The sequence below is a fragment of the Atractosteus spatula genome, chromosome 4 (assembly GCF_055471065.1).
Source record: "Atractosteus spatula isolate fAtrSpa1 chromosome 4, fAtrSpa1.hap1, whole genome shotgun sequence".
Lineage (NCBI taxonomy): Eukaryota > Metazoa > Chordata > Actinopteri > Semionotiformes > Lepisosteidae > Atractosteus > Atractosteus spatula.
In genome coordinates this window covers 44635243-44707331 of record NC_142709.1, presented here as the reverse complement: position 1 = coordinate 44707331, position 72089 = coordinate 44635243, and the positions used below count along the sequence as shown (strand labels likewise).

General features: G+C 40.7%; 3 protein-coding genes across 3 annotated transcripts; all 3 read left to right on the top strand.

Annotated features, from left to right (window-relative positions):
• The first annotated feature begins 96 nt into the window (after positions 1-96).
• Positions 97-1029, top strand: LOC148836377 (olfactory receptor 6N1-like). Its single transcript, XM_088914149.1, has one exon. The coding sequence runs from the start codon at positions 97-99 to the stop codon at positions 1027-1029; it is 933 nt and encodes a 310-aa protein (XP_088770275.1).
• A 32886-nt stretch (positions 1030-33915) lies between these two features.
• LOC148836376 (olfactory receptor 6N1-like) lies at positions 33916-34884 on the top strand. The gene has a single exon (XM_088912730.1). The coding sequence runs from the start codon at positions 33916-33918 to the stop codon at positions 34882-34884; it is 969 nt and encodes a 322-aa protein (XP_088768856.1).
• Positions 34885-42188: 7304 nt separating this feature from the next.
• LOC148836375 (olfactory receptor 6N1-like) lies at positions 42189-43145 on the top strand. Its single transcript, XM_088914148.1, has one exon. The coding sequence runs from the start codon at positions 42189-42191 to the stop codon at positions 43143-43145; it is 957 nt and encodes a 318-aa protein (XP_088770274.1).
• Positions 43146-72089: the final 28944 nt, after the last annotated feature.

Sequence of the window (72089 nt, the reverse complement as noted above, 5' to 3'; positions counted from 1 at the left end):
TTTCATATCTTCCAGTTTAATTTTTAATGAAGTTGTTACTTTTACAGGATTCTCAGGATTTCTTTTCCTCTCTGGAATTTGTTTAAAACTGAAGTGATGTCTGCTACTAACCACACAAGATCATCAGTTACAGATTTGTTTATCATCCGTTTTCCTGGACTACAAGACCAGGGGAGCAAAACCATCGTCTTTTTTGTATTCCTGGTAGCTTACATCATCATTGTACTGGGGAACCTGTTGATCATACTCATATTTGTCTTTGATGAATCTCTTCACACTCCCATGTATTTATTGATCTGCAGTCTAGCATTTTTTTATATTTCTTTCCCCTCTATCATTGTTCCAAAAATGTTAGCATTATTCCTGTTAAATTCAAACTTCATTTCATTCTATGCCTGTTTTACTCAGGTGTTCTTTTACATGAGTATGGGTACAGCTGAAGGTTTTCTTCTCACAGTCATGGCTTATGACAGATACCTAGCAATCTGTAAGCCACTGCACTACCATAATAAAATGACAAACAGCCTGGCCATTAGACATGTTGTGTGGTGCTGCATTGGTGGATTTGTTTCATTGATTATTCCTACGATACTTGCTGTGAGGCTCCCCTTCTGTGGACCTGACAAAATTTTCCACTGCTGGTGTGATCTTTCCTCGGTTGTCAGATTAGCCTATGCAAACATTGTGACCAACAGCATTCTGGGATTAACCATAGCATTGTGTGTGCTCCTTACACCTCTTTTCCTGATCCTGCTGTCCTATGTGATGATCATTAAGTCAGTGCTCCAGATCTCCAGCTCTGATGGGAAGATCAAAGCTTTCTCCACCTGCACCTCACACCTGCTTGTTATCTCTGTCTTCTTCCTCACATCAGTGTCTGTGTACATCTCCTACAGGATACCTGGGACATCCGAGGATTTCCGCATCATGGCAGCAGTGATTCATGTTGTTATTCCTTCCCTAGTGAATCCATTTATCTACTGTCTGAGAACTAAAGATATCAGGGACAGTTTCAATTTCCTCTCTTAAAGTGAAAGGATTCACAATTCAGACTATTAATGTTAATAGCAAGTTCCAAGAAGACATCATCATTCTGTTGTAACCCTCACTGTTTTGAGAAATACAGGAGAAATTAAGCAATTTCTGTGGATATACAAATACTTTTAAAAGTTTTTTATCACATAAAACTTAAAACTATTTACACATTATCAGCAATCAAGATTTGCAATTAATTTCAGGATAAGACCAATTTTATTTAAGTCTAAGCTTTAGAAGGAAGATATTTCAGAATAAAAGCAATGGTCAATGAATTTGTTGAACTTCACTCATTGTTCAATTACAGTACATTTGTGTTTGCAGTGACATTAACACTGATTTATGCTGTCATCATTGTCATATATACTATACATGTTTAAATTTCCAATTTAAAGTTTTTAATCTCATTGTTTTTCCACAAGCAGATATTTTTCTAACCCTTTAAGGATTTTGAATGCTTCAGTCAAACATTCTCTGGGATTCTTTAGCATGTTTAAAAGCTCATTGAATATACAGTATATATAGCAACATACATGTTGTGCTGGGCTGTGTGTTTATCTCTGTTTCTGTACATCATAATCAAGCTTAAATCTAGATAGAAACATTTATGACCGAAAAATTACTCATTTTCTACCTATTTTTTTTGGTTGTTGTTTTTGTTTGATTTGGACAAAATGTGTCCAAATGAGCTTAATGACAAATTCATATTCTTAAACATTTATCCTTTATAACTATTTTTTTTAAAATGGCAGATTTATAACATCTGATTGTATGGAACTACTAGTTGCCTTTGTTGTGTAGTGGCAATGCTTGTTAATAAGACAGAATTAAGCGTTGGTGTGCTTTCCTAAATGATGCCCCATCTCACCCTCCATCTCTGTGGTGCTGCCACAGAGAAAGTATTCATGCAGGCTGATTTAAGATGTTTTCTTTTGATAAGGGACAGCTCCCAAACGGGGATGCACTTAGCTAAGCCTGGCTATCATGATCAATGGTCATCCATTGGCGCCTATCTGTCTAGGGAGTGCCGAATGGACATCTGGACTGCATTCCTAAGTGTCAAGAGTAAGTGACTCATATCTCACCTTGATCAACCAATCAGGGACTGGCAGGGCGTGGTAATACCACGTGGGTCTCCAATGCCCGCCAAACTCTCAACCAATCAGCACACATCTGTGTCTTGGTCAAAAAGGGAGCGCAAGCTCAGATCGGGGCTCTCCTTGGCCATTTTCGCGCATCCTCAGAGACAATCACGTGACAACTGCTGTTGTCTGCAAAGGGACTTGGACTTTGTTCTAAGCGCGAGGCCGAGGATCCCGTACGTACTCAGAATTCTACCAACGTGAATGCTCCGCTTGATCAACGGCAGCCTAAAGCTGGACCCTCGTCGACAACCTGAATAGCTTATTCAGAAGCAGCGCTGGACCGGGAACGAACCAGCTTCTTCCCAGGCAAAAGAGTGACTTGTGAGAACTCGCGGTCACACTCTGTGCATAGAGACTTTCTACTAGCCAGCCGGACTGCTGGTAGATCCCCTCGGAGCAACGACTGCCCTGCGCGCCGCAGTCAGATTCCTCCGCCCGTCCTACTCCGAGCTGCACCTCGACTGGTTGGCCGGTAGCCAGAGGACGCCGGGACAACGCCCATTGGACAACCGCTGCAACAGAGGCTGCAACAGAGCCTGTCAGCTGGTTTGGTGTTCGTGCCGGGAGATTCCAAATCCATACACAGTGGATAAGTAAACCCCATGTTCTACATTGCGTCTCGAGAATTCAATTGTACCTCAACACAAATTGTTATCAATTTAATTCATGAGTAATGTATTTACTTCTGAGTTTAGAGTAACAGTGGGTAATAACACTGATTAGCGATTTGGTGTAGCCGAACGATATATATTGAAATATATTCTCTGTTGTGTATCTCTTTGTGTTTGCGTCTCTTCGAGATTATATACCTTGTATATTGATAACCCTCACAGTAAGGTCTGCCGCTTGTATCCAGGCAGACTAGTATATGTTTGGTGCACAATTTATATTAATAAATGTATCTCGTGTATTGAATCCGTGTGTGTGCGTTGTTAGTTGTTCTGACGATTGATTTTCTAAAAGCTACAACGAACAACCTCGTGATTACTGTTACAATTAATAATTGTCTCAGTAAACCCATCAAACCTCTACATTTAATGGCGTCCCTGGGTGGGCTAGTTTAGAATGAAATGAGAATCAATCGCACAGAATAACTGATGTTGCTGTGAGTTCAAGTTCAGCACTGCACCGCGGCTTCTATACGTGAATAACGGGTGTGCTGATAACTGCGTAAAGAGATCCCCCTGTTTTCTAGCGTTTAGTGTAACGTGTGCTGATTGGAAATCCATCTGCTCGGGTGTTTAGATTCCATACTGTATTTTGGTAAAAGGAAAAAAAAGTAATACTCTTAAAGTTTCTCTGACGTAATGACAATGGCTGCTAAAATGTCTGAAGTGGAGTCGCTTATAAGTACTATTTATAGCGACGACAATCCTGGTTACTGGAGCGGTATCGAAAAGTTGAACTCTGATGATATTGAGAAGCTGCAAGTAGATTTAGTAGCTAAGGTAGCGAACCAGCTTAACACAGGAGGGTCTGTGAACGCAGTTCAGGTCCTATCTAGTTTCGCCTTAAATCTAGCTAAACAGCTGGAACTGTCTTTGTCTGAGCTGACAAAGTTTCAAAAGCTTCAGGGAAAGCTAGAAAGATATAAGGCGGAGCGAGTTGAGTTGTTGGATATAATCAGAGAAAAGAGAGTGAAAAATGAGGAAAGTGAAGACAGACTCAGGGAAGTTTTAGGTAAATTAGATGACCTGTCTGCTAGAGAAACTGCGGCTGAGGTAGCTAGGAGAGACCTGGAAGCGAGCTTGAAAGAGAAAAGAAAAAGAAATTGAGAGTTTGAATGAGCTCAGCCAGGAAAGGCAAAAGGAGTTAGATGCTGCCGTACTGGAAGCAAAACAGGCTAGATCCCACTTGCATGCCAGCCCACCTAGCAGCCCGGAGCGCTCACCCAGCGCGCCAGGAGGAGGTTTCTCCCGGCCAGGGTCTGTGGTCGGATCGGCATGGGGGAGATCGCCAAGTCCTGCGCGAGACGCAAGGGCGATTCAATTCAGGCATAGACCCCCTGCTCCTGATCACGGCCGTCCTCCTGCATGCGGAGAAACCTTAAAAATTAACCTCCACTCCCTGAGGCAGTAAGCCAACGATGTAGAAAGGTTTGACCCGTCAGTGTCAGGGAATAATGTGGAGACCTACATCGATGAGCTGAGAGATACTTTGCTGTTTATGCCCGAAGCATCGGAACAGGAAAAGGCTATGTTAGTAAGGAAAACTACCAGCCGAGCGGTCCACGAGTGGATGTCTAGACAAGGACCGGAGGTCTGTAATAGCTTTGAGGAGCTGTGTCAGGCAATGATCGGAAAATTTTCGACTTTTATCGATCCCATATCTGCCGTGGCCGCTGCGCACCATATTAAGCACGAAAAAGCTGAAGCCCCTCGCGACTATTATGAGAGGCTTAGGCGCACTTATTTTGCAGGGCAGAATGAAAAGGGTTGCGAAGAGAACGTGAATTTCAAAGGTTTATTCATTGCTAATCTGCATCCCTCAGTCAGGAAAATGATTGTGATGCACACTGATGCAAAGGCGATGTAAATGGCTGACATTAGAAGGTTGGCTCAAAAAGCCTGGGGAGCTGAAGTCTCTATTTCCTCAGAGCGAAAACCTGCTAAAACGGCCGTGTTCGCCACTAAAGCCAGCAGGGTTGACGACTCGCCTCAGCTCGAGGGAGCTGAGGTTCCTGAGCCCGCTAAGCCCCGGCGCAAAATAGGCAGGCAGGACCGCACTAAGCGTCAGAGCCGCCATGAGCGCTACGGGGAAGGCAAGGGCTCAGGCAGAGCCTATCATAAGGCTGGACGAAGGGAGTCGACTGCAGCCCGCCTGGCCAGGCTTGAACAAGCCCTGCTTGAGAGATCAGGACAGGGTAAACCTTCCGCACCGAATGCCGGAAGCGTGAATGAGCTGAGGGGGACCACGCCCCTTCCCACTGGAGGAAGCGGGGATCCGTCCCAAGCCCCTCCCTCAGTCTATCTGATTGGGTGGGAGGGTTCCTGCCTGGAAGAAGGCTGTGACTCTGAGTTGGGCGCTGACCCCACCCCTGAAGTCAAAGAAAAGGCAGGCTTCCAACAATTCTTAGGGAATCTCAGCCAGAAAGGCAAAGCAAGTCATATTGATATCAAGGTTTCTCTTGAAAACGTTTTAGATAGAGAAGCACTGATTGACACTGGGGCTGAAATTAGTTTGATGTCAGCCGATCTACTCAGCGAGCTCAAACGAGTAACGAAAGGAAAAGGCATCAGACTTAAGGTAGAACCGTGTAAGATAGATATTTCCAGCTATACCCAGGATCATGCCAGGATCACACACCGAGTGTGGGTGGCACTTAGGTTCGGGCCAATGAACGTGGTGCATCCTGCTTACATCTCTAGGTTTCAAACAGAGCCACTACTCATTGGCCAAGACCTGCTTGACAGGCTGGAGCCTCTGGTGGACTGCCAGCGTGGAAAATTGTGGGCTCAGGTCAAGCACCCTAAGCCTGTCGCACAGCAAAAAGGGGGGTTCAGTGGTTATGCTGTGCTCACACAGTGCCCACTGAACACTATAGTTGAGTTGGAGGTTCCTCTGGATGAGAAATAAATGTCTCTTCTTGCTTTCCAAAACTACAGGGAAGTCCTGCCCAGGCCAGCACTCCCACGGTCTCCCAACTACAGGAACAGTTCTCTGAGCAGCTGCTTGACCCGCCAGGTAAAGCACACCTCTTTTTCATCCCTGAAGAAGAGTGGATCTCCCTGTCCGGTAATGAATGGGAGTCCTTTCTGTGCATCCTGGCACCTCAGGGGGACCAGGACTACCACCCCATGGTGGTGGGAGGGGTCCAGGTGGCAGAAGTGCAGGGTGAAGATGTAATTCTTAGCCTCAGCTCTGAGAAGTCCATAATCAGTGAAGGTCTGTTCGAGGACCTGTCGCGAAGCCGTCAGGTGACCCTGGTGACGCAGTCACAGGTTCTGTGGTGGGCACCCCCACCTCATAGGTCCATTTGGAGCAAAGGAAGCTGTGTAGCTTCCATCTCCATCGGAAAAAGGAAGTTTGCTCACTACTTCCAGGTAGCACCTCAGCTGACCCATTCGGTCTGTATTGGTGCAGACCTGTTGGTTCGACTGGGCGCCCAGCTGGACACAGTAAACAGTGTGCTGTGGACACGGGTGAACCCACATGCCCACTCTCTAAGCGGCGACCCCGAGAACATTCGGTCAGGTCAGACGATTCCTCAGGCCTGCCAGGTAGTAAACGAATCGGACCTGATCGTCCCTGCGTCAACAGCAGGGTTTCCGGTACGCCTTGTCCTAAAGAAGGGACAGAGAATGGACGCTGAGATGGTTTTCTTCCAACCATCAGCTCAGTTTATCAGACTGAACCTAGCAGTCTGTGGTACCCCCAGACTGGAACGGAATGGCCGAGCCACCTGCCTGTTGGTGCAGAACATAGCAAAACAAGATGTCAAAATCCCTGCTCGCACTGACATGGGACTGGTAATTGACAATGGTTTCTATGATTTCGAACTGGCCATCCCAGTACTGGGGCAGCTCCCTGGTCCCTTGGCCAGGGAGGGGGGAACCGAGCAGGTGTACTACACCTACCCCCGGTGGATGATTGCAATTATGCCAATAGAGGGATTCTGCAACCAGGAGGTGTGCAGGGTGGACCTTAGTGATAAGGATGAGATGGTTCTGTACACAGGTGTTCCGACGGACCACTCAGCCGAGAGTGCGACCCGGGATACTGCCATGCCGTCAAAAGCGGGGTTCCTAGAGCAGGTACAGGAACAGTTTGGTAAGGCAGATGCCCTGGAAACGGAAAGCCAGCGTCAGATCTTCCAGGATTTCCAGGAAGTGTTTGCACGGGACGCCTATGACTGCGGGGTGACAGATTTGCACACAGTGCGCATTCCCACGGCCCCTGGCGCCCGCCCAACCTATGTCAGGCAGTATCGCATTCCCCTCACGGCATACGAGTCCATAAAGCAGACATTGGATGCTCTACTAGAGCGTCAGATCATAAGGGAGTGTAACTCCACTTATAACTCCCCACTGTGGCCGGTGCTGAAACCCAATGGTAAGTGGCGTCTGACCATTGACTACCAGCAGCTGAATAAACAGGTTCCTTTGTCACGATGGCCAATGATCTACCTAGATCAGGAGTTAGCCAAGGTGACAACAGCGAAATATTTCACCACAGTGGATGTGGCCAATGGGTTCTGGACACTTAAAGTAGAACCGACAGACCAGTACAAACTGGCCTTTTCCTTTGGAAACAGGCAGTTCACCTGGAATCGATGCCCCTTTGGGTATTCCAACTCCCCAGCGGAGTTCAACATATTTCTGCACAAAGCCATGACTGATGCAGCTGCCAGGGGCAACCTGGTCTATGTGGACGATATTCTGATGCGGAGTCAGACCTGGGAAGAACACATGGCCGAGATCAGGCATGTGTTGACCCAGCTCTCCCGTGCAGGGGCCAAACTGTCCCTGGCTAAGGGACAGTGGTGTAGGACCCAAGTGGAGTATGTGGGACTATTGGTTGGAGCCCAAGGCATACAGCCACAGTCCAGCAGAGTCCAAGCTATCCAGAATATGAAGTCACCCACTAACCTGTCTGAACTGCGCAGCTTTCTGGGAGTATGTAATTATTCCCGGCAGTTCATTGAGGATTACGCTGAAATAGCAAGGCCCCTCCACAAGTTGTTGCAGAAAGACGTGCCCTTTGAGTGGGGGCCTTCCCCAGAACAGGCTGTGATGGAGCTGAAGCGCAGACTCGGTAGTGCGCCATGCTTGGCCTACCCTGACTAAGGTCTTCTACCTTGAAGCAGGGTTCTCAGAGTACTGCCTTGGGGCTGCTCTGAGTCAGGAATATGACTATATGAGAGCGAAGGGTGGTGGCTTATGCCAGTCGAGCCCTGAGCCCAGTGGAGCAAAAGTTCTTGGACTGCGAGAAGGCCCTGTTGTCTACGGTCTGGTCGGTAGAACACTTCCGTAGTTATGTTGGGGGACAAAAGATCATCATCGAAACCTGCCACCAACCTGTGACATTCCTGCATAGCCAGAGACTGAAAGCGGGCAGGGTGTCAAATAGCAGGATTGTGGCAGGGATGATGGCCCTACAAGGCTATGAGATAGAGGTACGTTATGCACAGAGCAAGAAAATGTACCTGGGACAGGGCCTGGCTTTGGGCCAAGTGTGTCACGGCTGTGACACTGACATGGAAGCTCCAGAAACTATTCCCGCTGCTGAGCTACCGAACAATCATCGGTACTACGATGAGAACGTGGGCCAGGGCTTACCCATGGCCTATGTTGACGGTTGCTCTTTTCGCCACGAACAGCAGGTGCTAGCAGGGGTAGGAGTAGTCTGGCAAGACAATACTCCCTGTGGGCCGACCCGCTATAAGCTAGGACCAAAGACTAGTCAGTATGCGGAAGTAGCTGGGGTGCTGATCACCCTCCAGCAGGCCCTGACACATGGCCTTAAACAGTTTGTCATCTGTAGTGACTCGAACTACGCCCGACATAGCTTCGTGTCCCATCTTCCGTATTGGAAGGGTAACGGCATGAAAAATGCCCGGGGCAAGGAAGTAAAGAACAAAGAGTTGTTCCTGGCCAGTGACAAGCTCACGACCGAGGCTGGAATGATGGTTTACTGGAGGAAGGTGAAGGGACACTCCCAGGTGAAGGGACCCGACAAAGACGGAAATGATGAGGCCGACCGGCTGGCCAAATCCGGCGCCTTAGAGGGTGAACCCTGGCAGTTCCAGTGGGAATGGCTACCCCCAGAAACCATGGCTGAGGTCAAGACGGTCACCTGACGCAGGGCTAGACGGGATGTCGGAGCTGACCCTCAATCTGTAGTGCTTGGGTCACAGGGTTTTAACACCGATCTTGCGGAAATGCAGAAACAGGACCCAGCAATTGGGCAAATGTATCGGCATATCGCTGACCCAGTGCGTCAACCTCTTTCGGAGCAGGTGCTGAGCCAGTCTCCGGAGCTGAAGGAGCTGGCAGAGGTGAAAGACAACCTAAAAATTATAAAGGGGTTGTTGGTTTGTGTACCAGTTGCACAAGGTGTCCCAAAGTGGGTAGTTCCCCGCTGTCATCGGGGGGTCATGATCCAACACGCTCATGATGAACCCTGTGGGGGTCACCGGGGAATCAAGGCCACATACGACACTATCCAGCAGGTGGCATTCTGGCCTCACATGGGCCGAGACATCGCCGGGTATGTAAAGGGATGTCTGACATGTAGCCAGTTCCAACCATCATGGCCCTTGCACCGTGCACCACTCTAGAAAAAGGACATGACATTCCCATTCCCCTGGTCCAATCTACAAATGGACTGGGTGGGGCTGCTGGTGAGGTCATCCAGAGGGAACAAATATTTCCTCACTGTTATGTGTGCATTCACAAAATGGATTGAGTGCCTCCCAGCACCCAACGACACGGCAGAGACAACTGCAGTGCTGTTGGTGAACCATGTGTTCAGTCGATGGGGACTCCCCCTGACCGTGGACTCGGATCGAGGAACCCATTTCACAGCTACAGTAATGGCAACCCTGTGGAATATTCTTGGGGTCAAGGCCCAGTTGCATATCTCCTACCACCCTCAATCCTCGGGCCAGGCAGAAAGGGCAAACCGAACGGTGGTTAGTATGCTCAAAAAGTTTGTCTCCACCAGCAGTAGGGACTGGGACATTAAGCTGCCCCTGGTTCTGATGGCCATCCGAGCTACACCCCATTGCTCTACGGGGGTCCCACCTTTTGAGATGATGACAGGTTGGAAGATGACTCTTCCCCTACACTGTCTTTATGGGGTGGAGGACCTGAGCACGACGGGAGCGGCTACGGCCCATCAGTATGTGTCAGACCTGTGAGCACATCTGCAGGCAACCTTTGCTTTTGCCCAGAACAATCTGGGAAGGAGTGCAGAGGGTAGGAAAGCATACTATGACCGAAAGGCAGTTAACCAGGAACTCCAAGTAGGAGACAAGGTCCTGTACTTCCAATTTGCCAAACCCACAGGGGTGGCCCGGAAGTTCTTACCCAGTTGGACAGGACCCCACGAGATTGTCGATAAGGTATCACCGGTAGGTTATCGAATTCGGATTGAAAAGGGAAGGCAATCTCTGGTCTACAAGTGGGTGTATCGCCCACCTCAAATGGCGCTGGAGGACACAGAATAGGGTTAAAAGTCCAAACCCGATCAAAGAGGGGGGTGCCCCTTTGTAGCTGCAGGTAGTTAGGTACTGTAGTGTAGGTCCTGCTAGGAAAATATATTCAAAATTATAGTGGAACTGTACCATGTGCCTCATCTGTGTTCCAGAATGGGAATCCTAAAACTGCCACGGCTGGTCCTGACAGTACTGTGGATCGCCTCGACACAGCCCCTTGAAGTTGTTGAACCCGGTCCTCCTACCAGCATAGTCCTGCAGGACGCTCCTGGATTGTTGTTAACAAATTGCAGAACATATACTCAGCGAGTGTATGTACGGCTGGACCCAAGTGATGTGTTTCGGAAGCACATCAACATGAACAGTAGGGTGTCCTATCATGGCAGGCAGTGGGCTAAGGATGCTGTATGGCATGCCCAGCTAGACACTATACACATGCTCCGCCAGCTGAGGAAGGCAACAGTCACCCAGGAGGAGATGACAGGCCTCAGCCACCCCAAAAGGTTCTTGGGGGGTCTGATTGCTGCTGCCTCCGACGTGGGTTCGCTATTTTCAGCTGGTCTGTTTGCTGCTAACACTGTCACCCTGACCACCCTGAGAAGGCAGTTGTCTGGGTTACGTAAGGAAATGCCAGAAATTCATGACAGGCTGTATCAACAGCAGCAGCGGCTGGAAAGCCTTGGGAAAACCTTACAGGGCACAATTTTAGCAGTAAACCTTCATGCAGCAGTGTTAAATAACACCCTCCACACCGTGGGCAGGATTGTCGACGTGTTACAGTGGGATTATGCTTATGTGCAACAGGTCAGAATGCTGATGCAGGATCTGCTTAGGGAGCTTAGTGCCACGGTAACTAGCCTAGCCATGGGACAGATTCCAACCTACTTGGTTCCACTGTCCTTAGTAGAAGAAGTAGTGAGGACCACCACTTCCGAGATGGTGCAGCCATTGCAAGTACATCTTGCATACAGTCTAGGCAGTGCCATTCCCATACATGTCAACCCCGAAGCCAAGGAAATAGGTTTCCTGTTGAACCTTCCCATCGTGAGTAGCAAGGATATCTATAGACTCAAGTCTATATCGAACGTTGGCTTCTGGAGGGGGGACATGCATGTGAAGTTGACCACCCCACCGCTCGTAGCTTACCAGGAGTATGATCCGAATTTGTACCTTGTTCCAAACCTGGAACTGTGTATATCAACCAAGGATATCCACTGGGTATGCCCAAGTAAGCCATTCCTTAGGGACACAACTCAGAGGTTGTGTGGTATCAGAAAGGGGGCTGCCACTGAAAAGTGTAAAGCCACAGTGATGAGCAAAAGTGAAGTTAACGAACCCCAGGTTGAGCAGGTGGGAAAGAAATGGCTGGTCAGCACACCACAGTTAACTGTTACAATAACCTATGACAGACATGATACAGCTACCGAAGTGCAGCTACCCAACCAAACAGTTTTTCTACAAGTTCCTGAAGGAGCTATAGTGCATCTCAACGATTTAGCACTATATCACCTGGAGTCAGAACTGTATGAAACGGAACTCGAGATTGTGGACGCTTTCAGAGGACACAGCGTTGACTTGGATGAGAGAATCCAAGAGACAGTAAGCCTTGAGGGTGTACAGTTAGTCGAATTGTTCTCAACGACACAAACTTAAAAACTACGCTGGTAGGTCCCAAGCACAGTCGTTGTGGATCCTCTGGGGCGCTGGGAACAGTAAACATGGTCATCTTGACACTGCTGCTGGGTAGCTGGATCATGGCTGGGGTAATGTGTTGGATGCTGTTCTCTTGTATCAAAGCCTTGCGGGGTAGTTTGAATGAGACAAAGGGAGCAATGGTGTATCACCGAAATCAGGTAACCACTCCCAAACGTTTGCCTGCTGCAGAGCTATCCGATACTGATAGTGAACTGCCGGAAGTTTAAGGTCTAGGGCTAATGATGATGCCCGATGCCTCATTTCTATGTACCTTATAACTGAGAGCAGGTATACGCAATGTTCTTTCCAACACTATTTCCTGTACAAATTCTCGAGAGGTAATGTAAATATTGGGTGGTAGAATCCACCGTGGTACAACAGACATCACTTAACTCTGTTTTTGTTTTGAAGGCAACAACGCCTCAGGACCTCGTGACCTTCAAAAAGGGGGGATATGTAGCGGCAATGCTTGTTAATAAGACAGAATTAAGCGTTGGTGTGCTTTCCTAAATGATGCCCCATCTCACCCTCCATCTCTGTGGTGCTGCCACAGAGAAAGTATTCATGCAGGCTGATTTAAGATGTTTTCTTTTGATAAGAGACAGCTCCCAAACGGGGATGCACTTAGCTAAGCCTGGCTATCATGATCAATGGTCATCCATTGGCGCCTATCTGTCTAGGGAGTGCCGAATGGACATCTGGACTGCATTCCTAAGTGTCAAGAGTAAGTGACTCATATCTCACCTTGATCAACCAATCAGGGACTGGCAGGGCGTGGTAATACCACGTGGGTCTCCAATGCCCGCCAAACTCTCAACCAATCAGCACACATCTGTGTCTTGGTCAAAAAGGGAGCGCAAGCTCAGATCGGGGCTCTCCTTGGCCATTTTCGCGCATCCTCAGAGACAATCACGTGACAACTGCTGTTGTCTGCAAAGGGACTTGGACTTTGTTCTAAGCGCGAGGCCGAGGATCCCGTACGTACTCAGAATTCTACCAACGTGAATGCTCCGCTTGATCAACGGCAGCCTAAAGCTGGACCCTCGTCGACAACCTGAATAGCTTATTCAGAAGCAGCGCTGGACCGGGAACGAACCAGCTTCTTCCCAGGCAAAAGAGTGACTTGTGAGAACTCGCGGTCACACTCTGTGCATAGAGACTTTCTACTAGCCAGCCGGACTGCTGGTAGATCCCCTCGGAGCAACGACTGCCCTGCGCGCCGCAGTCAGATTCCTCCGCCCGTCCTACTCCGAGCTGCACCTCGACTGGTTGGCCGGTAGCCAGAGGACGCCGGGACAACGCCCATTGGACAACCGCTGCAACAGAGGCTGCAACAGAGCCTGTCAGCTGGTTTGGTGTTCGTGCCGGGAGATTCCAAATCCATACACAGTGGATAAGTAAACCCCATGTTCTACATTGCGTCTCGAGAATTCAATTGTACCTCAACACAAGTTGTTATCAATTTAATTCATGAGTAATGTATTTACTTCTGAGTTTAGAGTAACAGTGGGTAATAACACTGATTAGCGATTTGGTAACCGAATGATATATATTGACATATATTCTCTGTTGTGTATCTCTTTGTGCTTGCATCTCTTCGAGATTATATACCTTGTATATTGATAACCCTCACAGTAAGGTCTGCCGCTCGTATCCAAGCAGACTAGTATATATTTGGTGCACAATTTATATTAATAAATGTATCTCGTGTATTGAACCCGTGTGTGTGCGTTGTTAGTTGTTCTGACGATTGATTTTCTAAAAGCTACAACGAACAACCTCGTGATTACTGTTACAATTAATAATTGTCTCAGTAAACCCATCAAACCTCTACAGTTGTCTTGCAGCTCTATAGCCCCTGGTTCTATTCCAACCTGGTGTGCTAACTGCATGGAGTTTCCTCCCACATTCTAAAGACATACTGGTAGGTTAATTGGCTTCTGGGAAAATTGTCTCTAGATGTGAGTGTGTCCAAGTTTGTGTGTCTGCCTGTGATGGACCCAGGTCCTGTCCAGGGTGTACCCTGCCTTGTGCCCATTACTTGCCAAAATAGGTTCCGGCTCCCCAAAAATCCTGGATGGATTTTATTGTAAAGAAAAATTCTTAAAATGGAACAAAAGTTTTTTTTTATTATTATTATATATGCGGGATATTTTTACTATTGTTTTAGGACAGACACACATGACTGGTAATTATACTGTATGTGAAATCAAAGTTGTTAATAAACAATAAAGCAATAATGAACTACTTTAATTACTTTAATGGGGGGAAATATATTTTAAACTAAATTTTAACATTAATTTCACAATGTCCAGGACATACATGGACATAGTAAAATAAAGTTTATACTGGAATATTAACATGACATCCAATTGCCCTGAAATGTATACTTTATGTTTTTGAGACTTTTTTCCTTTCTGAACCCACATAACCAGCATAATTTTATTGTTCTTAAACAATAATAAAGACAACGTTTTTTTTTATCCTGAATAATGACTCCACCTCTTCTTTCATCTATCCATCCATTTTTTACACAAGTATGGGTACATCTGAAGGTTTTCTTCTCACAGTTATGACTTACTACAGATACCTACAGTAGCAATCTGTAATCCACTGCACTACCCTGATAAAATAACAAACAGTCTGGCCATTAGACATGTTGTGTGGTGCTGCATTGCTGGATTTCTTTCATCAATTATTCCTATGATACTTGCTGTGAGGCTTCCCTTCTGTGGACCTGACAAAATTTGGAGTGGAGTTATCCAGTGCCATTAAACTCTTTACTAATTTAACACATCCTGTTAGGATGTACAGATGCAGCCATTCAAAACGCGTGGAGTATTTCGCGGTACAGAATCCAGAATCACCTTGTAAAACCGCCAGGAGGAGCCAATAAAGCTTAACCTCTCATGTACAGCATTTGAGATTTTAAATTTAAAATGTGTATTACAGCATGTTAATAATCAGTCATTAAAAAGTTGGTATATTTTATGAAAGCAAGATTGCTCAGTTGGACATAAGTACACAACCTACCTTCATCATAAATATTTTAATTATGCAGAAATATTTTATGCATCAAAGCCTTTACCGAAGATATTACTAATAGTATTAATAATTAATGACTTTGGACAAGATGTAAACTCAAAGTATTTCGCTGGTCCACATTCTTTCTAACCATCATTTTAAACGAAAATACATTTATTTTTTTCTTTGACAAACACCACAGCATTTCATTGATCTAACTAACGAGGACAGGACATTAGCTAGCCAATACGATAAAGGAATGACTTGTTTTGCTAATTTCTTTAGCACATTTGTACAAGCACTTGGAATCTGTCCAAGCCCTACTTTGTCAGGCATTTTCTTTTACTGTAACGGACATAAAAACTCCCTTGCTTTTCACAGAGCGTTTCATAATTTCTAACTATGAAAATTATTTAAACTGCGACACTTATCATTAAAATACTTAGCTCAGAATATCACAAGGATCCTCAAGAGCACAGCAAAGACTGTATTAAAAGATACTTGTATCAGATACATGAGAATCCAAGCTTTTTTATCTACGCTTTCTTTTCCGAATACCAGATATTATGGAACCACTTCAGAAGGGTGTCGGCCAGTCAGATTCCAGGAATCGGTACTATTGCTCTGGTCCACATTCTTTCTTTCATTGACCGTCTTTGTAAAAGTAACACCACAGCATTTTGCAATCACGCATTTGTTTCCAATCATGCAAAGTACAGTACTTTTTGAGAATCTCCAATTCACCATGCCTTTCACATGCTCATAAAAGATATTGATTTAGGAACATAAACATATTACTGTATGCAAACTGCACTGTATTCAGTATGTATATGTATATTTAATGTCTTTATTGTGCCCGTTAAAGTATTGAATATTTATATGGAATTTTACCACTGAAGGGAAATCTTAGTGGCTGAGCATAAAAAGAATAGGAGCATAACGTGTGTGAAGGCCATAAACAATATTAATTTTGGAACATAAACATACAGTATTACAGTATATGGTCTCGGTACTTTAAAGAAAAAATACACACCAGTATTCCATTTCTCCCTAAACATTTTAACTAACGTGAAATAGAGTGTAAAAAAGTGGTAGTTTTAAGCTTTTCTGCTAATATAATATGGAATCGCGTATCTAAAGAAATGAATAACGATATAATTATATTCGTGTACTGCGACAGGGCTGTGTAGGGCTGTTTCACCTCTCTCTTCATGTCACTTCCCCAGTAGCCCACTGGTCTACATGCCTGACTAATAACCTACAGGTTGTGTGTTCAAATCCAGCCGGCGCCGTGACTTTTCTTTTAACAAACATTTCTTTGAAAAAATAGAATAGCAATATTATGGACAATTAATTGACTTTTATATTTCTAAATATCACAACATGATCGAATTTAAGTCATTTTTAATAACAATGAATAGTCACCTTCTTTCCTTCTGACAACTGTCCCTGCTTCTGCTTCCTGCTTCTATCGTGTGTGTGTGGGGGGATCCCTTTAGATCTCCCTTCAGATTTAAAAGGTTATTAATCATATCTTCGGTGTCGCATCTTACCAGTGTAGCTGATCTTTTGCTGCCTGGGTAAACTATCACAAAGCTTTAGAGAACTTAACATTTTTATTATCAACAAATTGTAAATACGACGTTTACATTGGCGTTATTAATTTTCACTTGAGTGTATGGAGGATTTTTTTAAAGATAACACTACAGGTAATACACTGGGATAGGTGGGTCTTCTTCATGGCTCAATAGCATTTCAAGTACAACAGCCACACTGCTGAAACCAAGTGTTTTACAAACCAGACAGCCCCCCTAACCTCATACAGCCTTGCTTTGGGTTGTGGCACCTTTCTTTATTTGTTAATGATTTTTTGAAGATAACACTACACTTCTGAAGCAAAACACTTACTTGCAGCATTGTGGTTGCTGTGGTTTAAATGCTATTGGTTTGTGAACCGAATACCCCTATCCCAGTGCATTGTGCCATATCAAATAAAAGCACGAGAAAAAGAGATTCAGAACACAAAGCTGTGTCAGTGTTCTGTGTAAAAAGTCGATTTGAACATCATGGGACCTGTTTTTAATAAGCTGCTGAGTAAAGAATATCTTCCTGCTGTCAGTAGTATTGTGAATATAGTTGACCCTTACCTGAATGAAAATAGGATGTAAAGGAAGGGTTTCAGAAATCAAACAAAGCTTTATTCCCGTGGTTACAGTCTGAGTATTTGGAGACTCCGCTGTTCTGCTTCCTATGGTCATATACGGGTTTTTCGCACTAAGCCTTATTGAACAGTATTTCTCGCTTTGTGAACGTGTGTACACAGCGGTCCCCCGGGTTCCAGTTAGTGCGTAATTACTCATCGATGAAAAACCAAAGGTTTAAAAAAGATAATTAGCTCACTGATAGTTTGATGTAGAGGCTGTGGAAATTTCCACAAGTTGTGGTCTTTAAAATGCATTTGGTTTGAAGGCGTTCTGTGCTTCCATTGCGAAGATATGGACAAAAGAATATTCGAGCGTGGTCAAAAAAAATGTCATAAAAATGACAAGGTGAAGGCTGAGAAAGCATTCACAATGTATTTTATACACAAAGCAAGTGTTTTCGTAACTCTAAGAGGTTTCGTGAAAGCGCTACAGGTGTGCCAAAATCGTTTTCGAACTTCAAGCTAACTTTACCCCGGTTTATTCTACTCGTACATGAGAATATAGGGGGGGAGGAAAAGTGCCCGCGGTCATTTTTTTCACTGAAAGACAAAGTTGTATTGTGTTAACAAAAACTCTGCTTTACAGAGCCGCTCGTGAAAAAGAGCAAGGTGACTTTCTGCTATCTAAACAATTTTTTATGGCTTTTAAAGGCACGCAATGTTTGAGTTAGGCAGGAACACGTCATTGTATCTTATTTTTTATTTCATTTTAAAAAATAAATATTAGGCAACAAGCAATCAAATGTCCTGTTTTTTCTTAACACTTGTTTTTCCATATTGTAGTTTTAAAATTTGAACAAAGACGCATACAAACAGCGCAATATTGTATAGTTTTAAAGCCACTACAGTATAGCTTGTGGAAAATACGTTTATTTGTACTGCATCAAAGCTTAACTCGTTCAAAGCGTCCGACATTGCAAACTCCAAGTTAAAAGGAACATGTCAAAATGTTTCCACAATAATCACAAGTGAACGAGTTGATGGATTCAATAATAATAGAGAAATCATACCAATAATCATGCAATCCAACTGAAAGGACACTTAAATCAACATGAAAAGATTGTATATAAATCAGTTAAAACATTTTTTATGCACGTAGGTTTTGAGTGTGTAAGCTGTAAATTCTTTTTACTTAATTAAACATATGAAACTCTTTAATTTTGTAAATGCAACACGTATTCCGTACAGAAATAAAATAATGTTTTCTACAGGTGTTAAGCAGATTAGCAGGTTGCTGACAAAATAGCACACCGTCCACTAACCGTCCACCACTGCCCAGTGATATAACTTTAATATAAACAAGATCTAGTACCTGGTGCAGTTTTTTTTAAACTTATTTTGAATTACGAAAATCCCAGGTGTGAGTTCATAAAGCCAGAATTACGTACCATCCCTACGTCTGCAAAACACCTGATCATCTACTGTAAAGCTTTCAGTGCTTTGTTTGTGTATATTCCAATCGCAGCGGGGGCAGGGTGTGTGGGGAAAGGTTTAGGCTGCAATTGAATTGGAGATCTGTATTCTTCACACCTGAAACATTGCTTTCTCTTAAAGCATTTTTCTTTCCCTCTTTAGCTGGTCTTTTGCTGCCTATGCATGCTTACACAGCTCCCTAGGTGAATTCTCATACTTAACTGAGAAAGCTTTAGAGAACTTTACATTTTTATTTTCAACGAATTGTAAATGACATTTACATTGGCGTTTTTATTAATTTTTCACTTAAGCGTATGGAGGAGTGTCAGCTGTCAAGGAGAGCACCCCCCGCCCCCTTTCCCCCCACGAACAGACTGACAAAACAATTGGGAAGTGTTAACTATCCAGCCATTGCAAGCCACTGCAGCAGCCACAAATAAATAAAAAATAAACTTTTTTTCTCCTGATGGTAACTATAACAAATTGTCACATTTCACATCCTCGCAAAACAATCATGATGTTCTCTTCCAATCAAAAGTTTGATGTTTTTTTTTATTTTGAAACCGTGAACTTGACATGCAGGTGTGAAGTAGAATTAACAGCTTCAGATTTAAAAGGTTATTAATAATATTGTAACGCCCAGGTAGTGAGGAGGAAGCGCACCTAGGCACTCATGACTGCCCGCTACTCCCGCCCAGTGGATGCCCCAGAGAGGAGATGCTCTCCCCGCCGGAGCTGGCTAGCTATTCCCACACCCGCCAGTGCGGGTGCGACCCGGTCGCTACGACAGGGAAGCACCTTGGGAAATATAGGAGGTGCAGTTCCAGCTTGTGGTCCGAACGAATGGCTGGAGCCAGGCAGAGATGGCCAGCCACCTGGCCCTCTCACCCGAGGAGCTGCGGCGCAACGTACAGCTGGCCGCGCCGGCCTCACTGGAGCATGCCTTGGCCCTTGCTACATGGGCTGAGGCCATGTTCGGGGTGGCTGGAAGCACCAGCAGATGCAGTGCATCCTGCCGGCTGACCGAGGCGGCGACGGAGGAGTCCAGCGAGGGGGAAGAGGAGCCAGCCTGCACAGCGACCCCCGCAGAACAGCCCCGCAAGCTGTTTTGCCAATGCTGCGGGAAGAGGGGACACCGAGCCCGGGACTGCCGGGCCCCAGAGCCTCGCACACCTAGATCGGCGTCAGGAAACGGGAACGGGGCGGCTCGGCACAGGGACGGCCGCCCTTGGAACACCTCAACCCCCGCTCCGGAGAGCGCTGTGAAGACCGGCGCCCCACACACCACCGTGGTGCGAGTCGGCTTTAGCCGGGGCCTGTACCTCCAATGCCGAATCAAGGACCAACCCTGCCTGGCCCTGCTCGACACCAGTTCATTGGTAACCCTACTCCAGCCTGGCATCCTCCCCGACACCGAGGGCACCAACCCCCCAGGATGGGAGGCCTCCAGCCTGCGGCTGAGGATCGTGACGGGACAGCTCGCTGCAGTCAGGCGGAAACAGGAAACAGGCTTGCCTTCTGGGCAGGGGCCAGTTTGGACTTTGGGCTGGCAGGAGTTGGTGTGGCAGGGAGAGCGACTTGTGTGGCAGGGCAGGCCCTGCACGGCCGAGGGACGCAGGCTTGCCGGAGCCGGGGGAAAAAGAGGCTGTGGCGGCGGCGGCGGCGGCAGTCGCTGGGGCGGACCGGGCCTGCGAGCCAGGGAGTGAGTGTGCCAGATCCTGCACCTGAGTCATCCGGGGGACAGACAAGGTGGTGGTGGCAGGGGCCGAGCGTTGCGTGGAAGCGAGGCATGCAGATAAGGACCTCTACCAGTGAAGCTGCGAGGGCCTCGATCGGGACCAGCACCAGCGGCTCCAGGCACTACTCGTCCAAAACGAGGACCTCTTTGCAGCAAGGGATGAGGACTGCACCCGCACAGCCCTGGTCCAACACGACATCAACACCGGCGACACTCGACCCATCCGCATCCCACCGGGACAAATGGCTCACACCAAGCGGACCGCTGCCGAGGAAAAGATCCGGGAGATGGCCACAGCGAGGGTGATTGAGCCCTCCGCAAGCCCATGGTCGGCGCCAGCTGTACTGGTCTGAAAAAAAGATGGCTCGTGGAAAGATTCCTACCCCCTGCTAGATCACCGGGTCAGCCTGGTTCGGCTCCCTTGACCTCCGCTGCAGCTACTGGCAGGTACCGCTCACTCCCGATGCTCGCCCGAAGACGGCTTTTTCCATCGGCCAGGGCCTCTGGCAGTTTACTGTCATGCCTTTTGGCCTGTGCAATGCCCCAGCAACATTCAAGAGGCTGATGGAGAGGGTGCTGGCATCGGTCCAGCGGAACCAGTGTGTGCTGTACCTGGACGACCTGCTGGTTCATGCACGGGGTTTCGACCAGGCCTTGACGAACCTCCAGGTGGTGCTGGCCTGCATCCGCCGTGCTGGCCTGAGGCTCAATCCCCGCAAGTGAGAGCTCCTGCGGCGGGAGGTGACCTTCCTGGGACATGTTGTTGGACCGCGAGGGGTGGCTGCAGACCCAGGTAAGGTCGCTGCAGTGAGGGGTTGGCCCACTCCCCACACCATCACAGAGCTGCGCAGCTTTCTGGGGTTGGCTTCGTACTACCGGAGGTTCGGCCGGGACTTTGCCAGCATCGCTGCCCCGCTGCACCGCCTCACCGACAAGGGCCACCGTTTCGACTGGAGGTAAAGGACAGGGTGCTGTGCCGGGGGTGGCGGGCACCCACCAGTGGCGAGATATGGTGGCAGCTGGTGGTGCCACAGTCGCTCCGCGGGGCTGTGCTCCGAGTGGTGCACGGCCAGCTGGGTGTGGGGCATTTCGGCTGTAAAAAAACCCTGCAGTGTCTCTGAGGCCATTTTTATTGGGGTCTTTGCCACCGGGACGTGGAGCGGTATTGCTGAACGTGTGCGGTGTGTGTGGCTCAGAAGGGTCCCCCCGAGCGCTCTCGGGCCCCCCTCCAACAACATCAGGTGGGGGTTCCTATGGAGCGGGTGGGGGTGGACGTTTTGGGCCCGTTTCCGTGCACCGAGGCCGGGAACCTATGTCCTGGTGGCAATGGACTATTTTACAAAGTGGCCGGAGGCCTATGCCCTCCCAGACCAGAGTGCCCCCACCGTGGCCGATGCACTACTGGAGGGGATGTTTGCCCAGCTAGGGGTGCCGGAGGAGTTACACAGTGACCAGGGGCATAACTTCGAGTCCCAGGTCTTCGCCAGTGTGTGCCAGCGCCTGGGGATCTCTAAGACGTGGACCACCCCGCTGCATCCCCAGAGCGACGGGTTTGTGGAGCGGTTTTATCGGATGCTCACCACCGGCACCAACGGGACTAGGACTGCCACCTCCCCCTTGCGCTCTGGGTGTATCGGACCGCGGTCCAGGTATCTACCTGGTGAACCCCGGCCTTGCTCGTGCTGGGCCGGAAAATGCGAACCCCGGTGGACCTGGTCTTCGGCCCGCCACCCGGAGACGAGTCAGCACCGCCAGCTGGACCAGACTACGAGTGGGACCTGCGGCAGTGGATGCGGCGTGTGCACAGCTTTGCCCGGACCCTCCTGACTCATGCGGGAGTCCGGCAGAAGCGGCACCACGACCTGCGCTGCAGGGGGCCTGCCTTCCAGCTCGGGGACTTGGTTTGGGTGTACAGTCCGCGTCGCCACAAAGGCTTCAGCCCTAAGCTGGGGCCGTCGTGAGAGGGGCCCGCTGAGGACATCGGGGTGGTGGGCAAGGTCTGCTACCGGGTCCGGTTGCGAACACGTGGGATAGTGGTGGTCCTTCACCGAGACTGCCTGGCACCCTACCAGGAGGAGGAGCCCCGCAGGGATGCTCCGGAGGAGCAGCCGGGGCCGGAGCCGGCCGACAATGGGGCGTCCACGGGCCGCCAGCTGCCACCACGGCGCAGCGGCCGCTCACGCAGAGTTCCGCAGCCTTTAGCCGAAGTATGAGTACAGCCTGAGGGGGGTGTTCGACGTCAGTGGGACACCAGACGCTTCAGGTGGGGGCAGTGTAACGCCCTCACCCGGTAGTGAGGAGGAAGCGCACCTAGGCACTCATGGTACCGCGAAGCAGGCTGGGAGTTGTAGCCGGGGGGGAGTCTGAGGGTCAGCACGATGACCAACAGCTGACCCTGCATATGTAAATAGTGTTATAGTAGTTTTAGTGTCCTGTGTAGCTTTATAAGAGTATAGCCTGTTGTTAACTAATTACCACCCTAACAATGTGTACGTGTTCCGTCGGTCTCCTCATGTGTGTGCATAACCTGTGCTGGTTTTTGTGTGGTTTCGATAGGAGAATAAAGCAGTCGCTTGGTTTACTATCACGTCTCCACTTATCCTGTGTCCTGAGGGAACCTTAAAACACTACAATATCTTCTGTGCCGCATTAATATTGCAATGTTCTTACAAGTGTAAACTGAATTAAATGGATCTCAACCTCTGTTGAGGTGACAACTGAATTCTTGAAGTGCAATGTAGAATATCAGATCTACCTGTACTTATCCAATGTATATGGACTTGTGTTTCCTGGCACAGACACTATAGGCCAGCTAGAGGCTGCGTCCAATTACTATGCGTCCCATGGCTGGTTCTGGCTCAGTGCCCAACCAATGCTGGTGCAGCTCTGAGTGGGAAGAAGAAGAAGGAGGAGAAGGAGGAAATCTGTCTGTGGGCGCAGGGCAGTCGTCACTCTCCAAGGGATCTACTAGTAGTCCGGCTGACTAGTACAGAGTCTCTACCCACAGAGGGTGACTGCGGGTCCACACAAGTCACTCTTCTCTCACACAACTACAAATGCAGCCATTCAAAATGGGTGAGGTATTTCGCGGCATACCCCGGTGGGCGTGTCGCAGTATCACGCGGTATCACGCAGTTAACGTGGTGTCACGTGGTTAACTATCCGGCGTCGCCTTGTAAAACCGCCAGGGGGAGCTTAACCTCTCATGTACAGCATTTGAGCCTTTAATTTTGAACTGTGTATTACAGCATGTTAATCATCAGTCATTAAAATGTTGGTATATTTTATGAAAGCAAGATTGCTCAGTTGGACAAAAGTACACAACCTACCTTTATCAGAAATATTTATGCATCAAAGCCTTTACTGAAGATATTACTAATAGTATTAATAATGGATGACTTTGGACAAGCTGTATACTCAAAGTATAATTTCTTTAGCACATTTGTACAAGCACTTGGAATCTGTCCAAGCCATACTTTGTCAGGCATTTTGTTTTACTTCAACGGGCATAAAAACTTCCTTGCTTTTAACAGGGCGTTTCATAATTTCTAACTACGAAAATGATTTAAAATGCGACACCTATCATTCAACTAGAGCTTAAAATATCACAAGGATCCTCAAGAGCACAGCAAAGAGTGTATTAAAAGACACTTGTATTTATCAACGCTTTCTTTTCCGTATACCAGATTTTATGGAACCACTTCAGAGGGGTGTCAGCCAGTCAGATTCCAGGAATCGGCACTTTAAAGGAAAAATACACACCGGTATTCCATTTCTTCCTAACGATTTTAAGCATCGAAGTATTTAACTAGCATGTGAAATAGCGTGTGAAAAAGTGGTAGTTTTAAGCTTTTCTGCTAATATAATATGGAATCGCGTATCTAAAGAATTTAATAACGGTATTCGTGTGCTACGACAGGGCTGTGTAGGGCTGTTTCGCCTGCCTGTTCATGCAAGCTGTCTTGTAGCCGGCTGGTCTAGGTGCGTGACTACCAGCTGGCAGGTTGTGTGTTCGAATCCAGCTGGTGCTGGACTTTTAACAAACATTTCTTCGAAAAAATAGAATTGCGATATTATGGACAATCAATTGACTTTTATATTTCAAAATATCGCAACATGATCGATATTTGCGATATTTTGAACATATCTTCCCTTCTGACAGCGGTTCCTGCTTCTATTGTGTGTGTGTGTGCGCAACAGAGTAAATTTTTATAGAGAAATGGAGGCTGGACAGTATGCGTTACAATATAAACATTTATATTGATTTAAATCGTGTTCTGATTTAAATCGCAAACGCGTGTTTAATTATATGTGTTTTTTAATCATAATCAGGCTAATGCAACATAAATTGATACAGTATCTTTGTCTTCTAAGTATCTTAATAAACTTTCAGCATAGCTTTCTACCCGTCAAGATTTATATTTCTTGGGATTTGGGGATCAAACGTGGAAGGATTAGATTATAATCGTTTTTATTTGTCAAATACGTGATTGTATTTCTGAATGTTATGTGACACCTACAGTAGTTCACTGCTTTAAATACATCGAATTAAGAAAGTTATGTGTAGCACTTTAGATCTTTTTTCTGAACCAGGGAAAATCTGATCATGTTTCTCTATAACAATAATAAAAAATTTTATTTTACATATCGCCTTTAAAAGTGGCATCTCAAAGCAATACAGTAGATCGAAAAACAGTTAAAAGGGACCAAATTAAATACCAGACAATCGCAAACGCGTTTTCAATAAAATTATTTTATTCATTCAGCAGTTTGTGAGAGGGACATCCAGCAGGGAGAGACACACACACCGGTTTTCATTGACAAAATTGTTTTTTTTCAATTCCTCTTGTCTAACAGGAATGTTTTGTTTGTGGACAGACTGTTAGACTAGAGGAAAAGACCGCCTCCTCCTACGAAGCATTAATCGCGTATCTAAGGAAAATTGCAGTATACCTTTGTTCATGCACATCATTATACAGTACAGTATCTCAATTTGTATTTCGATAAAAAAAAATCGTTTGCCCAGCCACTACTGTTGTTATTGTTTTTATCCTGTAAAGCGTTTCCTTTTTCTGCGTTTTCCATTTCCTTTTTCTGATCACTCGCTTTCTGGATACACATCTCACCTGTCCTGTTCTTTGTTTTCCTGGTTTGCTGATTATGCCTGCTGCGGTCCACTCCTACCCTCACACCTAAAGAATACTATTTTAAATTTCTTGGCGCAGTTCATAAACCCTTGTATGTGCTGTCCGCGCCCAAAATGCAATAAAAAAAAAGTCAAAAACCGCGCTCAATATGCAATTTAGAGCTTAATAAGATACACTCCACAGGCAAAATTAAAGACAAAATTAAAGACGATTAAAATCTGTAATCTTTCCACTTGTACTGTGAGTCATCGGACAGTTTCTGCTTTGTGTAAGGATGGTGAGAAAGCTGTGCTCAATGTATTTAAGGGACTTAAAAGTAAAAGGAGATGCTTCATATTGCTTGACTAATTTTAAAAACCAAGTTATAAATGCAGACGCTCCCTCGGTGCCGCGCCAGGTGTAAATATCAAAGTATACATTCCCAACAAGAATTGTACCCATCTGTCATGCAAATAAAACACCTTGAATTGAATTGAATTGAGGGAGAGAGGGGGGTAGTGGGACAGAGATACTGTAGACAGACTCAAGGCAAATAAGATACTTATGGGTACGCAGGCATTCACGACAGCAACATACGAAACGTTTGCACGTACTGTATAGTTAAGTTATTACTTGGTTTTCAAAGTGCAACGAAATACAATATTGTTGTTGCTGCTGTTCTGGTTGTTTTTATCCCGTAAAGCGTTTTGAGAAGCCACCTTTAAAGGCGATATATACTGTAAAATCGCTGATTCTTATGGAATGTGTTCCGCAGGAGATTCAAATTTTTATTTATTTATTTTTTAATCGCGTATCTTAGGAAATCTCAGTATAACTTTGTTCATGAACAGTGGCATGTTACATTATCATTCGTTTTTTTAACAAGGCTCGCCAGCTAATGTGAATCGAAACCTGTCTTGCGAGCTTTTAAAGTAGTGCATGTGTAAACTGTACTAGAGGGCATGCAAGTTACTCTGCCCCTTTCAGCTGCAGGGAGTCCCTCTGCTGCAACACACAGCAGACAGAACGGGAGACTATTGCCTTTCATATCTGACACCAGTGAAGTAAAAGGGGTGTCTAAAGGGGTAATTTCAGACCACATTTTAGTTACTTTATTTTGTTTACTTTTAACATTTCTGTAATTTACAGTAGATGTCACAATAGAAGCCCGAAGCCTATTATACTCAGTCTAGCCTTGGATCCTCTGAGTCCCATGACTCAGTCTTGTCTGCTTTCCTAGAATAAAACCAGTTAAGTCTTGTGTACTATGCAATTTATATTTTCCGATTCCATGCATTCCCTTAATGTTTAGAGTTTACTATATTCTCCAGACTCAAACACATAAGTACTAATAGCTCTGTCCCTTTAGGAGACTCTTTGCAGTACTGTGTCCCACTACCCCCATGAATTCTTTAGGTTGGGTCTAATATTTTCCAGTAATATACAGAATGGGATACAAAATGCTGTCAGGCAGGTAACAGAAAAGAGAAAAATATAAATATTTCCATTTTACAGACGTTCACACATTTATAACATTTTGGCTCAATAAAAAGCTAACCCAATAATTAAATGTGATAAAGTATAGTTTGGATGTTTATACATTCATGTTAATCGTATTCTTGATTTATTTCAATAAGTGTTCATGTTTCATTTGCTAACTTAGAGCATATTGTGCAATGAAGAATAAAATAGCTGCATGACAAGTGACTTCCTTCTCTCAGTGGAAATTAAAAGGTAGCCTGATAAATTATAATAAGACAGTAAGAAAGGTTCCAATCAGGAGGAGACAATTCTTTCCATTTTTTTTGTTTGATTGCTGGTAGCAAACTGATCTGAGGATCTACTCCAGCTCTTTCTCTTTTTATCATACAGTAAATTGTATTTTCTTGCTTTCTGAAACACAATATAACAAAAAATAACCTCACAAACTCAAAGAAAAAATCCTTGCTCCCCCCCCTCCCCTTGGCAGTACTTCCTCCCATGCTTTTAACTAAGGGCATCTAAAATACTGTCAAATAGCTACAATGGTATCTCTGTACAAGGCTTTGACTGTGTCAATCACAGCACCTACCGTTCCCTTACCAGCAACAACATGGATTCTAACACTCAGACATTAAAAAAAGTCAGGCCAAGAGAGAAAATACCGAGCTTTACAACATGCGGTACCAGTAACATTTTACCCACAGTAGACTCACCAACCAGATGTGTTTCAGTTTCTGTGATAAGCCTAGATTAATCATATCCTCTCCTCTAGTAGGAGCACCAAGTGTAAACATGTAACGCCCCTATTAAAAATAATGGCAAAAGAGAAGTTCACTCTTTCTAGAACATACCTTCCTATGGACACTCCTAAAATGTATAAAATAGTGTCCACAGCATCTCATAATAGAGGCAAATGGGGAACTACAAACTCATTTCATACAATGCCATCCATGAGGGGTTAAATACACCCTGAGAGAAATTAATTTCTGGATAATTCAACGGCTGTGATTTCTGGAATATGTATTATCCCAAATATTTTCAAAAGAAATTGAATCATTTCAATGAATCTGTGCCATTCAAGTACCTGCTCCAGACAGTAACCACTGCTAAGGGTTTATATGAAGCTTGCATTAAAAGACTTTAAAAAAATGTCATGTTCCCATAAAAAAGTCATGCCTTGGAGTATAGACCCCCAAAGGAATGCCATAGACTCAAACTGCAAAATAAACACATACAGAAAGAAAGTATTTGTATTGTAATTGCAAATCCTGGTATGAGTGATTGGTATGACTTTCCTCATTACAAATCTCTTATTAGAATTTAAATTTCTCTGTAACTCCAGGTCAGAACAGAGAAAATGTAACTGCCTTAAGGAGTTTACGATTATGAAAAATAGAAGGATAAGCATGATACGTATGTCTTCTGTCATTTTCTAAGTCATGTTACTGAGCACCAAATCTTATTGAGAATATGAATCCATTTAAGGTTTATACCATTAAAGTAACGGTTTATTCCATGCTGAAAATGTTTGTACCAGACTTTTTTGAGGCCTGTTTAATTGTGTCTGAAGTCTGATGTTGTAAATTTTATTGTTAAAAAGATCCATGAAAATGTCACTACTAAAGTTAGCTGGTACTGTTGGTACTGTCAGTGGCAAGTAGAGCTCATATTTTAGATTTTGTGTAGTTGCTAGCGTTGAACTGTGTGTTGGATGCACATGAATTGAAGGAATGGGCAAACATAGCTGATGCGGATCCACAGAGCCAGCATATTAAGATGTTTATAATTAGAGGCAATTTGTTTAAATAACTAGGTATGGATACTGATGTGCAAGAGAGGTGGAAAGGCTGTTTCCTTAAGATATAAAATATTTTAATAAAATAATAAAATATTTTATTCTCAGTGAGATGCTGCCATTTCATAGTGGGTTTCTAACACTGTGTATAGTTCCATCCACACAGTGCCTTTACTTCCATTTCTAATCTCTTTATCCAGTACAGAGGATTTGGAGCCTATCCCAGTAAGCGACGGACACAAGGCAGAATACACCCTGGACATAGCGCCAGTCCATCACAGGACAGACAGACACAAACACACACACACACACCAGGGCCAGTTTAAATCTAACCTCAGAACCTTTCTTTTCAGAAGACTTAGTGTCTGTATCTGCTTCATTTTCTAATTTTGGTAGCACCTCTAACTGCTTGTCTTTCTTATATGCATTTACTTTGTAATCTGTGGTCCTTTTATCTGTTTTTACATCTACTGTATTGCTTTGAGATGCCACCTTTAATGGTGATATATCAAATTTTTTTATTATTGTTATAGGGAAACATGATCAGATTTTCCCTGGTTCAGAAAAAAAGATCTAAAGTATACTAGTTTGTCACTCTTCTCATTCCCTTTGCTAAATGACTTTTCATACTAATCTGATCAATCTAACTGCCAGTTTTCTGTGCTTTCTCTATCCTGCTAGATTTGCAATTATTCTGAAAATTTTCATCTTGAAATAACTCATTTCTAAATACCTTTTTCACTGTTAACATCTTGCAGCAACTCTGCGACAAAATATACACTCTGACAGTTCATCCTGCTACCAACATTAAATAAAACAAATCTTAAGATTTCTACATTTATGTCTTTATTTAGTGGTTTCATTAGTGACAAAGGCTAAACTTTCTTGGAAAAATGTCTTTTATGTGTTGCGGAAAAAACTGACTTGCTTTAACAAAATATGTTTACAAATCCTTTCACCTGGCATTTTCGTAGTTAGAAATCATGGAACGCTCTGTTAAAAGCAAGGGAGTTTTTATGTCCGTTGCAGTTCTTTTGCAACATGAATATAATTATATCGTTATTAATTTCTTGAGATACGCGATTCCATATTATATTCCCTTTTAATCAAATTCTAAAAGTATGCTTGTTGACTCCGGTATCGCGTTAGTTAAAGACCTCGATGCTTAAAATGTTTAGGGAGAAATGGAATACTGGTGTGTATGTTTTCTTTAAAGTACCGAGACCAGCCATATACTGTATGTTTAAGTTCCAAAATTAATATCGTTTATGGACTTCACACGCGTTGCAGTATGCTCCTATTCTTTTTATGCTCAGGCACTAAGATCTCCCTTCTGCTTTGTGTAAGGATGGTATCAAAAGCAATCTTAAGTGGTGAGAAAGCTGTGCTCAATGTATTTAAGGGACTTAAAAGTAAAAGGAGATGCTTCATATTGCTTGACTAATTTTAAAAACTAAGTTATAAATGCAGACGCTCCCTCGGTGCGCTGCTCTGGTGCGCCGGCTCTTACACAGTGCCTGTCTGCCGTAAGCGTTACAATATACATACCCAACACTGCTTGTACCCATCTGTCATGCAAATAAAACACCTTGAATTGAATTGAATTGAGGGGAGAGGGGGGGAATACTAAAGCCAATACTGGCTCAATACCCTCAATGGGCTTTGACGTGCTAATGCGTTGGTTTAACAGTCCGGGTGTGGCAGGCTTCCAATGTCAACTCGACTTGATTGGAAGACAATGAACGTATTTTAGCCCTAAATGAATTAATAGCAAACATGGTTTACATAAAATACATTTTTCCAAGAAAGTTTATAATAATACGATCTATAGTTGAAATCTGAGCCTACTTTAAAAATAAAGGAAAAGCATTTTCAGAGAGCAATCACGCTGTGTTTATGTAGAAAAAGCGATTAGGTTTATGAGCAATCTAATTACCTATTCGCTTAAAACGCTATATAAAATAAAGTTTATTTAGAGATGAATGATCAGTGTCGCAGTTTAAATAATGGGAGTCAGGAAACTAACACACAGCGCCACCGGATTTAATAACGCAATAAAAACGCTATAAAATAATGTGACTAGGCACAGAAAAAGTTTACAGCACAGTACAATAATAAATGCTGACCATGACTTTAGAAGCATAAATTACCTTACACTCAATTTAAGCACAAGCTGTCTTTCTGTATGAACCTCTAAGCTGGTTCATACAGAAAATGTAGAAATGCATTAGCCTGATTATGATTAAAAAACACATAATTAAACACGCGTTTGCGATTTAAATCAGAACACGATTTAAATCAATATAAATGTTTATATTGTAACGCATACTGTCCAGCCTCCATTTCTCTATAAAAATTTACTCTGTTGCACACACACACACAATAGAAGCAGGAACCGCTGTCAGAAGGGAAGATATGTTCAAAATATCGCAAATATCGATCATGTTGCGATATTTTGAAATATAAAAGTTAATTGATTGTCCATAATATCGCTATTCTATTTTTTCGAAGAAATGTTTGTTAAAAGGAAAGTCCAGCACCAGCTGGATTCGAACACACAACCTGCTAGTTGGGAATCACGCACCTAGACCAGTTGGCTACAAGACAGCTCGCATGAACAGGTAGGCGAAACAGCCCTACACAGCCCTGTCGCAGCACACGAATACCGTTATTAAATTCTTTAGATACGCGATTCCATATTATATTCCCTTTTAATCAAATTCTAAAAGTATGCTTGTTGACTCCGGTATCACGTTAGTTAAAGACTTCGAAGCTTACAATGTTTAGGGAGAAATGGAATACTGGTGTGTATTTTTTTCTTTAAAGTACCAAGACCAGCTATATACTGTATGTTTATGTTCCAAAATTAATATCGTTTATGGCCTTCACACGCGTTACAGTATGCTCCTATTCTTTTTATGCTCAGCTACTAAGATTTCCCTTCAGTGGTAAAATTCAATATCTACAACGGGCACAGTAAAGACATTTACAGTAAGTCTTTCTACGACAGACCAACGGACCACGAGTGCCCCTGTCGGTCAACCAATCACGCACCGCGGTACCCCGCGTCATCTTACGTCATGATACGCGACACCGCAGCCAATTACCTGCGGTACGTGTCTGTACTGCTCACTTTGAATGGCTGCATCTGTAGGTGCCAGAATTGACCATTGATCATGATAGCCAGGCATGGCTGGCACCCCCAACCATCCCTTATCAGTAAAGAGCATTCCAGCATGAATACCTCCTGTGGCCAGCACCACAGAGATGGAAGAAAGATGGGCCCTCAGTAGGGAAGGCACAGCAATACCTAATTCTGTCTCATTAATAAGCATTACCACTACATTCAGTTCCCAACCGTTTGAGATTGATTCATTAACCTCACTGGAATGTGAGTCCATTGTCTACTCTACAGTACCTGTCTCATCAGTTCCCACTTTAGGAATCTTATTTTCCCTGCTTAGGGGCTGCCAGTGAGCATCCCAAGTGGGGTAATTACAGTACCACTGTAATGAGGCCATTAGCCTGCCTCACAGGACATTAAGCACAATAAAAATGTTTGCTCTCACTGTGAATCAAATATCTTACTCAGACCTCCGATCTGCATCAGAAGGTAAGATCTTTTGCACAACAGCTGGCAAAGTTTTCTTTTTCACAAACTGGGAAGACAGACACTGACATACATAATGGAACATTGCTATGTGCTTATGGACTATAAAATTGTGTTGACAATGCTGATTAATACTTTTCTTTTCCTTACATTTTCTAACATTACAAATTTGTAATTCTTCAGTTGCATTTTTTGTTTATTTAAAGTTGAGACTAGTATTTATTTTAAGCCTTTAATAAATTAAAAGCCTACATGTTTAATATCATAAATTGAAAGCAGGGCTCCAGACCAAAAAATACTTTGGAGCCACTGGCTTCTAAAATGAAACATTTAGGAGCCAAATGACTTTTTTTAGTTTCCAGATTACAGAATCAAAATAGTTAATCTGCAATGCACCCAATAAACTCAGCACATGCAGTGTCGTTATCATACATCTTTGATACATCCATTCCGTTCTTTTTCATTAGCAAGATTTGGGAGGCATATTTTATGAATGGTAATTCCTCGCATGCGATCATGTAGGCTGCATTAAATTTCATTTAAAGTCTTTCTCGGCTGTTTTTTCACAGGCACGGGCTAAAGGTGTCTGCCTTGGGGTATACTTCACAATTACAAAATCACGAGCTTCAATCAGTATGCTTCCGACTCCAAGTTTTTTACCGTTTCTTTTTTGAAATGATCCGTCCCTTTGAAAACCCAGCTTTCCCTGCAACTTCTGACCGGCTTTAGAACAAAAGTCGCAATACATCATTTGTTTAACTTTATCATACTTAAGCCAAGCAAATTACTGAAGCCATGAAGTTCTGAAATGGCTGTTCAGACCTGTTGACTGATTAATCAAAAAGTCTGTAATTTTATGCTTCGCCGTTGTTAGCAGATCAGCTAGCGTGTGGAATGTTTGCAGTAGCTTCTTCTTAGCTTGCTACCTTTAGTTTTAACCACCAGTCGCTGCAGTGTGCTGTGACGAAGGGACGTAAAGGCGTTTAAATGTAATTAAGTAACGCCTCATCACCAAATTACATTTGACCACATATCGACATAAAATAACATAAAGTTTTGGTGGGTGACACTAATGGCGTATAGATTTTCAATTATTGTCGAAAATTCTTATTTTTTGTCGCATTTTCGACCATTTCAGTCACAGTCTGGAGCCCTGGAAAGCAAACATTGATATGTACTGAACCTTAAAATATTTAATATTTGGTCATAATGTGGAATGGATGTTACTTTATCTCTGGATGTCTTCAAATATTTTTTATAAATGTATCATTTATAAATTAAGGTTTGCAAACATCACTTGAAAATATATTTAGAGATATTGAGAGATTTTTCAAATACTCCATATTTTGTTAAACATTAAGAACAGAGAGAATTAATATTTGCAATATAAGTACTTGATTTCATATCTTCCAGTTTAATTTTTAATTTAGTTGTTACTTTTACAGGGTTCTTAGGAATTTTCCTAACTGGAATTTTTTTTATAAAGAAGCAATGTCTATGACTAACTACACGGGATCATCAATTACTGAATTCATCATTATTGGTTTCCCTGGGCTTCAAGACCAGGGGAGCAAAACCATCCTGTTTTTTGTATTCTTGGTAGTCTACCTCATAATTGTATTGGGAAACTTGTTGATCATACTCATATTTGTCTTTGACAAATCCCTTCACACTCCCATGTACGTACTGATATGCAGTCTTGCAATTTTAGATATTTCCATTCCCTCTATCACTGTTCCTAAAATGTTAGCTATGTTCATGTTTGACTCAAGTATAATTTCATTTGATGCTTGTTTTGCTCAAATGTTCCTTTTCATGAGTTTGGGTATAGCTGAAGGTTTTCTTCTTACAGTAATGGCTTATGACAGATATTTAGCTATCTGTAACCCACTGCACTACCCTAGCAAAATGACAAACAGCCTGGCCATTAAACATGTTTTGTGGTGCTGGGTTGGGGGATTTCTTGCAAAGACAATTCCTACAATTCTTGCTGTAAGGCTCCCCTTCTGTGGGCCTGACAAAATTCTCCACTGCTGGTGTGATCATTCCTCCATTCTTAGGTTAGCCTGTGCTAACATTGTCATCAACAGCATTCTGGGATTGACCATAGCATTGAGTGTTCTTCTCATCCCTCTGTTCCTGATATTGCTGTCCTATGTAATGATTATTAAGTCAGTGCTGCAGATTTCCAGCTCAGACGGGAGAACCAAAGCTTTCTCCACCTGCACCTCACACCTGCTGGTCATCTCTGTCTTCTTCTTCACAGCAGCATGTGTTTACATTTCCTACAGGGTTCCTGGGACATCAGTAGATTTGCGCATCATGGCAGCAGTGTTTCAAAATGTTATACCTCCCCTTGTGAATCCAATTATCTACTGTCTGAGAACTAAAGAAATCCGGGCCAGTTTGGTTAAAACTCTGAAAAAAATGGAGAGAAGGGTCTTGCCCCTCTCAAGGTGAAAAGAAAAAGTCCCTTCAAAACTTTGGCACTCCCAGATTGAAATCATTAACAGTAAAAGATATGTATTGTCAAATAAGACATGGTTATTCTGTGTTAACCTTCACTGATTTATCCCCAAAATTGAAGAATTACAAAAATATTTATATAGTATACAAAATATTTAATGAATTTTACCATATAAAGCTCAAAACAAATGTAATAACCTTGAAGAATCAGGTGAATATAGAGCAAGACGTCTGTTAACGATATCCTTAACCAGTTAAGCATGGTCTGCTTGGAAAACAGAAGCACATATAAAAATAGAATTTTTATCTTTGTATTTTTTCCATTATTTAATATTTGCACATTGTAATTACCATCTTTTAGACCCTTTTCTTAGTAAAGCACATGACTCTGGTAAAGAGATGGAGATTTCTTTATTGCAATAAAGAAAGGAGGACAAAAAAAGTTAACAGGTTATCTTTGTTTCCCTCTCACTCTTTTAAGAACAGCAACAGGCTTTTCTTGAAGATGAGCAAAATTTCATACCAAAACATATTTATGAATGGATAGTAACTAGACAGGCTAGAAAGTTAGTTAGGTCACCCTTGGACAAGACTCCTGTTCACTTTCATGTTGCTGAATCACACGCAGGATGAGTTACATCTCCACTCAAAAACTCAGCTGGGAGTGTACAAAACAGTAAAACAGATCCTGAGGGCCTGATTGTTAACTCCTAATAGGCATAGATTCTTTCACATCGTTGTAAATGACCAAAAATGTGTATTTCAAAACATTGCCAAAACATTTTTCTTATTTGAACATTTTTGTCTTGTTTTTATGTCTTAATACAAGTACGACTGATGTTTTCTAGTTACATTACAATTGATAATGGACAACAATAAAAAATGTTTTGGATATTTCTAATCATAAATAAAGTCTGGTTAATGCCAAGAATATTTTAGACTAGACTGGAACTGAGCCACAGTAGTTGCTTCTCTGTTCATTTATTTTGAGCCAGCAATTATGGTTTCATTTTCTTTAATTGACAATAAAAACAAATCCTTGAAAATGTCTCCACTTATTTTTTTCTGTCACTTTAATTCTTCATTAGTATTCTCTCAAAAGGGAATTTGAAATTGTCTAATAAAAGTTAATAGTTTTGTAATAAAAATTGCAGTATCTCAAATAATGTTGTTATAATTTTGCAGGCATTACACTACTAAAAAATCCAATATTTTTGCTGTCTTGGCCACAGCAATTACTGACACTTGCAAAGTTCTTGCAATTTGTCTTAAAGATTGACTTTCATTTCTTAAAGTAATTATAGACTGTCTTTTTCCCATGGCAAATTTTGCCATGTTCATTCAGGAATTACAAACTTTTGCCCATGCTCCCTATATTTATTGTAATCGTGGACCCTCACCTGTTTACTAATAATTGGTGACAAAAGGTAAATGAGGTATCATGATAGTTAACTGTGAGAACATCTAACAAAGAGAATTTAAAACTTCTTTTAGTGTTCTATGACCATGTTATACACATTTCTGACTTTTAAAAAAAAGTCAGAAATTAAATTTAAAATAAAAGAAGAAATTAAATCAAATGGAGTCCTGGACTTCCGGACTACCGTCTGTAGAATCCTTGTGGTGGCTCAACATTCTGTAACAACCAAGATTGGACAAAACAGAGTTAAAAACCGGAATGGGATCTAATACAGGGACAGGGAATAAAAACAGGATGACGAGGCAAAGCGCTCCAAGCCCCATACTCAGATGTTCAGGAAGCCATAATGAAGCATATTCCGTCAGATTTCCTGGACCTGCTGGTAGGCGGGTGTTCATCTCCCAATCCTGAGCCCAGAATAGCGAGAGCACCAGGAGGGATTACGATCCTGACAATTAACCTGGGTTTCAGACGGAAATCCGCTTGCTTTGGGTGTTCATCTTATTGAAAATGAAAAAATAACAATTGCAATGCAGTTCACTTAAGATTATAAGTACACATATCATCTAATTAAATATTAAGTGTTTATAGACAAGTTTATACAAACTGCACCGTTTCATTATTCTTCTTTGGGAACTCCATGTAGGGCCAAAATATCTTCATTTCTTCATTCAGTCATATCTGTAGTACAGATCATAAAAACACTTTCAATCAGGACATACCATATACCTTCCCACGTGGGCTTAAATCTGTAAACAAATCTTAATACGCACCACTTGTGAGCCCCTCCCCCCCCCCCCACACACACACCTTTTCTGAAATTCAAGAACTGCAGCAGTTATGTAACTTTTCAGTAGTTAAATTTGTGTTGCTCATGTTGTTCTCCTGAAAACTATTTTGCTACCCATGATGCCTTGCAAGCTCATTTGTTACATTTGCATAGTTTTATTACCTTAACAGATTACTGTAGTTCTTGCATTTTACTGGCTATACAGAGCAGCCAACTGTAATTATTACAATAAAGGACAAATTACTTAAGAGACCAGTTCTAAAGACCTTATTACCATTTGTATCCAATTATCTTTATGAAATATTTATGTGTGATGCATTAAAGGTTTTGAGAGAGTTTGCTTTTACACATCATTCATGTTCAACAACACTATATTGCACTACTAGCACAGCTTATTTTAGTTTCTCATTGAAAACTGAAAATGACAATGCTCACAAAAGCAACTACATTCTTATTCCTTGTCTTGTCACTACTGACTCAATATCAGTGATCACTCTCACCACTATTAAACAAACACTGTGTGACTGCTTATCAGAGCATGTATCTGTTACACAGCGGAAACTACACCAGGGAGTAAGACATGTTTTGCAGACATCTGCTCTTTATTGTGCATGTCTTAGAACTGACAGAGAACAGCAAAAACACACCAAGGCACCTAAGTACCATAACGCAGTAACCCTAAAACATAAGTACAACAGTGTCATAAACACAAAAGGACCCTGTGCGCTGACTTAAAATTTCCCATCTCCTCATAAGATGACAAGAAAACAGCTCTTCCAAAAAAAAAGAAAGGACTGCTGGAAGTAGGTGAGACAAACACAAGCGAAAGTCTTTAAAAGTCTGTGATAAAGTCCTTAAATCTGGCAGGCCATGGAGCATGGGCTATAGGCCACTCTTCCACAGGAACAGACAGCCCATAGGGAAGTCGACTTTGACTGGCAGTCCAGCAGGGGCAGAATCGGTTTCAGTAACAGGGTGTGTGGGCGTCATCACTCTGCAGAGACAGCTGGCCTGCCATTGAGACCCGTCAGAGAGGTGGAAGGTGGCAGGGCCCAACTGTTCTGTGATCCGTAAAGGAAAGGACCAAAAGTCTGGAGCATATGCTGCCAATGAGTTTGTTAGATCTGGACCCAATCCTGGACAGCAATTTCAGGCAGCTTCACTCTGTGTGACCTGTCATACCACCTTTTCATCTGGCGCTGGCATTCTGCCATCGTGCTGTGGGCGCTTGCCAAAGGGGTTGGAGTTGGATATGCCCAGGGCCTGTCCAGGGGCATTTGTAGCTCACGACCAAGCATGAGGAAGGCTGGTGAGCTGCCAGTTGTGACGTGCTGTGTGGCCTTGTAGTGTAGTAGAATGCGGACAAGTGCATTTGAGAAGGAGCAGCCCTCAACCAGGTGGGCTCTGATGCTGAGAGTCAGGTTCAGTCGTTCCATGCTTCTGTTCACCCTTGGGATTGTAGAAAGCAGTACTGATGTGTTGAATGCCCCGGTCAGCCAAGAAAGACTCAAACTCTCCAGACATGAACTACGGCCCATTGTCAGAGGTTGGCAGCCCCCAGCAGGCAAAGAGGATTTCTAGGAAGTCCGTTGTGACTGATCCTGGGTTGTGACTGATCCTGTGGAAGCTACTACTGGCCATATTGAATGTAGGTCATAGGCCACTATGAGGAAGCTCTGATAGGCCACCACACCATGTAGCTCTCCACAGATGTCCAGCTGGAGATGATTTCAGGGTTTGGCCAGCAGAGCAAGAGGAGGCAGAGCATGCCCTTCTGTTTTTCCGCTAAGGAAGCAAGCCTCACAGGTTCTGACTAGTGCCTTTATGTCCTGGTCCTAGGCATCCAGCACCATTGCTTGATCTTTACTATGCCTAAGTGGCTTTCAATTTCCCATCTGCAGGACATTAGCTGGGAGACTGACTGGGACAACCGTGCAGGTCCCAAGGGCAACAAAGGAGTCATTCCAGCAGGAGAGTCTTTGTCGTGGTGGAAGGGGCCCAGTTCAGTAGAGACCTTGGAGGGCTAGCCTGAGCATATAAACATGTGGAGCTGGGGAAGCACTGGGGGAGCATTCATTCAAAGCATGAATGCTTGATCATAGAAATACATGTGCCACCTCCCACATGCTTAGACCAGGCCAGGGCCTCTCGCTCCCCCACAGAGTACTTCTGTTCGGTTGGGCTGAGAGCCCGGGAAGCGAAGTTGACAGGTTGCTCCATCCCGTTGTGAAGCTGGCCTCCACGGCCGTGCTGGAGACATCACAGGTGATGAAGGTAGGGCTGTAGAGGTCAAAGTGTGCCAAGATTGACAGTGAAGTGAGATGGGCCTTCAGGAGGCAGACGGCTTCAGCGCAAGCAGGCATCCAAACCCAAGGTGCATCCTTCTGCAGCAGCTGACTTAACGGGTCTGTAGTGGTTCTGACTACAGTGACACTCTAGGTGATGGTGAAGTATCAGAGTATTTTGCAGTGGGGCCAGAAGCTTGAAAATGCATTGTCCCTCTGTCCCTAGGCAGTGTTTGAGGGTCACTTTTTTTCTGGGCATCTAGCATGTTTCTGAGGTCAATTGAAGCCTGGTAAGTCTCAAAAGACTTTAGCCATTAAGTCCAGTGCACTGGAGGCTTGCTGGGTAAAACAAAGAATGGAGAAGGCAGTGGGAGTGAAAGCCCCATCCTTGTCACCAATATTACATCATGGAAAACCAGGAACTGAGACAGACAGGTTTTGCAGATACAGTATGTGGTCTATATGGTTCATGTCATGGAACTGACAGAGAATGGCAGAGACCCGCCATTTTCTAGGCACCAAGGCACCTAAGTGTTGAAACGCAGTAACCTGAAAACAAAAGTGCAACAGTGTTATAAATGCAAACTGACACTGTGTGCCGAAATAACAGTATCTATCAAAACAACAAAGAAAGAGGGAGCTTTAATTTTACAACAAACTTTCCTGTACAAGTCTTACACAATGATTTGGGGTATATTTTGGACTGTATACATGTACCTTGAAATTAAAAAGAAATGGATTCTATGTTTTTCAAATTGCTTGAAACTCTAAATAGGTCTGATATCTGAGTTCAGGACAGAAGGTCATAGCATTATAAAATCTCGTGCAGTTCAATATTTCTTTTAAAATAAATTTCACATGCATGATTCTTCAAAATGCTGGTCCTAGTTATTATATGACTTCATTAGATTAATAAATCAGATTCACATTTTTGGGTGAATGCATTTTATTTTACAAACATCTATCCATCCATTTTCTAAACAATTAATCTAATTCAGGGTCATGGGGCACTGGAGCCTATCCTGGCAAGCAAAAGGCGCAATACATAATACATCCTGGACATGACACCCTTGGACAGTGCCAAAAGTGGGACCTGTAGTACCTACCTGACATAGTGTACACAGAAGACTAGAAATTAGCTTTCAGGAGGCAGGCACACTTTTTAAAAGAAATTAAAGTGGACCATTCAATGGTTAGGTTTTAGGAGGTCAAATTTATACTGTACTGTATCTACGGCATTTATGATAGATATTATATTTACTATAGATACTATATTAACTATACTATAGATTCAGGTGGGTAGCTGCATCAGTATGCGTAGGGTGCAAAGGAACAAGTAATAGGTTTATTTCATGCTGAAAAGAGAAGAAAGAAAACACAATATTTCGGCCGTGGAGCCTTTTTCAGTTGTCAAGTGTGCCTTCTTCACACCTTCAGGTGTCACACCTGAAGAAGGCTCCAAGGCCGAAACATTCTGTTTTCTTTCTTCTCTTTTCAGCATGGAATAAACCTATTACTTGTTCCTTTGCATACTATAGATTCTACACTATAGATATTCTATTACTATATGTATTATCTGTATTATACTATTTATAATATAGTGTATTTGTAAATGGTTTCATCTGTAACACTCAAGTCCATGTTCTTAACCTTTTATTAAAGGTTTGCTTGATTTTTGCAACAAAAAGACAGTCCATTTATTTTTCCCTTCTGTCACAATAGCACTTTGCAATGGGTGCATACCTAGTCTGGTCCCCCACGGGACACTGTATATACACATTTCAAAATGGAGACTTAAGCAGGAAAAGAAAGAGTAGACTGGAAACTCTTTTGAAATTATATATCCTCAAATGAACAAAGACTATCCTCATTGTAGCAAAAAATATTTGCTACAGTGTGAATTAATTCACTTCACATTAATGTGAGTCTCTTGTTCTGTAGCAGCAAGTTTTCCTTGAGGATGTTCTGCTCCAGGGCTGCCAGTAATCCTCCCAACAGCCACAATTACTTCCTTAATGAGGCTATGAAGATGCCTTAAGAGACCAGAAAACACAATAAAAACTGGCTCTCACTCTGAATCCTATTTCTTATACTGACCTTCTGCGATCTGCAAAAGGTAAGATTCTCAGCATGAAGGCAAACACATTATTACATGCTAGAACAACATTGGTGAACATTTGAATTATAAAACTGCTTTAGTAATATTACCAAATACTTCTTTTTCCTACATTTTGAAACTATTTAATTTTCTGAATCGGTTTTTCTTCTCTGTTAAAGTGGACATTTACCCAGAAGAAACATATTTCTTTTCCTAAAGACCTTATCACCTTTGACAAGGTGATAAATGTTCCTTCACTCCCACTCCGATAGGTAGTTATTTTAATAGAGCATGTTGATTTCTAATGTAAAAATGATTCAAAAAAATGTAAAAATGATTCAAAGGTTAAAATATAGCTTTCCACTTCTCCATTACTGATTTCCATCACAGTACCATTTATAATATAATTATTTTTTTATTCTACCAAAATGTAATATGTAATTAACTGCAATAGGATTCTCTTTTCTTTTGACTGAGGTCAACAATTCCCAAACTGGAAACTACTGTACATGTGTTCCTATATATAGATAGCTATCAATATTGTTATATATTCTTAATGCTTCTTGTATATAATGTGTTTCATTTTCTTACAAAATTAAATAAACCAGGTTAGGTTCTTTAAAGTTTAATTTAAAACTAAATATTGCTTTTAAGAGTTTCTCTTCTTTTTTTTCCTGTGATTTGTGTATTTTTTTTAAAACAGCCATGTCTGCAACAAACCACACAGGATCATCAGTCACAGAATTTATTATCATTGGTTTCCCCGGACTGCAAGACCAAGAGAGCAAATCTATTTTGTTTTCTGTATTCCTGGTTGTCTACGTCATTATTGTATTGGGAAACCTGTTGATCATATTCATATTTGTCTTTGATGAATCCCTGCATACTCCCATGTATACACTGATCTGTAATCTGGCAATTTTAGATATTTCTGTCCCCTCCATCACCGTTCCTAAAATGTTAGCAATATTCATGTTTGATTCAAACTTAATTTCCTTTGATTTCTGTTTTATCCAGATGTTCCTTTTCATGAGTTTGGGTATAGCTGAAGGATTTCTTCTTACAGTTATGGCTTATGACAGATATTTAGCTATCTGTAATCCACTGCACTACCCTAATAAAATGACAAACAGCCTGGCCATTAAACATGTTGTGTGGTGCTGGGTTGGGGGATTTCTTGCAATGATGATTCCTACAATACTTGCTGTGAGACTCCCCTTCTGTGGACCTGACAAAATTCTCCACTGCTTCTGTGATCATTCCTCAGTTCTCAGATTAGCATGTGCTAATATTGTCATCAATAGTATTTTGGGATTGACTATTGCATTGTGTGTGCTGCTCGTCCCTCTGTTCCTGATCTTGTTCTCCTATGTGATGATTACAAAGTCAGTGCTCCAGATCTCTGTCTCTGATGGGAAGACCAAAGCTTTCTCCACCTGCACCTCACACCTGTTGGTCATCTCTGTCTTCTTCCTCACCGCAGCAGGTGTCTACATCTCCTACAGGGTACCTGGAGCTTCATCAGATTTGCGCATCATGGCAGCAGTACTTCAGAATGTCTTCCCACCTCTCATGAATCCCATCATCTATTGTTTGCGGATTAAAGAGATCAGGGACAGTTTGGTTAAAACCCTGAAAAAGGGCAGGGTTTTTCCATTCTGAATGTTAAAGGAGATAGGTCCTGTGAACACTGGCATTTCCTGGCATTCCCAGACTAATACTGTACCTTCAGTAGTAAAGTTATGCTGTCGAAGATGTGGTCATTTTGTCTTGAGCCACTCTGTTCAGGAATATGGAAGAGCTGAATTGGGATTTCTTCATACATAACAAAAATATAGAGAAAAACTTTTTTTAAATTTAAAAGCGTTCTACATTGTAATTAATTTGAAGAATAAGCAACCAAAAGTAGTTTAATTATAGTTTAATCAATTATTAATTAAGATTAAGTAATTAAAATAAAATTAATTAATTCAAAATTATCTTGACTAAATAAAGCTTCAGTAACAAAGAAGCACAATGTGGCTTTAGCCAGTTTACGTCTGTAGCAGTCCACTTATTGTTCAATTACATTTGCAGTGTCATTGAACACTGATTCATGCTATTGAGCAGAAGGTTTACTGATATAAGTGATTTAGAAAGGGAAATCTGATATACTGAGACTATTGCTCAGTATTTCTAAGTGTCCATTTGTGAGTCTTTGTCCTGTGAGTCTAAAGTTTCCCTTCAAGGTTATATCTTTATGTATTCTGAATACTTGACTCAAACTCCCACTCAATTTCCTTTCCTAATGACTAAAGATATTATGTTCCTTTATCTGGCTTTAGAAAACACAAAACCTGAAAAGCAGCACATGAAAAGAATATTTCAGTTGTGAAAAATGTGCTAAACACCCTTTTTTATTCGCCCATTCTATATAGTAGTCCTGCTCAAATGTAGTTCATCATATTCCTAAATGCAAAGCAAATATTCTCAATAGTATTTCCTTTATAACCACTATTCAAAACAAAAATGAAAGATTCATAACGGACAAGATTAAAGAATGAACAAATTTAATGTGTGCATTACTGGTTGAAAATCATACCACTGAGCAGAGTTATTATTTTTCAATAGAATGTGGTAGTAAAGGACATACAGATGCAGCCATTCAAAATGCATGGTACAAACCCGTACCGCGGGCAACTACCCACAAGCCAGCACAGTCTACTGCAGTAAATGATTGGCTGGCCAAAATGACCGACAGGGGCACTCGTGGTGCATTGGTCGGTAGTGTAAAGATTTAATCATTTAATCTCTTTACTGTGCACGTTTTAATCCGCTTAGTATTGAATATTTATATGGAATTTTACCACTAAAGGGAAATTTTAGTAGCTGAGCATAAAAAGAAGAGGAGCATAACGCATCTGAAGGTCATAAACAATATTAATTTAGGAACATAAACATATTACTGTATGTAAACTGTACTGTATATGGCTGGTCTTGGTAGTTTAAAGAAAAATACACACCAGTCTTCCATTTCTCCCTAAACATTTTAAGCATCAAAGTTTTATGAAACGGTCCCCAAATATGCGATTGCTGTATAGAATTAATTTTAATAAAAAAAAATAATTAACACGAAAATTAAGCCGTTTACGTTCCTCCGCCTGAGAACATAGTCACTCGTTGCTACGCAACGCAGAAACACAGCCACAGGTAACTAGCAAAGGGAGGACATTAGCTAGCCAATGTGATAAAGGAATAAATGATTTTTTTATTTATTTTGCACATTTATTTGAACATTTCCATCGATTGTACAAGCACTTGGAAACTGTCCAATCCCTAGTTTGTCTGCATTTTATTTTATTCTCCCGGTCTGGCGCCTGTCTATGTCTTCTAGGATATAATGCCGGCGATTTGTGTTAAAATTGGGTTTCCAATAAAGTCGCAGCAAACTCTTGTTTTTATGTCCACTATAACGGACAATCTCCCTAGCCTTGTTTTCATAATTTCCTAAAATGAAAATGCGACAGAATTTTGAACTGTCCCTATACCAGAGATTACGGTAGGCTTCGGAATGGTGATTGGCTGACACCATCTGACACCCCTCTGACTGGAGAAAAAAAAACTTGCTGATCTGTTCTACATAGCAGGAAGAAAACACCATATGCTGCTTCTATTCGAAATGCGTATTTTAAAAGTTTAATTAGGAAGTAAAAACCTTACAGCATACACAGATTTCTAAACTGATCAGGAGGAAGAAAAATCACCTGTGTTTCGCGCATAAAAAGTGGTTATTAACTATCGAAACCTGTTTAATTTATTTTATTTTTATTTAGATTAAGAGTTACCGTCACCCCCATTTCCATTTAAATCGCAAACCCGTGTTTAATTAACTATTTTTATTGATTCACAATCTGGCAATGCAACGTAAATCGTTATCTTTGTCTGAAAAGAGACATTTCAGCTGGGGTCGCCATGGCACCGAATGGATGCTTCAGAAAGAGGGCGGCTGTTGAACAAGCTGCCTGATTTAGTTGAACGAGACCGTCAGATATTGGCTGTAAGAAACACTGTACTGGAGCCCATTTAAACAACTGCTCACAATAGGTTTTTAATTTTAAATTGTATCCTGTTTAATTGGATAAATTCACTTCAGTCTTGAATTTGTAAAAACCATAACATAAATGCATTGGTGAATTAAAAATACTTTTTTTAACACAATTGTCAGGCTCTTGAGGAGCCTGGCAGGGTCTGCCCTCAGTGAGGCAGGGAAGGAATAAGCCTGTGGCCAACTCTTCCCACAGCAGGCGGGGTGAATCGCTCCTTCTGGCTTTCCGGAGCTCTACTTATTATTTTACAAGGGAATGCACCTGACAAGCTGGACAGTGTGCTTCTCAAAGCGCTTTACAGGATAACAACAATAACAACAATAACAACAACAGTTTACAAGTTCTGGGAATATATATTCAAAAATATATATTTTTAAAATTGAATTTAATTTGACATTGACATTTCCATCACAATCTCACGGTACCGTCACAAACCACTAGGGGTTTGTGAACTCCCGGTTGGGAACCCCTGATTTAGAGAAACAGTTCTCCTTATTTTTTATTATTATTATATAATATTATTTATTATTATTATATAAAGCAGACTGTGAAGTTTGTTTTTTAATATACTGTAGTAATTATAAGGTCTGTATTATCTGCGAGATTGGTCCAGACTACAGTATCAAGATGCAAAATATTGCTCACTCCTTGAATTCCTGTTATTGGGAACATAAACAGAAAAAAATAGTACTTAATTATTAATTGTGCATTCTCCTTCCCTTTTCATTCAACAGCCTGGAAGTCCTGCTGAGCCTCTTTTGCTCAACAGAATTCATGTGTCTCTGCTGTATTCTCCTATAGTCTTCTTTCAGCACCATTGGCACTACACAATCATGCTCTGGAAGTGATGTTTTCTGCCAGAAACTGGCAGTGGTTTTCTGGCTTGGAGCCTTTAAACATTAGGCCTTTTTCTGGCTGAGGCTTGGAACAGAGTCCTTCTTTCCTGAGCAGTTTCATTAAACAACTTTAGACCTACAGCCATTACAAATGACTCTTCGACAATTAAATCTACATTCTCATGTGTGATGCTTCAATGATGTGTGAGCCTCCTACCCCTCTCACATTTCTCCTCCTACCCTACTCTTGTGATTCCTACTGGATCTACTGTCTAGGGTCAATCTGTCACACTACAAATAAGGGTAGCATGAAAACCCTGAATTAGAGCACCAAAGACCTAATTATCCACTGTGATAGGATATGTGATATCACAGTGGCCAAGCATTAGTGCCAGAGACAGCAGGAATGAAAATACAAGCCAATGGAATGAGATATGAGAATTGGATTCTGACACTGTGTTCCATGGGATGCCCAAAGGGAATGGGCAAGTAAACTATGATATAGAAGATGGGATTACCAAAATGTTAAAAGAAATGCTTGTAGAGCTGGAGGCTTGAATGAAGGGGTAGTTAGTATATAGTGCTAGGGCCACATTTTGAACCTGGCAAGGGGATTGTAGTGGGGGCATGTAGAGCAGGGCAAGGAATTCAGCAATGCAGGAAGGAATTCTGATTATGAAATCTACAAGTGATTCTAATGAATCATACTGGGACTCCAGAATATCGTGGGTTGGACTCGACAGTGTCATGACAACCATCCTGTGGCATCCTTCACCTAACAGTTGCCCTGGGAAAGCATCGCATTCTCACAAGGGCTCATGGTTTTCCAGGGCTTGCTACTCTGACTGGATCCCCTTTTTGTGATTGGTGTTAATTACTAATTATCCAAACTATTATTCAGTTCCCAGTGTTCTATTTAATGCCGAGGTGCCACTTTGACACGATCACAGTACTGCTTCCACACATTTTTCCGCTGAATCAGTCTGTGCTTCTAGCCCTCGTCTCAATGTACAGAAGTTGCAGCCTCATGCCTGCCTTTCAAACCTGTTCAGTTTTCTTTTTTTAGGAACCTCACTCTTAGATTTCTCCCACAACCAAGGCTCCTTTTCTTCCCACCGGTGGGCTGTGTTTAGCAGCAGTTTTCAGCATTCAGCAGTTTTCAGTTTCAGCAAGGCTGCACTTCGCTCTGTGCAGCAGTTCCAGGCTCAAGTCTGCTCTCTGCATTGCCTGGCGCAGCAGACTCAGGTTCAAGCACACCCTTCAAAACCCGCTCTGGTCCCTTTAGAGACTCACCATTCAGTTTCTTTCCGTACCCAATACTCCCTTTTTCTGATCAACGGGCTCTGTTTAGAAGCTTTTTTTTGCCAGCGATGCAGTTGGCCAGCTTCACCTAGGACAGACATACCACCCCATTTCCTTCTCTTTTCTATTACTGACCAGCCTGGGCTGATTAAGCCCCTCCAGCCGGTAATCAATTATTCCATTATCTCTCCTTTCACCTTTTCACTCTCCCTCCATCCCAGAGCGCTTGCACCCCTATCAGCTGGGTCTCTTCAGGTGTTCCACCACTATCCAGTCTCTTGTGCTTGGGTTCTGACAAATCACCAAGAAGCTGAATTATGATTATGCTAATTAAGAGGACCCTGAAAGTTAGAAGCTGAGGCCTATAGCTTGAATCATAGTTTTGTGCTATAGGAGCTTGAGGTGGTTGAATTTCAGTGGAAAAAGGGATGCAGGAAAAAGAAACAGGATTAACAGAAAGAGGATAGGGGAGACACACAGGGTGATTTGCGGGATCTTGTAGTGGATCTGAGAGAAAGTGCTGAAGGGGTACTGAACAACAACAAGAACAAGAGAGAAACTGGGGGGGGGGGAATGGGCAGAAAGCCCATGCCTTATCAGTGTGTCCTTGAAGACTGTGGACAGGACTTTGAGACATCATCATTGTTAGTGTAGCAGGAAAAAAGCATGTCCTCTGGGTCTTTGGGCAGATCCCCTAAAAATAAAGTTCCATATACCAGGATCTCCAACAAAGGATGGCATTGTCAGGTTGTGTAGTTAATGCTCATAAACAGCAGTATTCTAATATAATATTTTAACACATGATAACATATGAAAGGATACAAACAAGAGGAGACCATTCGGCCCATCTGGCCCGTGTGGTAGTTTTGTATTGGTCCAAGGATCTCATCCAGTCATTTCTTCAGGAAATACGAGGCTAAAGGGAATGCCGATGGGGAGGGAGTAATGGAGGAGAGTCCGAAGCGAGTGTAAGAATCAAATGAAATTCTGAACTCCATTCACTCCATGAAAGAGGACTTCACTGCGAGGTTTGATGGCATCCTAAATGCTATCCAAGGAACCCAAGGGGAGCTGTAAATTCACACCACACGGATAACAGAAGCAGAGGAACGAATTGGCACCAACAAGGATGACATCAATGCTCTGCAGAGCCAGGCAGAACGGGTGGACGAGACTGTTAAGGCACTAACTGTAAAGGTGGATGATTTGGAAAATCATTGTTGCTGATCGAACCTGCGACTTGTAGACCTACCAGAAAAAAAAGAGGGTAAAGATGTGTGCTTTTTTACAAAAGTGGCTTCCTGAGGTGCTGGGCGACGATCTTTTCTTCCCTCCGGTCACTGAGAAGGCATATAGAATTGACCGAATCAATGAAGACCCATCAAGGTCCTTCCCAAGGGCTGTCATAATAATTTTTTTAAACTACAGCGACAAGGTTCGGGTCATGAAAGGAGCAAGAGACAAGGGGACAATAATGGTTGAAAATCAATGAATAATGTTCTTCCCGGACATTTCAGCAGAGCTTCACCGAAAACGGGTGAGGTTTGACACGGTGAAGAAGGAACATTGTGCTCAGATACGGAATTATCTACCCTGCAATATTTTGTGTGACATACAAGAAAAAATGCAGCGCCTTTGATAGCCCATCGAATGCACAGAAATTCATTCAGAAGTTAAAAAATGAAAACCGGGAAGTGACAGATGAGGAATGAGTATGGCTTTGCAGTTTCTTTTATAGCCTTTTAATGTATTGCATTGTACAGCTACTGAAAGAAAGGTTCTTTGTTAATCTCAGTTTAGTCAGACTTTGCACAGTATTTGCTTTCGTGTTAAACATATAATGCTGTATATTTAAAAATTATTTTTATTTCTCTGTAATGTGCAAGATAACTGGTGTTGAACTGGTTTTCATTAAGATATTGCACCGAATTATTGATCTGTTTCATTTAGTGTTTTTGTAGTAAATGTGATTTATAGGGGCTCGGCCCAGACTGTTAAAACAGGCTAGATCTGTTCCTTAAGAACAAAGACCAGACAGGCTCTATAACCAGGTCTTGCTGGAAAGGGAATGGGTAGGCGGGAAGCATCGCGTAGCTTGACTGGAGAAGTGTTTTTTTCAATATTCCAATGTTTTTTTTTGCTTGGTTGTGTTTTTCTTTCTAAGGGTGTTTGCAAGGTTTATCTATTTCTTCGTTCTGAATGTGAATACATCTTAAAATGTAGGATTACTATTAGCGGCAGTGAGCATAACACAGATGGTACAATTCTAATAATAAATTATTTATGCTGCTAAAATACAGTTTACATCATGGAATGTTAGAGGCTTAAATACACTTATTAAAATTAAAGCAAGTTATGAATAGAATAAGACAATTAAAATCTAAAATAGTTTTTCTCCAGGAAACCCATTTAATGTCTGAAGATACAGATAGGGTACGCAATAGATGACTGGGACAGGTTTTTTTTGCCTTGTGTAACTCTTGGGCAAGAGAAGTCATTACTCTTATACACAAATCAATTCCTATACAAGTAAAAGACCTCACTGCCAGGTCATTTTATTATAGGGGGAGATTTTAACTGTACTCTCTGCCCTGAAAAGGTCAACTGGTATTGACACTTCTCATCAGCAAACATGGAAAGAGCTACAGTATTGTATAGAAGATTTTAACCTATTGGACATTTGGAGATTTAGAAACCCTGAACTCAAGGCTTTCTCTTTTTATTCAGACACTTATCAAACTTTTTCTCGTATAGACTATTTCAAGATTCAAGATTTAAGATTTTTTATTTGTCATACAGTATACAGCAAGTGTATAGGAATGCTTACTCATTCAGCTGTACCCAGTAACAGTAGAGAAAAAAATAGACACCAATGACAAACAGACATGGACATGATTTAGAAAATAGATGTTATAATACAGCCAAGACAGGGCATAGTGCAAACAGTGCAGTACCTTAAAGTGCAGGTGCTAATCTGTGCAGGTACTAATTTGAACTATTTATTATGTGGACTGCTTGGGGGAAGAAACTGTTCTTGAATCTATTAGTCAGTGTTCTCATACTGCGATTATTCCTACCAGAACTCAGGGGTGAAAACAGATCGTGGCCAGGGTGAATTGGGTCCCAAAGTATAGCTCGAGCCCAGTTGTGGCAGCCGTTGAGATATATATGGTCGATGGAGGGTCCCAATGATTTTCTGTGCAGACCTCTCAACCCTCTGTGTGGCTTTTCTGTCCTATACTGTGGCTCCACCATACCACACCATAATAACACTGGTCAGGACAATCTCAATGGTATTAAGGTAAAAATTGGTGAGTGTTGTCTTGCTCAAATTTCAGTTTGTGTGAGATGGGAAGCTTTTAAAGCATTTCCTAGAGGTTAAACGATTAGCTATACAAGCTCTAAATTTAAAGCCTCCCAACTCGAAATGAAAAGATAAAAAAACAGAATAAAAGAACTAGAAGGCAAAATATTTTCAAATAGCTCCTTTGAATTAATTTCTGAATTGAATAAAGTAAAAGCCCCCTATAATTATCAATGAATCAGTCGGCAAAAAGTTTACTGCGACTGTCAACATGAATGGAGGAAAGACACCAGGGCACGATAGCACCCCTATAGAAATCTATAAAATATTTCAAAGTAAACTAATTCAGCCACTTATGGACATGTACCAAGAGTCATATAAAAATGGAACTTTGCCTCCTTTATTAAATCGTACATTAAATATGCCGTTACTAAAACCCAGAAAATCACCATTAGAACGGGGGTCATACATACCCATTTCACGGATAAATAATGACACAAAGATTTTGTCTAAAGTTTTGGCAAAAAGACAAAAGAATCTTTTGCCTCAATTAGTTCATAGTGATCAAAATAGATTTGTTAAGGATAGGCAAGTATTCAACAATATTAGAAGGCTACTCAACATTGTATATGAAAAGAAAGGGGTGCCTGACAATGCAATATTATCATTAGACTCAGGGAAAGCATTAGATTGTATCGAAAATCAGTATCTGTTTGAGGTTCTTTCCAGAACGGGGATAGGAAAAGGGTTTCTCAATTGAATTAAAGTCACTTTTGCTAACCAATCCACTGAAATTCTAACCAATGGTTTGATATCTACACCTTTTAATCTCAGCAGAGGAACATGACAAGGATGTCCTTTGTCGCCTTTGTTGTTTACACTAGTCATTGAACCACTGGCCATGGCTATCTGTAATTATACTGGCATTACTGGTATAAATATAGGTAATGTAGAACATCATTATACGCTGATGACATAATTTTATCTTTCCAATTTAAATTATTCAATACCCTCACTTTTAGATTTGATTAAAACATATGGACTTTTTTCAGGATATAAGATAAATAACAATAAATCAGCTCTAATTTTCTTATAAGAGAATGAGAGAAGTCTTCCACCAATTAATTCCCCTTTTGTGGTATGCAAGGAGGGTTTTACTTATTTAGGCATTAAGATCACCCCAGAGGTCAACAAAATAATCCCAGCAAATTATAATCCTTTAATAGAATCTGTAACAGAATCAATAAATAGGTGGACCAAAATGCCCATATCAATGATTGGGAGAATCAATATAATTAAAATGTCAGTTTTACTGAAGTTTCTGTATATTTTTCAGTCAATCCCTCTCCACCCACCACCTTCCTTTTTTAATTTATTGAAGAAAACATTCACAAAATTTATTTGGAATAATAAACGTCCTAGACTCACACTGTCTTTACTATATTTACCATATGATAGGGGAGGGCTACAATTACCGAACCTAAAATGGTACTACTGGGTAGCACAAATCCAGGCTGTAGGACGCTTGTAGGAGAGCATGAAGCTTTGACAGGGATTTTTCCCTCCGAAGCTCTAATGTTGGTAACTGGTCAAATTTGGTAGATGATCAATGTGCTGCTTCTTGAGTTGTTTTCCAAAACTGCAGTGAAAGAATGGCTGTGAGGACTTGTGCCTATCAAAAGATTTCTTTACATCTGCAAAAACGGAGAACCATTTGGGTTCCTTGTCAGTAAAAGTCAAAACAATAAATCCTGGTCTAAGAAACCTTGACCAAAAGAACAAAATCTTTTAAAACAATTGGTTGAAAATTGCCTGTTTTGTTGCCTGAAAGTCTCAGTTAGTGCCTTTCTTTTGATAAGATGGCATTGCTCAGCTCTAATAGTAGGAGATATTATTTTCAAGTTAATTAACTGCACACATTGTATGAATGTCCTCAAAGTTTTCTAATTGAAAAGGAAAAACCAAACAGTTGTGGATTCTTCTAAAGCTACTGTATGTTGAGAGGGCTCTAAAACAGCTAACCACCTGAATTAATAATAGGTAGTGATGCTGTGACTGCAGAGATTAACATACCCTCAATATCCTGTGCTCAGTGCAACTGCCCTGTGGAACACAGTGTAATTAAAATTTTCTTTGACTTTGGTGAGGAAAACATAAACATTATCAAAAGAATGGGAGGCATTACTGGATTCTTTCTTAGTAAAATGGTTAGCGTACGACAGCCTCCAAGCAAAACACTGTAAACATGTAAAGCGTGAATAGTCAAATAATAAGCAGAAATAGTAAAAGAAATAAAAAAACATATTAAATGAAAAACATGAAGGTCAGAAAATAACCCTCCTTGATTATGACAGTACAATATCCAATGTACAGTGTTATTTATATCCAGTGTAATTTTCAATATTATTTTTTTTCTGCTGAAGATATTTACGTCAATTACGAACTCAGGGGGGTTAATTTCTATGCAATCAATATGATTTATTTTTTTACTTTTCTTAGCAACCATGAAATTGTCTGTTTGAACATTTAAGTTTTAATTAAATTACTTAAAGTAAATGTGTATAATGCATTGGCAATTCAACAAAACGGGACATCATTGTACGGGAAGAATACTTTTGCAAGGCACTGTACTCATTATATACAGTACATACAGATCAGATATACCTTATCTGACCAGTGATGTGAAGTGGCTTAAACCACCTAGTTTTAGCCTCCCAGTTTCAGTAACATCAACACAGGCCCTGCATTAATCAATTTCCCTACGGGATTAATAAAGTATTATCTATCTCTATCTATCTAACATCCCCCTGAGTGAGTGGTGCTCACCAGACTCCCCAATGAACAAAGTTAGATTCATAAACGCACCGAAAAAGGGAAGAATTAGAAATCTCACCACAATACATTGAAAAGATCAGCTGAAAAACCCACCCAACATAAAATGAAATAAAAAACTGAGTAAAATTATTGAGTAAGTGTTCTGTGCCCATTCAAATGGCATACAGTATTTGCTCCTGTTCCAACAACAATCCCTAGTTAGACTTTAACCATGAAAATAGTCAAATTAATTTCCACTACTAAGCATTTATGCTACTGTCTTTCTACCCTTCCTCCACTTATCAGGTATGTGATCCTGAGAAACATTTTTTTTTGGTATTTAAGCTGCACTTTCATTTTTTGTAGCCATTCTTTCTTTACACAGGGGAAGAGTGACACCTAGTGGATCCTTTTAGTTTCGCACGTCTTCCTGTTAGCAATGTCCTTCAAGAACTGTTGCTTCTTTAACCAAGATCAGTTAAAATTAAACTTGCATAAAGTTTGAAAACAGTGATGACAAGCTCTGATGTCTTATGCCACAAAATAGCACTTGTTACTTTTGAAGAGACACACTATTAAACACAGCAAAATCACTAGAATTAGTCTCCATTAATGGAATGGTACAACCAATATGTATCACATAAATTAATCCTGATCACATTGAATAAAAAAAATATTATATCCTAAATTATAGTAATTAAATAAAGTTCTGGTTAGTTCTGGTATTATAGTTGATAAGTTCATCACAATCTTGGACAACAAAAAAGGACAAGTAAATATAATTTCCAGGTGTCTCTGCTGTTTGTGCAATCATGAATAAGATTCTCCTATATGGCTTTAGTTCGTATAACTCCTGCAAAAACTAGCAGATTTGGGATAGTACCTAGTCCCATACTTAAGTAGATTTATGAATGCACTCTCACAAACTACTAAACAATTTTCAAGATTAAAGTATTTTCCTCTACCAGTAATCAAATTAGACTTTTGATACATCAGACACAAGAAGTCTTTGCATTCTCCAATACTTCTCAGCCTAAAAACGAATGGATATATATTTGACACATCACCTTAAATATTTATTTTAAATTATTAAAAAGGTATTTTTTAAATTTGTACTCACATGTTACAGAGCAATCTCTAGTATTCTAGTATTGAATCATTATCAATAATTTAGATTTTATAATTTCACCTTTAAATAATATTTTGTCATTTTGTCATTAATTGGTAAAATCCATCAATACATACAGTAACAGTTAAAACGTTTTAAAGGATTGTACCAATTAAATCAGATAACAGCTCCTAAGACAAATAAGCCTTTAACTGATTGTGTCTTTCACAAAGTGGTGAAACATGTAGACACATTGAAATGAGTGTTAGGTAACAATCTTGTATGGTAAAAATAATATATAGTACGTAGTATAGTGTCACACATCTCACTGTATCTGAGTCTCAATTATAACATACAGAGGAATGATTAGACTCGTCCAGTTGCTATGAGAGTAATATCTGTTCCCAGGTGTTTTGTGGACTGAGGGCACAAGAGGGAATACAAACTTCAAAGTTCAAACTCTGAAAGTCTCTATGCTGTTTATTCACATCAGAATGACCATTCATAGTACATGTTAACTATTGTGAGGGACTGGCAAAGTTGAAATATACAGTTTTCATATGATGAATCTTTACCTCATAGTGTCATGGAGCCAAAATAGTTCTTCCTTTACATAATTGTATCTCCTGGCCATGGTGTCATGAACATATACATTTTTCTAACATCTCCTGTTGACTTACTCTGTCAGAAACATAAAGAGACGATCCCGTTGTTCTCTTAATCCATCAATGATGGAACTTGACAATTTGTCAGCAACTGCTAGGTTTACACTTCTTGATTTTGTGCACTTTAAATGAAAAATAGAATATAATGTGTGGAAACTACATTGCATTTTGGTCTTTCACACAGACTCTCTGATACACTTACATGTTTACTTCTTGAAATTATAATTGTAATATGGGCAGTACGGTGGTGAAGCACAGGGTCCAGGGTTTACTTCCTGGAGTGCTATCTTTGTGGAGTTAGTATGTTCTCCCCATGTTCATGTGGGCTTCTTCTGGGTGCTCCAGTTTCCTCCCCTAATCCAAAGACATACTGGTAGGTTAATTGCCTTCTGGGCTGGTACAGTATGTGGTGACAATGAGTTCAGAGCAGAGGGTGCTGTTCCATCCAGGCTGCTTGAAGATCAGGAGCTTTCTGAAAGTGGCAACGCTGCTATGCTGGGGTCTTCACACTCAAAACCCCAGTCATGGACAGCATTAACATTTTTTCAGAGCAAGTATGAACACTTAGTACCCCCTTCTCAAAGTGCAATTATCTCCCTCCCCCACACACACACCTCACTGCCTCCTTTCCTATGTTGTCCTGGGACATGCGAGACTCCCCCCAGCTCAGGGCTAATGCTAACCTGCAGGAGTCCCTGTCAGAGCACAACCCCTATCACGATTAGCATTAACCCTGGGATGAGGTCTGCCACTGTGAGCCATGGATCTGAGAAGTTGCATCCATGTTGGTAACCTGCAAGAGAAGCAGAGTAACATCTTTTTTTTTTATATGAGACATAGAATTAGTCAATTTCCTTAGAAAAGACACCCTAAGGTGTCAAGAGGCATTGAGAGGGAGATGGATTGATGATTCCACAAATGGACAGAGTAAATAGCACAGCAACAAGCAAATTGATCTAGGACACACTGGGAGAGTGCAGATTTATGAATATTCCAGTTGTCCAGTTAATAATCAACCAAATATATTACAGCAACCCCCTTACAAACAGTTGCCCAACTGTGCAGCTGTTATAAACACAGTGAGACTTGTTTACAGTGAAACATTCCAGTGTTCATAGGCTTATGGTCAAATAGAATGAATAAAATGAAACACAAATCTGGGAGACATAAATGCAATGGGAAATTTCAACTGTATATACCTCTCGTGATACATGGACAAAGACATGAAAAGATCTGCCATGATTTTTAATGCATGAGTGCTGAAGGATTGTCGAACTGCAGTATGCTAATTAGGATGGAAAAGTGGAAAAAAACATGAATTAATCATGATTGATTTTGAGAAAGCTCTTTGACAAAATTCAGGTGTAAATATATGTACTGTATATATTTAATTTTGACACGGATTTCATCAGGCATGTTAACTGCAGGAGAATTTAAGAATTACTTATATATCTGGCATATGAATGTAGGTATAATGGCAGTACTTGGAGTTTTAAAAAGCCCTTTCAACTCTTCAGGAGCTTGTAAAATCTTGACCTTTATGTATCAACCTCTACTTCATGTTTTCCTTATACAGTAAATGCTAGTTGATAAGTGATAAGAGCCATTACATTTTCCTTTAGATGCTGGTTTATGCAGTTTGTTCTGTCTGAATATTTCAGGGGTAAATTCAAACAGCATGTAGAATATCAATTGCTACAAGGAATTACTCTTCTAAGGAATGGTTTTCCTAACGAGGTCCCACAGGTCCAAACACCTGTTGGCTGTTGTTACAGCAGAGCCATCAGCTACATTGTTGATCTCTCTATTGACCTGTTAATATTATTTGTTTGAATACTTTGTTTCCATCTGATTAATATGTTGAAGCTTGCTTTTTATTTAATGTATTTCAGAAATAACCTAAAATCTCAGACTTCCAAATATGAAAACTTATCTTTTTTGTTAAATTGAGTTTTAAATTGAGTAAAAAGCTCCAGTGAAAAAAAAAAGTTGTAGACCATCAGCACCAGGATTGGAAACCATTACTATAATACAGCCAAAGTATTTGAATGGGGTCCTTTGCCATGTAATTATAATAAAACACAATGAACTTGTGCCCTTTTTTTCTACCTAAGTAATGTGGATACAGACAGGTTTGTTGTTTAAATAGGTTTTCTCTGAGTAAATAAAGGTAAAACTCAAGCTCAATTCATTTATGACCTGTCCCTGTCCTGTAATATATCAGTTGAAAAGTATGGCTCGCTAATTTATCTAAAGTGACCCATTTTATAGCTGGAGCAATTAAGAGGAAGAACCTTGCTCAAGGGTGTGACGTCAGTGTCTCACCCAGGACTTGAGCCCTTAACCTTCCAGTTATGAGTCCAGGACCCCGACCATTCCAGTCAATACATTAACCACTCTGTACTGCTGCCCTTAATGCTTTTTTCAATGGCATACACCCTTTCTTCCTTTTCATAATAATACTATACTTCACACATTATTGATTCTATATGTCAATTGGTTGGTTATAGAAAATTATGATTTAAGAGATAATTAAATACCTACAGTATTGGGCCTACAGTATATCCATCACTATCAAAGTAGTGCACTGATGTTGCACTGAAGGGCCATGACCAAGTTGATCTCCTTCCAATCAGCCACATGCATGGCAGTGTGGTTACACCCATATCACACAGGAGAGTCACAAGGCTAGGCAAACCTGTCTAGAAAACCTCCATTGTTATTTGTCTCAACTAGGCTGGCACACTATTTCCCATCTCCCACTCCCTCGTCTGTCACCACTAGCCCTCACTGGCACTCTTTCCTATTCCCCTTAGGTCTGAGAAGAGCCACGCACTGCCTCCATGTCTCTTGTCAGTCTCTCAGCTCTAACAAACACATCTCTTTGCCTCTATGTCTTTCTCTCAGTCTCTCTGCTGTTATCTGTAGACCACAATCCTTCCCCTTTCCTCTGTCTCCATCAGCTCTTTCTATCAGCCAATATCCCTATCTACAGCTTGGCAACACAAACACCCAATGGTGATGTGATCACGACAGGTTCTGAAACATCTAGTGATGCAAAACTAATCAAACAGGATGTGTGAATGACGATACAATGATACAATTACAGATCTAAAAACCATAAAACAGTTGTTTCTTGAAGAATATAAGCAAATCAAAATCCGCCTACCAAAAATTAATAAGAAGAAAAAATTCCCCATGTAAAAGGTGTAACACAGTGGAACAGGACCTCTTAATCAGATACCTACGAGCTCCTCATTTGAAAAGTGAAGTGCAAGAGACAAACTTAGTGATACAATGCAGCATGAGATCACAATACCTCTTTGCGGCCGTTGACTTCCTCTCTCAATGCAAGCAAGCAGACTTCCTCTGTCAAGCCTGTTCAGTGTGTCATGACATCCTCTCACTCTTTTTTTTCTTTCACTCTCTTTTCTGGCCTCATCTGTTTGTGTACGGTGAGGATGTATATCTCTGTGACCCAGATCCTGTCATACTGACACTTGGGTAAAAAGGCTTGCTTCCAGATTCTGGGCTTCCTTTTATATATCAAGTGTGACTCATCTAAAAAAAATTCCCCCTCTTAACGGAAATTCAGAACCACCAGGGAAAAAACAGAATGAGAATAAGAATTTGAAAGCATGTGGTATATACTTGTAGGCCTCATACATCCCCCTAATCTTCCTTACACAGCACTGCTATCACACTCTACTAAATTCCTCTACACATAGTCGCAAAATACAATGAAATTAATGAGTACAAATTGCTGTGTAACAAATTGACACACTGCTGTACATTAGGATTTCTACAGCTGACAGAGAGACTGCTGCAGTCAGACATACTGTAGATTTCTATATTTTGCATAGTATAAAGTAACATATGCCAATCCATCATTAGTTTGTTTTGAACAGTATGTTTATCCCTCATAAGCATAGAGGTAAAACTTATTTTTTTAATAAGGGCAAGTAAACAATGTCAAATGGTTGGATGTCTTCCCTACTTATTTTTTTTCATTTATTAGGTTCTGTTTGGTAAATTATCTTCTGAATCTATTTCCTCCGATACAAGTGTATTGGAAGTGCAGTAAGGTAATGTAGTTTTTGTTATATTACTATTTTTCATTGCTATCCCATAAAGGTTGTTATTTATTAAATACTACCTGTAAGTAATGAAGACTATTTAATTGTTAATTTAATATTACATTTCATATTAAACTATGACACACAAAGTATTATAATTTGAGCTTTTAATGTTGTTTACTGAACCCCCATGATGATAATCAGGTCACATATTATGTGTATTAACAGAAACAGTGTAACAACATCATAAACTAGTCTTAAACTGAACTGATAATCAAATATGAGTCTGTGTTTTTTTGCTAATTCTTTGTGCTCTGCTTCTTTTGTCCTCTCCTGTCCTATTATAAAAAAAATTAACTAAACTTTTGAAAATAATGTATTTGGAATTTACATATTTGACATGTCTGCTGTTGCCTTCAGTGCTTCTTGTCTCTTGTGAGGTTACATACTTCAGCTTTCTTCCTCATAGCACAGTACCTAAAATGCCTAGACAGCTAACAGTCATCATCAATCAAAACTACATACTGGATCATTCTCTTTGTTTTAGGCAGGATTCTATTATTCCCTATTATTCTAGTAAAACAGGATTTAGAAGAGAATATCACTTCTCTCGGATAGCTTGAACAGTTTAGCTGTGCAGTTTTATTTTGGATTAGATAATTCCTCTTTATTTGTTTTTTTGAAGGCTTCAAGTTGATGTGTTCAGCGAGCCTTGGATAAGCATATTTCCTCTTCTTGGACCAGGAGAGTCTTCACTGCCCATGATAATTGGAAGGGCTGAAGAGAAAGTGAGTCAGGGCCAGTAATAATGGAAGTTCAGTGTTGCTTTATCTTTGTTCCTGCATTTACACAGCGGGAAAGTACCACTAAAATGTCTGCACTGCCCAATGGCACAGAACCTCATGTTTCTTATGTGTTTATTTGCTTTCGCTTGTGGGTCAAAATGACTGGCTTTTTATGAAACCTTGAGGGGGGAACTACGCTCCATCTTCTGCACAGATGACTCTTCCAGTTATCTGCCTCTCTCTCTTCACTGCATATCAGCTCGCAATGGCTTCTTTACACTTTGTCCAATCATCCACATCCTCTCCTCTCCTCTAGTTGCTCACCACTTTCCCACACCTCCTCAAAACCCACCTGTCCTGCAGATTGCTCCTGCATCTAACTCTCTTCTGCTTTAGATCTAGTGATTTATGAAGGTTAAGTGTTTATTACCAGGATGTTCTAAATTAAAGCCTAACCTTGCCCCTGAATTGCTATATCTCACCCATGTGTAAGTGCCTTCTTATGAGATGTCAAATCAGGATTCTGTTGTAAAATCACAAGAAGAATGTACAGTAGTTTCCCATCCAGTCTGGCTACTTTGGTTGATTCTGGAAATGCGTGTCTCTAGTTGAAACCAATTAATTTACAAAGATTATATATTGTAATACCTTTCATTAATACCTTTCACAGTCACACAAAATGCTAAGTAGAAGTAAATAAAAACTGCAAACACTTTTGTATGGCATCAAACCCACTGTATTTGTTATGGAATACTGCAGCCATTAAATATACAAGGATAGACGTTAGTTGCAAATAAGAAGTTGGGACACTGAATGACACCCTGACTACAGCTGTAATACAGCGACTGGGTATCTCAACACTACTGTGTCAAAAAGAACACACTATCATCACAATGTAGATCATTATACTGTAGGTTGACATACTACTGCATCCCCATCAATGTAAAATGACAAAATTATTTCCTGCTTTTTATGGAAGCAATACATTAATTAATTAAAAATTAATTAATTTTAAGTGTATTGTAGGATTAAGCGCAACATAGTTCTACAGGAAATAATAATAATCTAATTCTATAAATGTTTGTATGTACAGTATAGTATCTGTAGCCATTTTGTTATTATAGTCTAATGCAACTTGAGAAATTATTCAGAAACTTGAACCACTCTGAAATATTTTAAATGCCTGTGTTTCTCCTGAAGCAGATACTAGTTTCACTGATCTCTGATGAACAAAACAGTTTTTCATATTAAAATTTATCTCAATCACTCATGTTACTCAATTTTGAAGCAGGTTGGGATATTCTGGATATTTGCCCGGTTTCAAGTCAGTCTGATTTTGAAAAGGCTGTTCAAAAACTTCCATTATTATAGATGATGCAAGAGCCAGCTAACGCCTTTCTGAACTGGGTGGGGCAGTGTGAACTCTCAGCTCATTTCTTTTCCAGGACTGTGAAGAGGGCTTTCAGATAACTCCAACGGTTATTGGTCAGCGGCATGGCTGATAGGTCAACTAAATATTAATACCACAACAAGTGCATCACACGAAATGATCAAACCAACCTCTGTCTCTGTGTGTGCCAAACCTGGTGCAGACCGTGTGAGTTATAATAAAACTATGACTGTAAAGGTGAGAAAAAGCAAACTGCACACTGCACATGAAGAGATCCAGAAACTTCCATTTAAATTTAAAACCTTTGGACATAATGTTACACCTTTATATCTTATTTAATGCTGACTGGATAAAACAATAACTATGAAAGGACTGTTAATGCAGAATTCCATTTGAAATACATTACTTTATACTGTAATTTCAGTCTTATTTTAATTTAAACATAATAGTCAAATTCAAAACTTCCCTGGCAGCATTTGGAAAAAAAAGGTACATGACAATTTTCATTGTTGACTTATCAAAATTAAATTGAAAAGAATCACAACTGCTATAACAAGATGCTATCTTAATGAATAATGGTTCCTCATCTTAAAACAAATATAATCTCTGCACCACTCTGGTGTGTAAAAGTGAGATACTTCCAAGAAAGAGCAGAACCAAGAAAGATTATTAATAGTTTGAAATAACTATTATTAGACTGTTACACGTATTGTAATGTTTTCATAACACCACATTATGGCATTCAGTTCTCCTCCTCAACCTCTTGGGACTGAACTTGTAAGTAGTCGCAATTGATGCTTTCGTCATTTTTTCCACATCTCCATTTTTTTGTTCCAGTTCTTGGACAATGATTAAAGGTACATTTCACTGCTATCTAACAACTATCTAATCAAAATGCCATAAGGTGTCTATGTAGTTTGGAATAAGACGTGCACTGCAGAAATGTCTGGTTCATGAAAATGTCAGGTGGCATGGACAATAGAAAAGTCATAAAACACTGCTGGTATAGGCTCTGCTTTCTTTTGCACTGCAGGCATTTCTTCTTAACTCAACACTGCTTCCTTCACTGCTGTGGACATTTTCCACACTGAGAGTTTGGACATATCTTATTAACTCAACACCGTGAGTCCAGGCTCTGCTCCCTTCTGTGCTGTGGATGTTTCTTATTTACTGAGTGGGGTCACCAACGTGGCCCCCATTAATACAGAAGTTCAGGTTTTGAAGATGTCCCACAAGCCACAAGGTTAAAAGTGTAAAGGTGCTGAAACCCATATGTTATCTTACCCCCAAACACCTCTAATTACCATGACCATCCATCAGTGCACACAGCATGAAAGATAATGAAAGTTATTTGAGGGAAAAAATGAATCATATATGCAATTTGAAAATTAAAAACCTCAGCAAATGTGTACTGATATTACACTACAAAAGTTATAAGTTATACCTTAGCTATTGTATTAAGTGTATAACTAAGTTTAGATTCAAGGCTGAGAAATATACAGTAGTTTATAAGCCTGGTGATTTGTGCGCTGCAGTCAAAAAGTCTATTATAGAATTTATTTAGTGGCATGTGAACCTGCCTTTTGCCAGTCATCCACACTCTCAGGCTGCCTTGTGGAGCTGTAATTCTGAATGCAGTTAACATCAACAGCAATCAACAGTCAGTTATTCTGTGGTAGTTACCAACATTAAGAAAAGACATTTTCTGAAACCCCCAAGCGTGATTCACCCCAGTTGACTCAGAACAACAGCAAGCCAATACCCTAGAAAGACTTCTTAGCAATGGCATCTGTACTTGGAAGAAATAAAGCAATGTTTCCCATGGCATGTAGCTCATCTTGTTTAGAACAAGATTTGTTCGTGTTATAAAAAGACAATGTACTAGTTGTAACATTTGATGTTTGTTATTTCTTCCCAAAACAATTTTTAAGTGTAACCTCTTTTCTGTGGAAATGTTAACTTCTGGAAATAGATACTAAAAGAAAACCACAAAACTAAAAAGATAGCATTAAAAAGCCAGGAGTATCACTGAGAAAGGGAAAGCTGAACCTTCAGATGCTATACACAATGTATATTTAACCATTTTAATACTACTTTGTTAGTACAAGTACTACTTAGTACAAGTGCCCATCCCTAGCAAGAATTTAGCTGACTACCAGGCAGAGAATGGACAATTCTGACAGAACTGGGCACTACAGGGGTATTACAAGTATCCCAGACATTGAGAGACAAACTGGAATGGACAGCATCACCACCCTACCCCACATCTAAATTTCTCTGTTTCTCCTCTATGTATCTTTCTCTCTCTACCCTATTTGCTCTTTTTCTTCCTCTCTCTCCTTTTTTCAAGCTTTCAACCAACATCAGAAAGCATTTACCACCTACTGAGGTTACACCTCTCTCTTATGTCTAGCATTTATGTGGGTATCTTTAATATTTGTTGTGCTTTTATTTCATTATGCAAAGCCATAGGTTTTTTTGTTGTTAAGGATGCAACTTTTCACATCTCTTGTTGATTGTGCGCTTAACATCATACACTGCTTCTGAGAGATGAAGTCCAGTATGTAACTATACCAGTAGTGTGGTTACCTGGTAACACTTGGCTGTTGTTTTGGCCTGGTGTCTGTCTGAGGGTGTTATGCCTTTCCTGGCAGTAGGGAGGTCCCCAGCTCTCTATGGGCTGCTAACAGGAATGACTCAAACATATATATACATATTTTATTCTTTCTTGAATTGGTGTGAATTCCACAATCAGCCCCTAAAAGAAAAAAAAACCCAATAAAACCGCCATTCAGGGAAGAACCTGAGCTCCAATTTTGCATTTTCTCCATAAACCAATAGACAACACCAGAGATCCTAAAGGGGATCAGTAATCATTGATGAAATTATAGGTTTAAATTATTAAAGTGTAAGTCAATGAGCACAGTTAATAATACTGTCTCCAAGACTGTATGTGCATAATACACACATTTGTATTACACGAAAATTGTATTATGTGTAGTTTGGATTATTTGTGAGTGTATTACAATTGTATTGTACTATATGTGATACAATTATACACACAACATATATTGTACAGCTCTGTGGCCAACGTTATAGCTGTCACACACAGCAACAACTGTGACATAAACAAATCATTTGATGTGTTATGTTTAAATTAACAGAAGGCTTTAATCCCATTCTTCATAAAATTATATTTCCAAATTACCATTCAATATTATGTATACAGTATATGGGATATATAGGGATCTGTATTCAGACCACTGATCTTCCTAATTTATATAAATGATTTGGATTCTGATTGGCACCAATCTAGGAGGATTAGCCAACAATGTAGATGGTGCAAAAGGAATTCAAGAAGACTTATACAAAATTCACGACTAAGAAAACACCTCCAAGATTACATTTAAAGTTAAAAAAAGTACAAAGTAGTACATGCAGTTTGCAGCAATTGCACTACAAAACTACAAATTCAAATCAATTCACAACATGAAGCCTGAAGACGCTATTTCTGGGGAGAATGTAGGAAAGCAATAACAAATTGCAAAAAAATATCAGGATATATAGTTAAAAGCAAATAATTAAAAAAAGGGATGTTAAATGAAGATTGTACAATGTACAGTACTACTAATGTAATGCTTTGTTTAATACTGTATTCAATTTTGATCAAGATCAATCACCAACCTCTACCTCAATCTCTATAATCAGTACAGAGAAGAGCAACAAGACACATTTCCAGACTAAAAGGAATGTACTACATGGACAGAAAAAAATAATTGAATATGTTGCAACAATGTAAGGTTCATCAACAGTGAAACAATGAATGGTCAGATGTTGAAACTACAGCACAGTGAATTTAAAACTGAGAAGAGGACACACTTTGTTACCCAAAAGGTTGTAGGAGTTAAGCTTCCCAGCCATATTGTTGAAGCTGATACTGGGGTACTGTCCAGAAATGGCTGGAAGAGATCTTTGGATCAGTTAGACACTTAAAAACCAAGTGAGATTGATGGGTCAAATGGATTCCTCTTGTATGTAACTATTGTAATGTTCTTATGTAATGCTGAACATGCAAATCATTTGTTCAGTTCTTAGTATCCAACTTTCCAGTTTCTTGCTCTTACTACTTGTTGTGTACTAAGATGTCTGACAGGGGGATGTTCCACTTATGCAATCTGGGGACATTGCAGCTGTGTGAAAGATGAGTGAATGAACATTGGATACACTCTGTGTGAGTCTGTAAAACATGGGACACGAGAGTTTTGGAACAGCCTTAGAGATTAAGATTTGAGAGTTTTTTTCAAGAAGAGTCTCGATAGAGAGAGACTGTGTCTGGGATGACAGTAAGAAGTTTAGCTGCTGATCAGCATAGAGACAGACTCAAAGAAGTCTAGGTAGTAGCACAAAGAAGAAATTTTTGTTTTGTGTGTTTTGCTAGTTTGTGATTTTCTTGCATTGTAAATGGAGCTCCTGTTTTTGTACCTGTGTTTGTTTTTTCCTGCTACCTGCTACTTTAAAAGAGTTCAGTTACTTCAGTTACTGTCATTTCACTGCACAAACACTTGCACTACAACATTACACAATAATAATTGCACAAAATGACATCGGAAAAATAGGAACAACATCTGGAAAAATGTCTCTAACATGACAAAGGATAAACATAAACAAACCTAAGTACAAGGCAGTTGAGACGGGGGGTGAATATGTTCTGTATGCATTCAATTATTTTCTGTTTTTTATTTTTACTTAATTTAGTAAAATGTCTGGATTTTTTTTTCACTTTGACATTATAGAGTACTTTGTGTTGATGAGTAGCAAAAATTCCCAATTAAATACAGTACATCATGGTTACATGCTGCAACACAATAAAATGTAAAAAAGTCCAAGGAGGCTAAATACTTTTGCAAGGCACTGTATACAGCAGGGTGTTTTACTGAAGCAATGTGAGTGAAGTATTTTTGCTCAAGAGTACAACAGCTGCCTCTCCACCTATGTTTGAACTTACAACTCTCCATTGCAGTGCCTATTCTAATCACTGTGCCACTTATATTATAGAAATATAACTACTCTTTTATTTTTCACTCAGCTATTTCCTAAAGCTTTGTGGCATTCAGGAAAAATGAGCAAATTACCAGAACTTTACTTGAGAATTTTTAAGTACCTTTTTATTACATCTAAATAAACTTAATATAATTTAAATGATACTTTAAACAATGTATCACAAATTAATTTGATTAATTTGGTTTACTGGACACAAAAAAAACAAAAGATGCAGCCTTCCTTCTAAATGACATTCAAAAACCATGAACTTCAATTCACAATCATATTGAGACATCTTTCTACAATATGTGTTTAGCCGGGTAAACACAAAAACAGACTTCTCTTCAGGTTCACAAGACAAAGCCCTCATTCTGAGTACACACTGAGATCTGGGATCCAGATGATCAGGTTGGTTCGTCATGTTACTACATGAGGGCAACCTGGATTCTTCACTGGTGCACAATTGTCTCTGTACTGCTGAGAGCAGACTTGTATTTGGAGGGTTTGGATTAATCAACCAGATTGTGTTTAACTCTATGGTCAAATTTAAGGTAAATATTGCAGTAATAATCATGGGGGTTTTATCTTTTTAAACACATTGACAAACCAAGATGTTTCTCACTTTATTTTGCCACTATATTTACTGTGGTACATGAAATAAAGAATTATATTCATTGCTGGCTCATATTAGAGTATATGAAGATATTAATACAAATGAGGAGGTCACTCAGCCCATCTAGCCTGTTTGATCATTATTAGCTAATTGATCACATTATCCGATCCAGACTTTTCATGATAAAGTTTTAATAACATGGCTGGGAATCTTGTTTCATACACGAGCAACTTTTTGTATGTACAGTGCCTTTTCTAGTTTCTACTTCCACATAATTTTCCACTTGCCTACATATCCTCTGAATGTTTTACTGTTCATTCTAAGGTAGTTAACTAGATAAACAATTCCTGTGAATTCTGTGTCCAGTCTTTTGTGTTGAAACTAAAAGGGTTCAGTTCTTTCAGGCTGTAGATGACAGACATTTGCTTAAGCCCAGGAATGCATCTGATTGCTCTTCTCTAGACTGTGTCCAAAGCAACAAAATATTTTTGTAACATACTCACCAAAAATGTACGCAATATTCTAAATTAGACCTTATTAGGCCTAAATTGAGCACACCACAAGATTTAATATAATATCCATTGATTTGAACCCTGTTCATTTGGCTCACCATTTTAATTGTTTACCTACTGTACATTGTCTATAAGATGGAAAGAATGTCAACATAAATCCCTGTGCATATTTCACATGTATAAATTAGGAAGAGCAGTGTTCCTTGTACAGATCCCTGTGGTACTTGTCACGCCCTCTGCAGCCAGAGGGCGCTCCTTCTCTGTCCTGTCCCTAGTTTCCCGCCTGCTGTCCTTCCGGTCCCTCTCTTTCCCTTGGGCTATATATTTCCAGGTCTTGTACTCTGCCCTCGCTCAGCATTGATTGACCTCACGTCCGCTACCTGAGGGCATAGGTTTCTATACGGCAGTCCTGAACTCTTTGCACTAACTAGCCCAGGCCTTTTTCCCCGTCTCGCCGCTACGCATATGGGTCTTTTTCCGCTCTCCTGCTCTCCATGGTTTGTCCCTTTGGACGTCCGTGACAGTACTCTGCTAATGACATTACCTCAATCAGAGTATTACCCCTTATGTGCACTATCTGTCCATAAACCCATTCTTCACCCAAATTAAGCGATTCTCCCGAATGTCTACCATTTTCAATTTGAGAATTAGGTCTTTTCAGAATCCAGAATCTCTAAACCCTTTATGGTCCTGAATAAAATTACACTGCAAGAGTAACCAAAAAAAACAACATGATATATCGCACAATCTACAGGGGAAAAATCCATCTTAAAAACTGCCAAAATATTATTGAAAATATAAAAATATAAATATACTGTATCATAATTTATAAAAATATTATATTCTAAATGCTCTTCTATTGAGTCTCTTTTGAAGATACTAACTAGTTCATATTTAATGCCATGATCCAATTATTTAGCTAACTTAATAAGTGGATAATGGCTTCCTTTTAAGCATTTAATTGTACTCAGGTACACATGTCAATAAAATTGAAGAAACAAACATCAGTTGCAGTTTTTTTTTGCTTATATAAAGTCAAATTAACAGCCACAGACTGCTGTTTTTCTTTTGCATGATTTGTGAAATGTAATATACATTTCCACAATTCAAGGTTTGTATACTGCTATTATATAGTGCATACTGTGTCTCTTTAAAACATTTTTTTTTTCTTGAACCAAATCACATGCAACGACTATGATTGAAAAAGAAAGTGCTGTGTGGGCTAAGAACCTGGACACTAATTGCTCTACAGTGCACATGGTACCAAACTGTAGTTTTTCTTTCAGAATTTTTTCCACGCTTTATTAGAAAGTGTTTGTCAGTGTCTGTCTACCTATAGTTTTTTAGAGTCCTATTGGTAAACTTTTCATTACACTTTCATTGGAAGACAGAAGACAAGTCTAAAACAACGGAACCTACTTACTGTACATACTATACATTATATCACTTGGACTACCTTTATGATAGCATCAGATAATGAACTACATTACAAGTAAAGAACATCATGAAGCTGCCCCAAACACACTGTAAAAATGATAAACAAAGTGATGTTTAACACACATGCTTATCCTAAGCCATCAAAAGGAGAATTGAAGTTTGAAGATGTCAGTAAATTAAGGCATTTGGAATTATTATTGCACTTAGACTAAATACAAATATACTTATGAATGTGTATTATTTTACAATGTTTATGGATGAGAAGCCAATTTCTGTGTTTTATCTCACTGCCTGCGCACTGGGATAGAAGGGGTTAAGATGGGGTTAAGAAGTCTTAGTGCTGACATTAGGTGTATTTCCTGTGAGTCGACTCATGTCTGTCTCTGAGAAACCTGTCCTGTGGGAGGGGGCTTTCTGATGTTTAAAACACAACAAAAATTCTGTTCACAGTTACCTCCCCACACACAAAAACTTTACAAGAAGAAGCTGATACAAGTCATTGTTCTCTCGATGGTTTGATTTTGGCATTTCCTTGTTGTATGGAGGCTCCTGCCTGTTCAGACACACAGGAGGACCATCCTGGGGAGAGTCCAGGTCACAGCAACTGCAACCATGCTGCAGCCTCATCCTGCTTCTTTGAAATTCTTCAAGTGTTGTTCTCAACGTTCCATTCTGGAAACAAAGCAAGAGATCTATCCACCCTCATTTCCCCGACATGTGTGTGGGAGTGTAACGAGACAGATAAAGAGAGATGTCAATATAGGTCAATAATGACTGCACTGCTTCATTTTCTACATCATCAAATTGCCTGGAGGTGGAGGGATGGGGGAGTGAACCACGCTGGTGTCCCCCCCAGGCCAAGAGAAAACCAGAAGTTCCCTGTGCTTAAACTTCATGACTGTGTAGAACAGAACCGGGTTTGGGTTGTGCATTCCAACAAAATGGAATATCACAAACATTTACTGCACATATTAAACATGTGACCCCAAGCCTGAGTCTCGTCACAAGCAAATAGCAAAAGAAGCAAATCAAATTCCTCAATCAATAAAGCTCAAGAAATAGCACTCCTGTTGTATTGCAGATAGAGTTCTTGTATAAATCACTACTGAAGAAAAGAAAACATTTCCACTTATATTTTTTCTAACTATGAAAAGATAACACTGAGAAATATAGTATACTGTATAGTATTTTGTAACACTTAATAAATGTAATAAATTTATTATATGTACTACAGTACATATACCCACAGACGTATGTTTAGTTAGTGGGCAGCATGGTGACATAGTAGTTAGCATTGTTGCCCTGCAGTACTGAGGCTCTGAGTTCAATTCCTGGGCTATTTATGTTCGCCCCGTGTTCACGTGTGTTTCCTTCAGGTGCTGTGGTTTCCTCCCACAGTCCAAAGACATACTGGTAGGTTAATTGGTGAGTGTGTTCATGTTTGTGTGTGTGTGTTTTGCAATGGACCGGAGTCTCATTCACAGTGTATCCTACGTTGTGCTCTTGCTGGGATAGGCTCCAGCTCCCACGTGACCATGAATGGGAGAAAGCAGTTAGAAAATGGATAGATGACTGTATAGCTAGTATACCATAGAGGATAGATTACCAAACAGGACTTTATCACTTATAAAAGCAACACATTGATGAAGCTGCTATCAAGAAAATGACATAATTGTTGGTACACTGACATATTTTTAATATGTAAGAGTCAAATTCAATATGCGATTTACATTTGTCATCAACAGAGCTGATCAACAGGGGGTCTACTGTAAAATTCAGTGGGCAGTAGCATTTGTTGACGATACTGGAAGCATGGTAAAAACTACACCTGTGAATCTTGTGAGATTTTGGCTCCTCCATTTTTTACATGTATCTGGCACTGAAATGTATCCTTCTCATGAGTGACCAATTAATTGAAATGATGACAAACATATTTAAGCTATATTCAGAATTTGTAACTTTATTTTTCTAAAAACATGCATGCTTGAATAGTTTCTATTATAAATATAAATAGAAAGGTCACATCCTCGAACAAGGCTATCACTTTTAAATAGTGCTCATGTGTAGCTTTTTCATATTATGTGTAAGCTGACTAACTAAAATCATGACAAACATTTAATCAATATCCATATATATTTGATACATTTAATATGTAACTTCACAGGTCAGAACAATCTGAAGTGTTATCTTTTGCAGTTTGTCAGATTTATATTAGATTCCTCTGTAAAAGCATGCATTACTGTTTTAACATCTTGCAGTCTCCTTTAATATTTTTATTATTAAATAATGCTTTTCATAAATACAATAAATATCATCTCTTATTTGGTCACATATCATTTAGGTGTGTTCTGCTGGCTGTACTTTTGACTTTTTAAATATGGCTACATTTGGTGAGGTGTGCTCTCATAATTATAATGCAAGATGATGATATTCTTTCATTGAGAGTCTTTTCCCCATCTGACAAAAAGAACAAAAATGAAGAAAACAGAATGTAACTAGCTTATGAGACCTCCCAATGAAATTCATGTTTAGGAAGACACGGGACATGTAAGTTTTGGTCAATTTAGTTAAGGAGTGCATTTCAAAAGAACTGCTTGATTGTACAAGTCACCTGTTTAGGGCATTTGCTAAATGTTCCA

What these genes read in the sequence shown, in the direction of transcription:
- LOC148836376 (XM_088912730.1), top strand. Translation starts at nt 33,916, where the DNA reads ATGTCTATGACTAACTACACGGGATCATCAATTACTGAATTCATCATT.
- LOC148836377 (XM_088914149.1), top strand. Translation starts at nt 97, where the DNA reads ATGTCTGCTACTAACCACACAAGATCATCAGTTACAGATTTGTTTATC.
- LOC148836375 (XM_088914148.1), top strand. Translation starts at nt 42,189, where the DNA reads ATGTCTGCAACAAACCACACAGGATCATCAGTCACAGAATTTATTATC.